At 45.8% G+C, this 72,089-nt stretch overlaps 1 protein-coding gene across 2 annotated transcripts; it reads right to left on the bottom strand.

The window, feature by feature from the left end:
• Positions 1 to 202: 202 nt before the first annotated feature.
• Positions 203 to 29,054, bottom strand: LOC120909259 (glycine N-acyltransferase-like). 2 transcript variants are annotated; one of them, XM_040320990.1, is made up of 6 exons: positions 28,768 to 29,054; positions 26,437 to 26,530; positions 26,261 to 26,368; positions 22,528 to 22,654; positions 3,304 to 3,442; positions 203 to 643 (listed from the first exon to the last, which is right to left on the bottom strand). In XM_040320990.1, the coding sequence occupies exons 1-6, from the start codon at positions 28,860 to 28,862 to the stop codon at positions 238 to 240; spliced, it is 969 nt and encodes a 322-aa protein (XP_040176924.1). In that variant the 5' UTR covers positions 28,863 to 29,054; the 3' UTR covers positions 203 to 237. The 2 variants fall into 2 exon arrangements, with proteins under 2 accessions (XP_040176924.1, XP_040176925.1); XM_040320991.1 differs by lacking the exon at positions 26,261 to 26,368 and having other exon boundaries at positions 28,768 to 29,053.
• Between the last annotated feature and the right edge of the window lie 43,035 nt (positions 29,055 to 72,089).

Consider the following 72,089-nt stretch of genomic DNA (forward strand, 5'->3'; position numbering starts at 1 on the left):
TTACTTTTAATTGTTCACTGTAATTTTATTGCCTTTTATGCCTTTACATTTGAATAAGCGCACCATATATACTTATATCTTTTTTTGTACTGCTAGTGAGGGAGGTCACTAGCTAATGGTAGCAGCTGTTCCTGTCTTTCACTTATTAGTAATTGCCACACATAGCAGCGCACAAGTACTTATTTAAATAAAACATGGAATATTTTATTTATATATATTTATTTTATGAGTATTTCATTAGCTGGGCTTAAAGCTCCACTGTTTCCATCTTCCCACTGGAACATATCCAACTGCCATACATGCGGATTGGCTCTTCTTGTTGTCGGGTGACACATGGCAGTAGATTGGGGCCCCTCTCAATTGCTGTATAGCCATCAGTCTTGTTGCTACATTGCCAAACAGTCTCTGACTACGGTAGGAGCTCTCAGTATACCCCATACGTATTTCCGCTGACTGCTCACTCACCGCCCAGCCTACAGGCTTTGGCACATCAGGTACTCTGGCACACAAGGTGGAAAATGTCTGGATACATCGTTTGATATAATTTTCACTTAGTTCATTACCGCCAAATATCCACTGTGCATTTACTAGAGGTGCTTCATCTTGGTTCAATGGCGAAAACTGCAGGTCACTTATTTTGTATCTGGAGGAAGCAGAGAGTGAACATTATTTAGGAAAATCCAGTTAAAACAGAAATTCATTGTAAGAAATTGCAATGGCTTGTCTTTTCTTCTTTTGGAGTCCACCAAAATATGGTGAGATACAAATAGGTGGAAACACTTTACAGAAAAAAGCACTATCTATCCCCTTGATCAAAGGGAAAATATTTTAGAGATGGATTCTGGAGGAAAAAAAACATATACCCTTGTAGTGTGCTCAACCTACACTACAAGAATTAAATGCTCACTTTTGCCTGGGGTGCGAAATAAAAGGACTTTTATTTACCTAATCCAGGGGTGGCCAACCAGTGGCCCGCGGAGCCCTCTGATGTGGCCCGCGACCTCCTGCTCTGGAATGGTGGGTTGGCAAGCCCAGACCGCAGGTTGCCAACCGGCCTTTCCACAGCATCAGTGTTGTGAATGAAGCTGGTGGTAGAGGAAGAAAGCGGCTGCGGAGTAGAGCCCCATAAGCTGATGCTTCCTCTAGAGCGTCAGCTTTAGCCACAGGTGGAGTCTATGGCAAAGTTCAGCTAACCCGCAGGATAGACACAGGTGCGGATCGGAGGGCCTATAGAGTAGCCGTGACCTGTCATCCGCCCGCTCCGCTCATTGTGGCCCTTGACTGGTTACCAAGTTGCTTAAGTGGCCCTCGCTCTTCAAAAGGTTGGGCACCCCTGACCTAATCGCTCGCTCCTCCTTCCATGTGACTGGTTCCCCAAGGTCTCTTCTCAAGGGTGTTCTGTCCTACAATTGCAGCTCTTACTTCATCAGCTAAAAAGTGGGATCAGTAGTCCTCCATTGTACTGTACTGTATTTGAGGACACTGAAGGCCTGCCACAACCAGCAGTGTCCAGGAAATGTGGTGAGTACCGGGAGCCGGGAATAAGATAAGAAAAAGTCCCTTTTTCTGGTACCCTAGGCAAAATTAGCATTTAACCCTTGCAATGAGGGGAGAGCCCCATTGCAAGGATATTTGTTTCTTTAACCACTTCAGCCCCTGAAGATTTGACTGCTCAATGACAGGGCCATTTTTTGCGATACAGCACTGTGTCGCTTTAACTGACAATTGCGCGGTCGTGCGATGTTGTACCCAAACAAAATTGACATTCTTTTTTTCCAACGAATAGAGCTTTCCTTCTGTGGTATTTGATCACCTCTCCGCCTTTTTTTTTGCGCTATAAACAAAAGAAGAGCGAAAATTTTTAAAAAAACACAATGGGGGCTATTTACGAAAGGCAAATCTACAAGTGCAAAGTGCACTTGAATTTCACTGGGGTAGATCTGAAATGAGGGGAAGCCCTCAGATCTACAGCGACTGCACTTCCAAGTGCACTTTCAGTGTAGTTTGCACTTGTAGTGCAAAGTGGATTTGGCTTTAGTAGATAACCTCCAATATATTTTAATTTTTGCTATAGTAAATATCCCATTTTTTTTTTAAAAACACACATTTTTTCCTCAGTTTAGGTTGATATGTATTCTTCTACATATTTTTAGTAAAATAAATCGCAATAAGCGTATATTGATTGGTTTGCGCAAAAGTTATAGCGCCTACAAACTATGGGAAAGATTTTAGGCGTTTATCATTTTTTTCCTTTCTAGTAATAGTGGTGATCTGCGATTTTTAGCGGTATTGCGACAGAGCGATCAGTGCTATAAATATGCACCGATTACTATGTAAATGTCACTGGCAGGGAACTAACTAGGAGAGATGACAGATCGTGGTTTCTACTTTGTAGAAACACAGGATCTGTCTTCTCTCCTCTGACAGCAAAGAAAACCCCCGTGCTGCCGCTCGTGCACGCGATCGCCACATCCGGCGCCTCCTCCACCTCCCCGTCTTCACACAGGTCCCAGAAGACAGAGGGACCAGTGGGATCATGCAGCGTGAGTCACACATGCACAGTAGGGAACCAGGAAGTGAAGCCGAAAGGCTTCACTTTTTAAATCCCCTACCGAAGATGGCGACGGCAGCACCCGAGAGCCGAGGGACAGATCGGCTTCATGTGCCGACATCGCAAGTGCCCTGGACAGGTAAGTGTCCTTTTTTTAAAAGTCAGCAGCTGCAGTATTCGTAGCTGCTGGAACTCTGCTTTAAAGTGTAAGTAAATGCCCCTATGGTTTTCAGCCAAGGAAACTGCCATTTTTGCCTCTGTTTAATGTACAACTGCCATGGTGCTGTACATGTGATCAGTTTAGACACTAGCCATTGGATGGCTTGACAGTTTGGTTGAGAGCACAACCAATGGGAGTGTTACATTTTCGGCATGTGCTGGAAATGAAACTGTTTTATGGATGAGTTTACTTCCGCTTTAAGGCCTGACCTGGAACAAAGCATGCAGATTAGGAATGTCATTGGATCGGCATTATAGTCAAAGTAGTAGCATTTTCAGGACAGGTCAGCAATGATAGCATCCATATATTCTCACTGCATCGGTTTCCTATATTTTTGCTTCAGCTAATTATTCAAGAATAATGTGAGTAAATTAGCTCTATAAATGAACTGCCCTTACGTTTCACTATGTTCTTCTTCAAACGTAGGTGATGCATAAGGTGTACTTTTTATGTGGAGCAAAGAACAGTTCTTAGTGTAGTCAATAAGAAGCAATCAGAATTCAGCTTTTAGCAGACATGGCCATCAAGCTACCTTGTATTGCAGAGTGCTTCCACTTCATCTGAACTTATCTTCTTGTCTCTCATGTATAACACGTTACTCACAGTCATCATATGGCCTCCATGCTTGGAGAGTACTGCGTGAATGACTTCCTCCAGTGCTGCCTGACAACCTATGACAGGGATGTAACAAAAAGTCATTACTGTGATGTATTATTATTTTTTACTAATGGAAAAAATTGCCAAAAGTTGAAGATCTATGATCCCTTTCACCTTTTTATTATTAGCTGCTTTCTGAAAAAGCTTGTTGTTAATAAAGCTCAATAGCTCATAGTTTTTATTTGCCTGCTTGCTTTGTTTAGAGGCCTAAAGATGACCAATTACAGAGAGGCAGTCTAAAAGCAATCTGCTGCTATTCTTTTGCAAACCCATAGGACTCTCTGACTCAGCATGCACATGGGAGCCGCCAGTCACGGCACGATCGCCTTCAGAAATGGCACGATCGCCTTCAGAAATGGCACGATCATGTATTTTTTGCAAATATCTCCTAAACCGTGCAGGTTTAGGAGATATTTCTTGCACCTACAGTTAAGCCTTAATCTAGTGTAACGCTGTCAGCGTTACTCCTTACACATGGAGCGCAGACTTGTCACTTATGACAGCTGCGCTCCATTCAGATACACGTCCGCGTCACTTCCGGTGCGCGGACGTCTGCGCTCCACGTTGGAACGCGGAAGTGCGTTCCAGCGTGCGGCGCTCAGCTCAGCCACTGCCCGGGCTATTTAAACTCCCGGGAATGGCGGCAGGGTGTTCGGATATTCCTGTTGGACCCTGCCGCCACCTGGGAACCCAGAACGAGCTACAGAGTCCCTGTAGCACCTCTCTTCACAGCGCACCTGTTCAGAGACCCAAGACATCACTACCTTCTGTTGGAGATTCACCACCATTGCTCACTACAGGCTAGATACCACCACCACCTGTGCGGACTTTCCTGGTACAGACCACCTCCTAAACCGCAAGTATATCTAAACCACATTACTGCTGTATAAGGTACCATCAACACCTGTGCGGACTTTCCTGGTACAGACCACCTCCTAAACCGCAAGTATATGTAATACCAGCTTGTTGCTAATAGTGATTGCTAGTATATGCCTGAACTATATCCTTGACTCTATACTTATTACTATATACTAGCACCAGATACAGCGGAGTACTTCATACTATTTATACCTGTGCGGTGAGATACTACAATACCAGTAATTTCTACTACCTTTATTTGATGCAAATACCTAAATTAGATTTATGCTTATAGTATCTGGATTGTGTCCATCAATTAAGCTTAAGAGGAATTAAGCTACTACTTTTATGTGTTACCTTCATTAGAGGATATGATGATAATACCCCAAACTCTTATTGTTCAGTGAGAGTGAAGTGGTGGTTGATTTCTGATAAGCCTCTACACCTGCGGTCTAAACACTAAGTAGAGTCTTATCATTTTCAGGGTCATAACATAATATCCGAACCCAAAAAAGATAAAGGATATAATTACATATATCTTTTAAATGGATCCAGCTGACCTTGCAAATCATTTAGTTGCACTCTCTCAAAGAGTTGATAATCTTACTAACAACATGAATGAGTTACGTATGCAGAATGATGCTTTAAGAGATCAAAATTTGGCACAAGCCAGGCAAAGACCTGAACCAAAGGCCTCTTCTCCGGAACCATTTTTTGGAGATAGAAAAAATTACAGACAATTTATTAGTTTTATGCCGACTGATGTTTGAACTACAGCCACGTACTTATCATTCTGATAGGATAAAGATCCTTACATTAATTTCTTTTCTTAGAGGTGAGCCCAGGGTATGGGCTGACACCTATGTAGAAGAACACGGAGATCTCCTAGGAGATTTTGACACATTTCTTGATGAAATGTCTTTGTTATACGAAGATCCCAACAAACAGTTAACAGCTGAGAATTCAATCAGGAGTCTTAGACAGGGAAAACGCCCTGTTGAAGATTTTATTTCAGAATTCAAATGTTGGTGCAGAGAAACTCAATGGTCTGATATTTCTCTCAGAAACCAGTTCCGTTTGGGTTTATCTGAAGCTATGAAGGATGAGCTAGCTCGTGTTGACCTACCCACTACTTTGGAAGATCTTATGCACCTCTCAGTCACTATTGATCGTCGCCTTCGCGAAAGAAAGACCGAACGTGCCACTACCTATTCTGTTACTCCCTTCAGGAGATCTAGATCACCTCCCAAAGATTCTCCAATGGATCTTAGTGTTATTAAAGGACCTTTAACCTCTGCAGAGAAACAGCGTCGCAGAGCTAACAATCTTTGCCTATATTGTTCTGCTCCTGACCACATCGTTTCCACCTGCCCTCTTCTCAAGAAGAATTCAGAAGGTAATTTTTCCCACATTAGTAAACTAAATTCACCCAGAACCATATCTAATCATTATATTTTTGTTCCTCTCACCCTACAGTGGGATCAAGGAAAGATTTCCATTGAAGCAATGGTCGACAGCGGGGCATGTGGCAATTTCATTGACTCAAATGTTGTGAAAGCGAGGGGGATGGCGTGCACGTGCACGTGAGGACGTGGCGCGCTTGCAGGTGGGGGGAATGAAGAGCGATGGGGCTGCCTGAGGGGAAGGACGGACCGCATTGAAGGGAGGAGACGGCTGACGGAAGCCCATACGCTGCACGCTACCCGCCGACAACCGAGCAGTGTAGCGGAGGCCCCACACTGACATCAGCGTTAGGTTGCGGATGCCTGGAGCCCAGCACCCGACACCTGGCACTGTGGGCTACGCTGCACGAACGGGGGACACGGGGGAGACTTGGGAGAACCCGGTGAACACCTGGTGAGTAGCGAGGACGGACGAGCAGCGGGAGGACCGAGCAGACCGAGCCCCGACAAGGTATTGAGAACAGAAAGCTACAAAACCGTGAGTTCAGCATTCGGAAATTACCTACACATAGACAGGAAGCACGGAGGTAAGGCAGGGGAAACTCCTGAAGGAGGATCGGATAAGACTGCTGGGGACCTGGAGCAGGTCTGTTGTACTCTATTTACCTGTCTACTCTATGTCGGGGACTATATTGATGTACAAATGAAGCCAGCAGGTATAAGGACTCTCTACTAATGGAAAATTTTAATACTACCAGTCGCTCTTTTTTTTTTTGTTGTTTTGTTTAACTGAAGGGGGCTGTTCCTTGATATTAAGTTCATAAAGCCTATAAAGCCTAAAAAAAAAACCTACCCAGTTAAAGACGCGCTAAGTGAGGGCCGTTTGAGAACTGAGTGAGAAAAGAGCTTAGGCTACAAAGTTTAAACCCTCAAATCTTCTCAAAACGGAGTTCTTAAACAGATACCTGGACCTATGATCTCTGTGCTTGGTATACTGAACAAACATATGTAATACTAATACAGATATGAAAATCAATGGTATGGTACGTATATCAGCACCTGGGGTTATCTGAATTGTGAAATCTGAATTTTACCGTTTTTTGGTTGCTGTCTCTTTCTCTTCCTCTCCCTCTAAAAAGAGGAGGGGGGAAAAAAAAAAAAGGGGGAAAAAAAAAAAAAAAAAATCCTACGATACCCCTGATACTGGCTCGAAACACCATAGAAGAAAAATTACAGATATATGTAAACAGGGAGGTTAAGTTATTAAAAGGATACCTGAGAACCAGTATAATTAACAAGAGGACCCCCAGATGACTCTGTGACCTCTCAGTGATATCACATTCCAAATCATTAACTCTCACCCACTTTTCTTGTGTTCTCCTTTTTTCTTTTTTTTTTTTTTTTTTTTTATTATCTTCCCTGCGCCGCATGTCTTCATGCGTTGCTACTATCCGATCTTTACCCTGAACCCCCCTGAATTGGTGACTTTTGTAGAGCCGGAGCGAGTGGAAGGCAAGGGGTGAGGGAAAAAATATACCTAATCGAAAACTTTCGGAAATAAATATATTGTTCATAAGTAATAAACCCCAAATAAGCCCTGTTTTCTAATACGAGAATAAAGACACGGAAAGTGCGTTTGCTTTAAAGCTTTAAAGCTGCCTGAATACAGGAGATTAGAAGAGGCGGTGGTTAAGCTGAAAGAAGGAAATAAATACATTAGGGGGGAGAAACAGGGGGTCGAGCTGGGGAAGAGAATCAGAAGAGGGAGGCAAGCAATGCACAGAATGGCGAGTAGATCCACAAAAGGGGGCCCTCCGAAGACACCAAGCGATAAAATAGTAACAAGCTCCATCAGATCGTTTATGGTCAAAGACGATAGCCCACGAACACAGGGGGCTACAAAGCAACAACAGATGAATAAGGATAAAGAGAAGAAGAAAGAAAACAAGAAACCCCAGAATGGAGACTCAAGAGAAACATCAATAGAATTAAGAGAAGGGATGGCGGAGAGCGACCCAGAAAATAGTAGGACGGATGAACAGCGAGTATCAACACAGCCCATTCTAAAGGGAGAGATGGAAGAAATGTTGCTGAGACTGGAGAATGTGATCAAGGGTGAAATACAAACCCTACGGACAGATCTCGGACATTTACTTGCTAGAGTAGAGTCAGCAGAAGAGAAGATAGATCAGCAAGAAGTAGAATCAAACATTTTAAAAGAGCAATTGGAACAGATGCAACTCAAACAGAGACAAATTATGTACAGACTGGAAGACCAGGAAAACAGAAATCGGAGACAGAATCTGAGAATAAGATCCGTACCAGAAGAGAGAGGGGAGGAGCTTAAGATAATAATGCAGAACATTTTCAACCCCCTGTTGGGACGAGCGCTAGAAGAAACAATTGGGGTAGAAAGAGTGCACCGAGTGGGTAATCCAAAAAGAGTAGAGACAGAGCGTACCAGAGACATTATTGTAAGATTCCAGCTATATGAAGACAAGGACAAGATTTGGAAGAAACTAAGGGGGGCACCCCCGTTAGTGTACAATGGACGGGAGCTCCAGATCTTTGCAGACCTGGCCCCCGATACATTGACAAGGAGGCGACTCTTAAAACCACTTATAAACCAGCTCGTAAATCAGAAAATTAAATACAACTGGGGGTTCCCCGCCTGCCTAATAGCAACGAAGGAAGGGAGGTCCGCAGTATTGAGGTTCCCGGAAGATCTTAAAGATTTTTGTAGCAGATTAGAAATACAGACCCCTGACCTGCCCGGCTGGGAGTAGCGAATGGGCAGAGGTAGATAGAGAGGAAAAGATAAATAAAGATTTGAGTAAGGGAGGGAAGGAAGGAGGAAGGAAGGAAGAAGAGATGAAGAGAAGGAAAGAGGAAAAAGGGGGGGAAAAGGAAAGGGGTTGGGAAAAAAAAAAAGAGAAAAAAAAAAAAAATGCGGCCCGTACCGTACCCTAGATAGATAAGATGGACCCTCCCCCCCCCCCTGACTCGAAGTAGTCAGGAGGGGAGGAGAGAAGGCAATCCCAGACCCCACCTGGAGAGATTCGAACCAAGATATGTTAGTTGGTTCGGAGGCCATTAGATGGCCAAGAGGGGGAGAGGGGGAGGGGGGGGAGGGGAGAGGGGGAAAGGGGGGGGGAGGGAAGAGGGAAGGGCAGGGGGGAGGAAGTTCTCTCTCACCAGGACAGCCAATAGGAAAAAAGAAAAAGAAAAGAAAAAAACTCAAAGGAAAATAAGATGTCAGACCCGAAGATGAAAACAAGGAGGAAAAAAAGATGCCGGTAGTCAAATGTGTATCATATAACGTAAAAGGCCTCAATAGCCCAGTAAAGAGACATAAAATATTGAAAGAATTGAAAAGATTGAGAGCCGACATAGTCTTCCTACAAGAAACCCACCTTTCACTGAATTCAAATATTAGGCTATACTCCCAGGACCATCCAACATGGTACTATGGAGACACGGTCTCCAAGAGAGCGAGAGGAGTGGCGATTGGAATCGCCAACGGGACGCGATTTAAATTATCGAGTAGAATGACAGACCCAGAAGGGAGGTTCCTGTTTCTAAAAGGGAGGATTGAAGAGATGGAATACACCCTTGTAAATATATATGCTCCGAACGATCGCCCTATAAAATATGTTGCTGAGATACTGGGGAAGTTAAAAAAATTTCGAACAGGAAAGGTAATTTTGGGAGGAGACCTAAATTTCTGCATGGACCCAAAAATGGACAAGACACCACAGACACAGGAAATTAAGAACACACAGATAAGAAAGTTAAAAAAAAGCCTCCATGGAAACCAACTGGTGGATATATGGAGAACTCTAAATCCCGAACAGAGAGACTACACGTTTTTTTCATCGGTACACGGAAGCTATTCTCGAATCGACTACTTTTTAGTAGATCATAACACTCTAGAAATGGTAGTTGAAACCAAAATTGAATCGATCACAGTATCCGATCATGCCCCAATTAGCATATCCTTGAAAATAGAGGGAAACCAGAAGCCAAGACAAATCTGGAGACTCAATGAGGAGCTTCTGATGGAGGATTCCAGCTTAACAAGGATAAAAAAAGATCTTGAAGAATACTTTAGGCTAAACGACATAGAGGGAACTTCGACAGCAACACTATGGGACGCACACAAAGCGGTAATAAGAGGGACTCTAATTTCGGAAGGAGCAAGGAAAAAAAAAGAAAAAAGCCACAAAAAAGACGAGTTAATCACGGAAATATTCAAATTAGAACAGAAACACAAAATAACGGGAATGAAACAAGAACTATACCAGGACTTGGTGAATAAACGAAATGAACTTAAAGAACTTATGGACCAGGAAACAAGAAGAGAGTTCAACCTCATCGCAAAGGAAAGATACAAATGGGGAAATAAAACACATAAACACCTAGCCAGGATGGTTCAGAAGAAGAAAACAAGGAACTATATAGAGAAGATCAAAAAAGAAAATGGACAGGAGGCACATACAACAAAAGATATTGCTGAAACCTTTAGAGCATATTATGAAAAACTATACGCAGTCGAACAGACAATCCGATCAGAGGAGGAGAAAAAAGATAAGACCTCAGAATTCCTCAATGCAGCTGGACTGACAATAATGAACCAAAATGACAGCTTGATAATGGACAGGCCAATTACAGAAAAAGAAATTCAAATAGCCTTGAAAGGATGTGCGTTGGGTAAAAGTCCGGGGCCAGACGGCTTTACGGCCATATATTATAAAAAATGTAAGGAGATTCTCCTGCCAGTACTATGCAGATATTTTAATGGCCTAGGAGGAGATTTTGGTATGAGTAGAGAGGCCCTAGAGGCTATCATTACAGTCATACCAAAGGAAGGCAAAGATATTAAAAGCTGTTCCGGGTATAGACCGATCTCTCTCCTGAATACCGATACGAAATTGTTTGCGAAAGTACTGGCAGAGAGAATCAAACAGAATATGGTAGAACTAATTCACCCCGACCAGACAGGTTTTGTCCAGGGGAGGGAGGGAAGAGACAATGGCGTCAGAGCCCTTCTGATTCTTCAAAAAATAAAAGATAATGGATCCCCAGGTCTATTCCTGTCGATAGACGCGGAAAAAGCGTTCGACAGGGTAGACTGGGGACTCATGATACAAACTTTAGACAGAATGGGTTTCGGACGGAGGATGCTAGAATGGATCAAGACCCTTTACCGATTCCCAACGGCCAAGATAAAAGTAAATGGTAGCCTCTCAGAATCCTTTCTAATGAAGAACGGAACAAGGCAGGGATGTCCTTTATCCCCCCTTTTGTTCGTTTTGTCCCTTGAACCTTTCCTGGCTATGATCCGTAAAAATGTAGACATCGAAGGAGTGAAGACAGAGGAAGAGGAACACAAGCTATCAGCATTCGCAGATGACGTACTTTTTTACTTGGTGAACCCCATAACATCAATCCCAAAGTTGCTGATCTTATGTAAGCAATATGGGGAAATTTCAAATTTTAAACTAAATGTTACAAAAACAGAAATATTAAACGTTAATATAAATAGGACAGAGGAAAGATTATTAAGATCAACTTTCCAATTCCCCTGGATGAGGGAAATTAAATATTTAGGAATTCGACTAGCAAGTACTATAAAAAAAATATATGAAACTAATTACATACCTCTCCTGGATGAAATAAAGGCTGAAATAAAAAGGGTAAAAAACAGACCCATATCCTGGATAGGGAGAATAAATTTCTGTAAAATGGTCCTACTACCCAAAATTGTTTATAAATTCCAGATGATCCCTATTGCTCTTCCAAGATCTATGTTTAACACACTGAAAAAAATAATCATGAATTATATATGGAACTACAGGAAGCATCGAATCTCCTTACAGACGTTGAAACAATCGAAGTCCAAGGGAGGGCTTGCAGTACCGGACATTAAAAAATATTATGAAGCGGTAATAATATCGAGAGTGGTGGAGTGGGCCAGGGTCAACAAAGAAAAAAGGTGGGTGGGTCTGGAAAACACACTATCAAAGGTGAAGCTTGAAGCTATAATATGGAACCCCCCCCAATTTAGAGAATTAAGCACGAAAACACATGAGATTACTAAAAATGCACTTAAAGTATGGAACACGGTATATAAAAAAACAGAGAAGGACTTTAATTCACCCCTTATAGCACTGAAAAATAATGAGTATTTTGCACCAGGGAAAACACAAGTGGGAGGAAATTGGATAAAGAAAGACACGGCACAACTAAAGGATATAATTAAAGACGGACACTTGATAACACTTATAGAATTAAAACAAAAAAAAAGTTTGATGGATATCAATGATTGGAGATATCAACAGCTCAGTCATTTTGTGCAAAAGTTAACACCTCCACTGAGATCAGGCGACCAGTTAACGGAGATGGAAAAATTATGCTCTACAGAGACCTCTAAAGGCACCATCTCAAAGGTGTACAGGATCTTGGTGGAGAATGGCGAGCGGGAGATCCCACCTTTCATTGAAAAATGGGAAAGGGAACTTGGAATACAACAGGACAGGACCCAACTAAAGAAAATGTTGAAACTGGTACACTCCTCCGCGGTTGATAGTCAAACCGCTGAAATGAACTACAAATGTATTGCTAGATGGTACATAACACCGAACAAATTACAGAAATTTAAAGAAGACCAATCAGGACACTGCTGGAGGGGATGCGAGACCCCAGGAACCATGGCCCACCTTTGGTGGGAATGTCCCAAAATAAAGAGATTCTGGGAGAAGATATTGGAACTTATAGAAGTAATCACAAAAAGTAAAATAAAGAAGGACCCATGGACCATTCTCTTTCATGGAGGGGAAGAAGGGATCAAAAAATACAAGGACTCCCTGGTACCGCATTTGTTAAACGCGGCAAAGAAGCTAATTCCTAGAAAATGGCAAGAGATAGAATGCCCCATGATATGGGAATGGATTGACGCGGTGGAACAAACATACTCGATGGAAGAACTAAGGGAAGAAATAGAAGGGAACAACAAGGGTCAAAGCAAGAAATGGGAAGGATGGAGAGCTTTTAAGAGGTCTTGGTGCTATGTCGAAAATCTAAGGGCTGACACTTGAGATTCCGGAAGAGATAGATAAAGAGGCTGTCGTGGGGAGAGGGAAGACCTGGGGAGGGGAGGGAAGGGGAACAAAGATGGGAAAAGAAGATAGGATATTTTGAATCTTGTTAAAACAAACACATATAAATTATATTATAATAAACTATTAAACTAAGGGGAAAAAGGAAAAAAAAAAAAAAGGAAAAGAAAAAAAAAAAAAAAATAAATAAAATAAAAAGAAAAAAGCAAGATAAATCTTCACCCTTACTAATGATGCGAAGCCAAAAAGGAGACGCTAAAGGGCCGGTGAGAAAACTTGTGCGCTCCAGGTAAAACTCTACTAGGTGAAGTCTGAAGTAAGGAAAAAAAAAATAAAAAATAAAAAAAAAAAGAAAGAAATGTTGTGAAAGCAATTAAAATTCCCAGTGTGTTAAAGCAGATTCCAGTGTCACTCACATTTATTGATGGTTCTAACTCTTCTTTCGGTCCAGTTACATCTCAGACAGATCCTTTAATAGTTTCTTGTCCCACTGGCCACACAGAGACTCTCAATTTTGATATTATTTCATCTCCAGTTTTCCCTATAGTTTTAGGTCTACCATGGCTGCATCTTCATCAGCCTACTATTCTTTGGCCCACAAGATCTCTTTCTTTACAGTCTACTTACTGTACAGAATTTTGTCATCCTCCATGTATCATCTCCTTCTCAGAGATTAATCCTACTAATTTACCAGATTACTTACAAGATTTTGCTGATGTGTTCAGTAAGACTAACGCTAATAAACTCCCTCCACATAGGATTTACGATTGTCCTATTGACTTAATTCCTGACAGTCCTATCCCTACCGCTCGGATCTACCCCCTTTCACAACCAGAGCTTATACACCTAAAAGATTACTTGGATGAGAACCTTAAAAAAGGATTTATAAGGCCCTCCACTTCTTCTGCCAGTGCAGCTCTATTTTTCGTAAAAAATAAGGATGGATCACTTCGACCGATAATAGATTATCGATCCCTCAATAACATCACAATAAAGAATAGATATCCATTACCACTCATTCCAGAACTTATTGAACGGTTACAAACAGCTAAGATCTACACAAAGCTAGACCTCAGAGGTGCTTATAATCTCATAAGAATCCGCTCTGGAGATGAGTGGAAAACTGCTTTTAAAACTCGATACGGGCTTTTCGAGTATTGTGTAATGCCTTTCGGCTTATGTAATGCCCCAGCAACTTTTCAGTGGTTTATTAACGATATTTTTCATGATCTGCTTGACATTTGTGTTGTTATCTACTTAGATGACATATTAATTTATTCTGATACTCTCGAGGAACATCACAAACATGTGCGTTGGATTCTGGATAGACTCAGAATTCACTCTTTATATGCGAAACTTGAGAAGTGCGTCTTCAGTCAGACTACTATCTCCTTTCTTGGTTATCAAATCACTCCAGATGGAGTTCAGATGGACCATACTAAAGTGGATTGCATTTTGTCTTGGCCTTCTCCCCAGTCCAGAAAGGCCCTTCAGAGATTCCTTGGATTTTCTAATTATTATAGAAAATTCATTAAAAATTTCTCATCAATTGTGAGACCACTTACTAGTTTAACCAGTTCTAAGATACCTTTCATTTGGTCCAAGGAAGCACAAAAATCCTTTGAAACACTTAAGCTTAGTTACTCTTCAGCTCCCATTCTCCAACTTCCCAATCCAATGTTTCATTTTACGTTGGAAGTTGATGCTTCACATTTTGCCTTGGGTGCTGTACTTTCCCAACGACCCACATTATCACACCCACTACATCCTGTTGCCTTTTATTCCAGAACTTTATCACCAGCTGAAAAGAATTATCCGATTGGAGAGAAAGAACTGTTAGCAATAAAAGACGCTCTCGCAAACTGGAGACACCTTCTGGAGGGTTCTACACACCCTATCACTATCCTCACTGACCATCGTAATTTACAGCATCTCAAAACTTGTAAAACTCTTTCTGCCCGTCAAGTCAGATGGAGTTTATTTTTTGATCGTTTTGATTTTGTCATCTCATACCTCCCTGGTACTCAAAATATCAAAGCAGATTCTTTATCTCGTATGAATGAAGATCAATCCATGGACATTCCACCACTTTCCATTATTCCTTCCAACCGATTTATTGGAACAACTTTGACATTCGATAAATTGCTCATTCAAACTCTTTCTAAAGATAAATCTCAACTCCCTAAAGGTCTACAACAGCAGTCTAATGGACTATTAACTTTCAACGACAAGATCTATGTTCCACCAAGTTTACAACTCACACTATTAAAACAACTCCACGATGCCCCACTTGCAGGTCATCCTGGTATTAGTAAAACCATTCTTCTACTGAAGAGAAATTATTGGTGGCCCCATATGACAAAAATTGTTCATGACTATGTGAGTTCTTGCCACACTTGTGCAATCAACAAACATTCAAGGAAACCACCCTATGGGTTATTAACTTCCATCCCAATACCTGACAGACCTTGGGATGTTATATCCATGGATTTCATAGTAGATCTTCCTAGATCAAATGGATTTAACACCATCATGGTCACTGTTGACATATTAACCAAGATGGCCCATTTTGTACCTTTGAAAAAGTTACCCACTTCTCAAGAAACAGCAAGGGCTTTTGTATCTAATATTCTTAGATTGCATGGTCTTCCATCCCAAATCATTTCGGATCGCGGATCACAGTTTATTTCCAAGTTTTGGAGAGCCCTTTGCCAAACATTACAAATAGATCATCGTAGATCTACTGCTTATCATCCCCAAACAAATGGGCAAACGGAACGTGTTAACCAAACACTTGAGCAATATTTGCGCTGTTATTGCACCCATCTTCAAGATGACTGGGTTGACTTACTTCCACATGCAGAGTTTGCATATAACAATGCTTCCAATTCATCTTCTCAGTTTTCACCCTTTTACGCAAATTATGGGTTTCATCCTAATAGTTTACCTTCTACTTTTTCTCCAAATAATGTTCCGGCTGTTGAGAATTTCTTATCAACCATAAAAAACACTTTAAACACTCTCCGTTCTAATCTAAAGGCTGCTCAAATTAGACAAAAGAAATATTACGACTCTCATAGAACAATATCACCTCCATACAAGATTGGAGATTTGGTATGGTTATCCACTCGGAATTTGCGACTTAATATTCCTTCAAAGAAACTTGGTCGTCAATATACAGGACCTTTCCCAATTTCTCATGTAATAAATAAAAATGCTGTTAGATTACTTCTACCTCCAGATTGGAAGATTCATCCATCTTTCCATGTTTCACTAATTAAGCCTTATAAATCTAACCCCTTTCCAAATAGAGATCCACAACCTCCTCCTCCAATTCAAGTTTTTGGTGAAACTGAATATCAGGTAGAGAAGATTCTTGATTCTAGGAAAAGAGGATCCTCTATTCAATATTTGATTCGTTGGAAAGGCTATTCTCCCACAGATGATTCCTGGGAATGTTCTTCAAATATTCATGCTCCTCGGCTCATTAAGCAGTTTCATCATAAATATCCTGATAAACCATGTCTCACTGGGCGCTCCGGAGGTGCCCCCTTGAGGAGGGGGGTATGTAACGCTGTCAGCGTTACTCCTTACACATGGAGCGCAGACTTGTCACTTATGACAGCTGCGCTCCATTCAGATACACGTCCGCGTCACTTCCGGTGCGCGGACGTCTGCGCTCCACGTTGGAACGCGGAAGTGCGTTCCAGCGTGCGGCGCTCAGCTCAGCCACTGCCCGGGCTATTTAAACTCCCGGGAATGGCGGCAGGGTGTTCGGATATTCCTGTTGGACCCTGCCGCCACCTGGGAACCCAGAACGAGCTACAGAGTCCCTGTAGCACCTCTCTTCACAGCGCACCTGTTCAGAGACCCAAGACATCACTACCTTCTGTTGGAGATTCACCACCATTGCTCACTACAGGCTAGATACCACCACCACCTGTGCGGACTTTCCTGGTACAGACCACCTCCTAAACCGCAAGTATATCTAAACCACATTACTGCTGTATAAGGTACCATCAACACCTGTGCGGACTTTCCTGGTACAGACCACCTCCTAAACCGCAAGTATATGTAATACCAGCTTGTTGCTAATAGTGATTGCTAGTATATGCCTGAACTATATCCTTGACTCTATACTTATTACTATATACTAGCACCAGATACAGCGGAGTACTTCATACTATTTATACCTGTGCGGTGAGATACTACAATACCAGTAATTTCTACTACCTTTATTTGATGCAAATACCTAAATTAGATTTATGCTTATAGTATCTGGATTGTGTCCATCAATTAAGCTTAAGAGGAATTAAGCTACTACTTTTATGTGTTACCTTCATTAGAGGATATGATGATAATACCCCAAACTCTTATTGTTCAGTGAGAGTGAAGTGGTGGTTGATTTCTGATAAGCCTCTACACCTGCGGTCTAAACACTAAGTAGAGTCTTATCATTTTCAGGGTCATAACATCTAGGCTTACCTGTAGGTAAAAGTCGTCTGTAAGGTTTTACAACCACTTTACAGTGGTTGTCAAGGCAGAAGGTTTTTTCTACCTTATTGCATTTTAATGCACTAAGGTAAAAAACCCTCTGCATGCAGCTTCCCCTCACAGCCCCCTAATATATTTTATTCCCCATTTCCCTCTTTAGGGAGAACTTTGTTTCTTTATTTTTGAGACATATTATTTTAAATTTGCAATCTAGCACTCCTGAGCACTTACTTCTTATTCTTTTTAAGCCACATAAGGTTTATTCTGTCAACTTCTACCTCCCACTCCAGAGCCTTAACCACTATATCCCTTAATATACGCCTGTATATGTATGTACAAATATACCATTCAGAGTACCAATGTTGCTATTCTGCTTACAGGCCTCTTTATTAAACTTCTTCCCTTCTGCCAACAATTCCACACCCCTCCTGGGTCTTTGCATGATCTTTCCATCTTTGACCCAGCCCCGTTTGGAGGTGACCCCCTGTGGTGTCGAGCGAGGGGTCTAATTCGGCGTGGGGATCCGATTTATTGCCTGGGTTGTGGATCATTTTTGAGTGGGCGATGCGGTGCTGCTCTACAGGCTCACAGTATTAACACTGAGACACCTTATTAAGGTAAATAGACAAACAAATTTCATTTTATTTTATTACAAATATAGAACATATTGTCTCTTTTTCATATACTAGTCTCCTATTTCATAGGTTTTTTGTAAATGTAGATGCAAATTCTAAAAGTGTACCTCTTATTATTTGAATGACTATGAGATGTCTAATCAATATGTGTTCCCTTTTAGTTACACAACTGTCTGAAGAAGACCTTGTAGGTCGAAACGTTTGTTAGATTGTTTATGCTACAATACATATTTTTGGCTGTATAAACACTATTTGTGTACTCTATTGCATATCTATGTAAACGCTGGCTGTGTACTTGTCATAGCTCATATTCTATCCACTTTTGCTATTTCATTCTTGCCCGATTTTTTATCATGTGAATAAATATAATTTTTTACTACATGGTATTATATTCTTCTACACTAGCTGCCTAATAACCCCACCTGGGAAAATCCGTTCATCAATATATTTTATTCAATACATACCTGAGCCCCATCCTGATCCAGTGATGTGCATGATAGCCAAAGATCTCCCGGCACTTTGCCTCCTCATTGGCTCAGATACAGCAGCAGGAACCATTGGCTCCCATTGCTCTCAATCAGAGCCAGTGACAAGTGAGCAGGAAGTGGGCTCTTATGGACACACTGAGCACAGCTCAGGAGCGAGCATGCTTGCTAAGGGGGCACTCGGCGGGGGTTGGAGGGGAGCTAGGAGCGCCAACGGGGAGACCCTAGAGGAGGAGGATCAGGGCTGATCTAGGCAAAACCATTGCACATAGCAGGTAAGTATAACATTTATGTTATTTTGAAAACAAATTATTAGCCTTTAATATTAAAGCGGAGTTCCATCTAAAAATGGAACTTCCGCTTAATCCACTCCTTTCCCCCCTTACATGCCACATTTGGCATGTAATTTTTTTGGGGGGGGAGTGGGGGGTCTGGAGGAGTGGGACTTCCTGTCCCACTTCCTCCTTCCGCCGAGCAGCTGGTAAGGCGAATAGCTTAATCGCCTTATTGCAGCCCCTTCCTGTAGGCGAGCGCCTGTCCAATCGGATGGCGCCGCGCCGCTCGCGCATGCGCAGTGGGTGCCCGGCCGTGAAGTCGAAAGCTGTCACTGCCGGGTGCTAACACGGGGGGCGAGGAGCGGAGCCCTGGCCGGCGCGTCGCTGGAACCGTTGAGCAGGTAAGTGTCTGTTTATTAAAAGCCAGCAGCTACACTTTTTGTAGCTGCTGACTTTTAATAAACTTAAAAAAAGGCTGGAACATCCCTTTAATTTAACAGTAAAATAAAAAAGACCCCATGGCATTATAGTTTCATTTATGCTTTTCATTTGAGGTTAGAAGCATTTTTTAACCCCTTCCTGACCAGCCACTGCAGTTATACTGCGGCAGGTTGGCTCCCCTGCCTGAACCGTCATAGCTGTACGTTGGCTCTTTAAGATGCTCTAGGTGCTGTGTCCCTGGAGCTGATGCGCGTGCCTGGCGGGCGCAATGACTGCCAGGCACCCGCAATCCGCAATCGCTCGTGAAAGAGCGAGAACCGGGATCTGTGTGTGTAAACCCACAAATCACGGTTCTGTCAGGAAAGGGGAGACCAATCGTGTGTTGCCACCAAGTAGGAACAACGATCTCTCTCCTCCTCTAGTCAGCCACATCCCTCCCACAGTTAGAACACACATAGGGAACACATTTAACCCCTTGAGCGCCCCCTAGTGTTAACCCCTTCCCTGCCAGTGACATTTATACAGTGATCACTGGCTATTTAAAGCACTGATCGCTGCATAAATGTCAATGGTCCCAAAAAAGTGTCAAAACGTGTCTGATTTGTCCGACGCAAAGTCTCAGTCCAGATAGTGAAAAAATAAATAAAAAAAATTCCATAAATCTATCCCCTATTTTGTAGACGCTATAACGTTTGCTGAAACCAATCAATATACCTTATTATGATTTTTTTTTTTACCAGAGAAATGTAAAAGTATGTATATTGGCCTAAACTGATGAATACATTTTTATTTCTTTTTTTTGGGGGGATATTTACGCCCTTTTTTTGTTTATAGCGCAAAAAATAAAATCTGCAGAGGTGATCAAATACCACCAAAAGAAAGCTCTACTTGTGGGGAAAAAAGGACGTACATTTTGTTTTGGTACAAGGTCGCACGACTGCGCAATTGTCAATTAAAGCGACGCAGTGCCGTATCGCAAAAAATGGCCTGGTCATTAAGGGGGGAAATCTTCTGGAGCTTAAGTGGTTAATGATAACCTCAGGAGACCCTCCCAAATGCCCACAATGCATGAAAAACAAGTAAACTATTAACGATTTCAGCCATTCTGTGAGAGGAGAGAGGGGAGCAGCAGACAGAGCAGTGTGCTTGTAGATAACTGTCTTATTTTTGGTGTTTTCACTATGGATCCCATCATGAGCATGTGTGAGGAAATACTTCTGATGTTGCTGTTGCTGAGGCTCCGTAGAAGTAAAAAATTGCGCAAAGGACCAGAGTTCATCGCTACTGGACTCATCCGTTGATGCAGACAACAGGATGTGGTGAAATTTATATTTTTCAATTCGTGATAAACAACCAATATAAATATCATATCATATAGGATATTATACTTAATTTAAAGATATATATATATATATAGTGATATTGGGGGTGTTTAGCTCTCGTGGTAGATGCGTTTTCGTGTAGTGAGTTGACACCAAACAGGCATGTATCATTAAGGGCCTGGTAGCCCACGTTTATTAAATGTCTATCCCAACACAGAGACACTAGAAGCCACTGCTCCAACGCCACCTTCCTCTCACTTCTGCTCTCCCCAGCCCTTCATTATATGAGCTGTGTGCACCTGGGCACACACCCTGCAGGCTGTCTTTAAAACCCGGACACAGGGTTGGAGATCCCGTCCCACCCATATCTCTGAAGGATCTCCAAGCCACAGAGCCCCATGTAGAAATAGAAAAATCTGAGAAAACTGCCAGAGTTTTTAAATTTAAGCTCTGCAGCTCTGCACTCAGCCGATATGCAGCCTCTGTGTCCACTTTAATCCTATCTTCATTGGGACATCACCTCGCTCGTATAGCTTCAATAAATTTGTAGTTAACTCTTTAGGGTGTGCAGCAGTCTGTTTCCTTTTTTATTTTTTCATTTTTGTTGTCATATTCCATATCAGATTGCACCCCCCGATAATAACGGTGAGTACTGCAGTAGTTTAAATTAGGTGGGAATCCCATATTCTCTTTTTGTTCACATAACCTCGCTCTGCCACAATATATATATATATATATATATATATATATATATATATATATATATATATATATAAATGGTAATTAATATTCAACAGTTCATCAATGGTAATAACAGAGAACAGAAAGTCCTAAACAAGTGACTCTTCCTGTGAGGTATGATCAATCTTATCAAAGGAATTCAAAAGGTAAATCTTCACCAACTGAACAATTGGTCACCCAAAGTGCTCAAGTATAAATCCTGCTTACCAGATAAAATTTACCAATTTAACTAAAAAATAGGTCTGATGCGCTTGTGTGCAAGACACTGCCTGCTGACAATGATGGATGCTGAACAGACAAGATAACTTCCTTATAAGCGTTCCTGATGACGTAAAATCTTACAAAACGCATGATGAGGCGAGCCTTGGTCACGTCACTTCCGGTCCCTTTGGTCTGTGTACGGAGCGAGGTGGAACGCACGCGAATTATGAGTGAAAGCCACGAGGTGCCATTCAGCCACCAGACACGCATTCAGCCTCTGTGCCGGTCTAAGGCCCTTTACATGTAAGCAAGCCATTTGGCATTTAAAAATTGTATTTTTATAATAAATGGGAAAACACTATTTTCGATTCCTCTGTTATTTTCTGCATACCTGTATATCCCACTTATTTGCACATTATTGTTTGTATTTTCTTAAATTTGTAGATTTATTTACTTGAGCTCTCCCTTTACCTATTTTTCACTTGATCTAAAGCACATTATCACTTTAGTAGGGCCAGCAGCTGTATTTTTATTCATTCATATTTAATTGCTATTTGCACAATTTCACGAGGTGCAAAGTAAACACACCTTTCTCCTTTACATTACAATCCACAAGCTCCCCCTTAGGATCCTTTCACATGGGCAGACTCTGCCAAGCGGATCTGCCTGCTCAGTGGGGAATCTCTCCGCTGACCCCCACTAAGCAGGCAGATGACAGATTTGTGTCTGCTCCACTTGTGCAGTGGAACTCTGCGTATTCAGATGTAAAGTGTAACTCTGTGAACTCTCATGTAAGGAGGGACTCTTGTGAATAAATATATACAGTTAGAATTGTTATTTAATCACAAAAGATATGTATAGTGTATATATATATATATATACTGTGTACTGCTAAAGAAAAGGACCCCAGTATAATTGGAAAGGGCCCCAGGACCAGAAGTCAGGGGGCCCTTCATGGTTCCTTGCACCAGGGCCCTGAAGGTTCTTGTTACGCCTCTGAGTTTAACTGCTGTAGTGTACAATACGCAAGCCCTTAAACTGCTGTTTTACAACGTATTTTCATATTTACCTCGTTGCAAAAAGATAAGAAAAAAAATGTTCCCTGAACAGCTTGTATAGCTCTCACCTTGTATCTGAAACTTCTGACTCCAGTTTACAGTCTGTGGATCTTGCAGCATGTGACTCAGGCTCTTTGGGTCTTTACTGAACACAAAATAGGTGTTGGTGTATTGATCCAATGGGTTTTTCATCTCCTAGAGGCAAAGGAAATCCACATAAAAGGTCCTAAAGACATTTTCTCCTCCCTTTTGAAGCATCTCAACCTCTTTTGTGATAAAAACACAGTTTCAGTAAAAATGTGCACCAGCTGGTGATAAAAACTAGTTCTATGATTAGATGACTGGATTATACATTTTTATCTCATCTTTGTTTGAAGACAATTTAAAGCTAAACTCCAAAAAGTTTTAAAAAACAGCTAATAATTAGTGGTGTTTATTAAGAAAATTATTAGGTGTATTTGTATTGCAACTAGTGTAAGTAGCTGCATTTGACATTATATCAACCTTATATGCTCCTCTGCACATCTGCAGGCCAATAGAGAGAAGGGCCAACTCTAGATGCCAGTAATAGAGCGTGTTTGTAGGGAAGTGCCTACTTGGTGTGCTGCTGTTTGGGCCACCCAGCTTGGGAAGAGTTAATTCTGGAGCAACTCTCGACTACCCCTAAGGGAATCTACTGACAAGGTCTGCCCAAGATTATTTAGTAAGATGCTGTGAATGTTATTTATGAGACTGTGGTCCTTGTACTATGAGTTTGTACTGCCACGAGAACTTCTGTTAAGTATTTTTACTGTTCTAAGAATGGTCTAAAGTTATTCAAAGGCTTGAAAATCACACAAGAGGTAGAGGGGAAAGCCACCACAAAGGGTTAGCTCAGCAGAGAATAGTTGTCACAGGTAACCAAGAAATGATGGGTTGTGAATAGCAGTCAGACAGGCTCAGGTGACAGATCCTCTGGTAACGAGGGGGTCGGTATACTACCTCCCATGAGGTCCGCGCTTGTGTACAGTTCTCTGGAGAACCTGCGTTGCTGCGGAACAACAAATTTATAGTCATCATATAATACTTAAGATATCAATTATCTAAGAGGACTGGACACTACACTATTATATCACTACAACAATGAATGGCTCATTTCTAAGCCGGGGTACCGCCTTAATGTTGACTTTCATATAAACGTAGCTCCGGTTGGTCCCAGGCATTGATGAGCGTGTACACAAGAGAGGAGGAGTGGAAAAGTACCTCCCCTTTTCCAGTGTGCGTGGGGTGAGTGGGCCCCACCCACATACATATTGACAGCAGGACGAGTTGATACCCAGCCAGCAGGGGAAGCTTTAAGCCGGCATACATGGTCATACCATACCATATATCACAATTCCGCTGGTTCAGGAGGGACTGATCACATTTCGAACATTTATGGGCCAATCTACCAATTGACTTCTATACAACCACCCTGTTGGTTGTCCTTTTCATGTTTTACCCATTGTTTACAGAGCTCAGAAGCTCAAGCCACAAGTGAATGAGTTTGAGCACTGATCCCACCTTTTCCTTGGTTTCAGTCAAAGACAGCATGTCCAAAAGCAGATAATTACAGTTTCATCTTCCCTCTTCAGCTAAACCACAGAGCTCTCAGCATTCTTAGAAATCTACTAAATGTTTATTTGTCTCAGGCTCATATCTCCCATTGTCAGGTGAATGTTCAAACATAGGTGCTTTCTTGGCAGCCCGGCAGACCCTGGCTTGGTGACAACCACTCCAGGGAACCATGCTCATCGAGAAGCTCACATCCATACTTACTGAAACCCACACCAAATTTCTGAAGATATGGGATCCATTTGACCATTCTTTACTCTCCATTTGACCATTTTCGGTGGACAGCTTTGTATTTTGTAACCAACTGGCCCACACAGGATTCTCCAGATGTCACCACCGTCACCTCTCCCTTTTCTTCCAAGGCAAGTTTTCCCTCCTCTCTGTCTTCTTAATTTTTGCAGCCAGGCATGGATCTCGAGCATCTTGGTAGCATGCTTCACTTTTCTCTCCCACCTTTTACCACTGTCTTGGGCTTTAGAGTGCCCTATTCCCTCTACTCAACTTATCAAATAGAAATGTTATCCAGATCTATCACATATGTTACCAATGGAGATTCTCCCAGTCTCTTTTGTAGTTGAATATGTACAGTTTGTGCCTTGCGGTTTGTGATGTCTCTTACAGCATCACCTGTGCTCCAATTGGTGATCCTATTTATGTTGTTTTAATTTGCCACTCTACCCTTACTAACGTTGCACTCTGTAAATACAGTCTTTTACTCAGCTTTCTATCTGTTGCACTACCCCTGGAGAAGCTGCTTGGTAATTTTGGGTTCTCTCTTCTGTGCCTCCATTCCAAGAACAACCTCAGCCCCTCTGACATACCTGGTTGAATAAAATTGACTGCAAGCACATACAGTATAAGGACACAAGTATAGATACCTTTACCTTTGCTGTGAACTACTACCAGAAAATAGACACAAGACCGTTTAGTGTTAAATTAACTTATTATATTGGTACGGGTTAGAATAAAGGGTAGTTTGAGCATAAATAAGCACACATAATGTACATTCAGACACAGTCTGCTAGACAATGTAATAGGTATGCTGAAGTAACTTAGAATAGAGTTCTGTACCACTGGAATCAACACATGAAGCAGGAAATTCCGCCATAAACGGTGCATATAAACATTAACTGCAATGTGAACAACAACTGGGTTAGAGTGCACTCTAAAAAAAAGTCAAGTACAATGTCTCTTGAGAGGTACCACTCTGTGCTACAACTGTAATGGCCAGTCTTTAGTCTGGCTAATGTTGGAGTCCAATGGTACTGTTGGCATGCATGAGGACAGTCAATTCCCTTTGGTTAGGTGTTTGCTCACACTGGGTTGCCTGAGGCACCCAGTCATATCTCTACACTCTCTGGTCCTCGGCACAGCAGAGGACTTTCCAGTGGCGCAGTCTCTCTCACTCTCTCTTTTCTCTGGAATGGTCCTGTCAGCTCCATCCTCTATGTTGCATTGCACTGCCTCTCACTGGACAATTTGCCTGGGAACCGTCCTTCTTTCTCCCGGCATAGACTTGGTGGGCACTGTAGTACAAGCTCCCATTATTTCATATTGTACTGCTCCAAAGGAGACAACAGGTCCTATGATCCTCCTCCTCCCCTGTTTGGTCCACTGCCGCTGCTTGCTAGTAGGGCAGGGGGATGGGGGGGACTCTTCAAATGGAGCCCCTTGGACACAGGGAAGTTAAAGCAGAGAGTCCCTCAGCACAGCTACTTTCAGCCCACATCTCATGCTCTGTCACTGCACAGGGCAGTAAGTGAGGGGAGAGAGGAACCCAGCTCGCTCTTCAAGCCGATGTCTTGCCAACAGCAGCAGGCGGAAAGTGAGTGGAGAGAGCGGGCCTAAAACTTGGCTACATATCCATTTACAAGCTGGATTTTCTAACCCCGAAGACTTTAATTGCCCATTAGCTGTGTGTGGTGAACTTTGTCAAAAGCATTGCAAGATACAAGTATATGATATCCACAGCTACTCCGTTGTGTACATTTTTCTTACTTCCTAAAAAGAAATCATATTTGTTTGCAGCTTTGGTGAATCCATGCTGACTATTGCTTAAAATATAGTTTTCTAGTAAAAATTCCTCTATGTTGTCTTTTATTAAAATTAATTAATTAAAATTATAAATCTTAAAAAAGCAGGTGTCAAAGGTCAGTTTAAAAATGTAGAAACTGCCTTTTAACTGCTCTAGTCCTCTGAGAAACTTACCTCCAGGAAGGGGCGGCAAATGACAGAAGCGAAGTCCGGCCACTGGTCCACCAGGACCTGCAGTCTGAATGGGTTTTTGTCAATCACATAATGCAATGCTCCATAAACCTGCAGGATGGACACTGTGAGGATTATGTGCTGTACACAGCTTTTAAAGCACAAATATTTCTACTTACCTTTAGTGACTCTGGGAAGCTGTGGCTCAGTAGTTTTCTCAGGGTAGCCAGTTTGGAGGAACAGGTTAGGAAAATCATTATTGTGGATGAAGCGCTAAAGGAAAGTTGAAATATAGATTATATGTAGAAAGGAGGAAGGGGACCTTTTTTTTGTGACCTTTTCACATGGGCTTTACCTTCTATAAGAGCAATGTGAACAGCAAGCTTGTATAAGATTTTCAGCAAGCTTTTGCAAAGCTTTCGCCAAGCTTCCAGCAGCTTTCTCCAAGCCTTCAAAGGAAATTTTAAAGATAGATCATAATGGGAGTTCTGATTGTCACTTTAAACAAGCTGCTAGCAGGCTTTCAACAAGCTTCAAGCAGTGCTGAAAGCCTGCTAGTAGCTTTTTTAAAGTGGCAATCAGCACTCCCATTAGGATCTGTGTTCGGCATTTACAAACTGGAGCTGAAGGGGCACTAAAGTTAGATTCACACTTAGTGCGAACGCGGCTCACAGCAGGGGTCTGGTGTGTCCCCGTTCTCAGTTTCAGGGACGAATCAGGTCCAAATTTTTGCCTGAATTCGGACCTGAAACTGAGCCAAAGATGTCAGGACCTCTGTGCAACCGACTCCACGGCCACAGCGGAGATGTGTGAACCGGCTTCACTAGTGTGAACCCAGCCTAAAAGTTTCAATAAAGTTTGCAGAATGCTTTTGTAAAGGTGTGCTGCTCTTATACAAGCTGAAACTTGTGTGAAAAAGGCTTTTGACTGATTCCCTTTGACTGCTTTTTGATGTGTAAGGCAAAATAAGTATTACTATAGGGTGACCAGACATCCCCGGGTTTCAGGGACAGTCCCCGGATTAAGGACACTGTCCCCGGACCAAGTCTGTCCCCAGTTTTGTCTCCGGATTGGATTTGAACAGGGGCTGGGGAAATTTCAGACAGTTGGTACAAAAAATTCTGAATTACACACCCCCGCTCCTACTAGCTATTTTTTTTCCGTTATCTGTGCCCCTTTTTTGATGATCATGTGCTGGTTGGAGTGGAGGGAATATTTCTTACGTTTCGGGCGCATGTCCATTCATCTCCACTCGCATGTTCTTCTGTCTTGGCTCAAGTCCCGGCCAGCCGCCTGCCTGCTTATCTCCTTGCCTTCCCTGGCGGAGTGATTTTCCCCTGCTCCCCACCCAGTAGTAGCTAGGGCACGGAGAGTAAGACTTGGCAGGATGTGATGGGCAGAGAGTTGCTGATTTCCGCCATTACTAGTAAAAAAAAACAATATGTCCCAGGATTTCATTTTAACCACTTCCCGACGGCCGTACGTCTTTTTACGGCTCTGCTCCTCCTGGCCACTGGGGGGCACGCGAGCGAGCGCGTGCCCGCCGCATCACTGAGATGCCGATGCGTGTGTCTGGCAGCTGCGATGTCCGCTAGAGACAAGGACATGGATCAGAGACAAGGACATGGATCTGTGTGTGTAAACACACAGATCCATGTCCTGTCAGGGAGAGAGGAGACCGATCTGTGTCCCTTGACACAGATCGGTCACCTCCCCCAGTCAGTCCCCCTACACACACAGTAAGAACACTATGCAGGGTACACATTTAACCCCTCCCTCACCCCCTAGTGTTAACCCCTTCAATGCCAGTCACATTTATACAGTAATTAGTGCATATTTGTAGCACTGATCGCAGTATAAATGTGAATGGTGCCAAAAATGTGTCAAAAGTGTCCGATGTGTCCGCCATAATGTCGCAGTCCCAATAAAAATCGCAGATTGCCGCCATTACTAGTAAAAAAAAAAAAATAATAAAAAATAATAATTCTGTCCCCTATTTTGTAATCGCAAACCAGTCGCTTATTGCGATTTTTTTTTTTTTTTTACCAAACATATGTAGACTGAGGGAAAAAATAAAAAGTAAAAGAAAAATTGGGCTATTTATTATAGCAACAAGTAAAAAATATTATTTATTTTTTCAAAATTGTCGCTCTTTTTTTGTTTATATCGCAAAAAATAAAAACCGCAGAGGTGATCAAATACCACCAAAAGAAAGCTCTATTTGTGGGAAAAAAAGGACGTAAGTTTTGTTTTGTCAGTTAAAGCGACGCAGTGCCGGAAGCTGAAATTTCACCTGGGCAGAAAGGGGGTATATGTGCCCAGTAAGCAAGTGGTTAAAAATCTGGTCACCTTATATTACTAGATACACCAGGCCAATAATAACATGGTTAGTCCTCTTTAATAAATGCATGCTGCCTATTCCAGTTGCTTTACAGGTGACTATCCCCTTCTGATATATACTGATATACTGAGAGCAACAACAACCGTCAGTGCATAAGTAATCTGCTTACCTGTTCTGGGCCAGATATCTGCATGTGGCTAAAAAATGTGAGCTGTGCCTGCAGCAGGAAGTGGGTTGTGTTCCAAAGTATCCTAAGTTTCCCATTACATTCCCTTTTTGGCCTGAACTGCAGCTCACTCTTCCTCCCCCTCACCTGGCCTCCTGCATTCACCCTGTACACATTGTACGCATTCTCTATGCAGTATTAACTGATTGTAGATACTGGTTCATCCTTTCTACCCTATAGCTGCCAACTTTAGTTAGAACTGAAAAATAAAATGGAACACTTTATAAAATGGAACAATTGTACTAGTCTGAAAAGATCCTGACATGGCACAATATACTGTAAAACAAAATAAAAAACTCTACACTTTATCATAAAAAAAAAAAAAAAAAAAAACAGTTCTTGAGTTTCAGTTCAGTCTGCTGCAATCATGTCTCAGTCTCCCCTCTGTCAATGATCAGACTGTACATTGTAACTTTGCTAACAAGTCACAAGGTGAGGTGATTCAACAAGGGCTGTCATACATATGCGAACATAGCCAAGTACTATGCAGGCAGCAGGACTGTGCCATCTCTAAACAGACATCCCAGTCCAAGAACTAGTGTTGCAGATAAGAATGGGCTGCCTTGGACGTGTTTGATCGAACCAGCCAGGAAGCCGGTGTTCTGTCGATATGTGCCCGCCTTTAAAAAGTGCATGAGCAGTATGGAAAGGGCACTGCAGCGGAGTTATCGATCAACTGGAGCGACGTTCCATAACGCATGCGCACATTGTAGGAGCCTTTTTTCGACGGGAGATACCATTTCTCTGGCACAATTTAATGCTATGCAAACAGCGGGGGGACACCGTATTTGTCATATTGTGCCTCAATATTATTGTCACAATCTGACATCTACGGTGTCCCTCTGCTCTTTGCATAGCTTTCAATTGTGCCCGTGAAATGGTATCGCCCGTCAAAAATAACTCTCCTACGTTGTGCGCATGCGCTATGTTGACGTCACTCCAGCTGATCGCCAACTCAGCTGGAGTGCCCTTTCATTCTGCAAATGTGTGGGCACTTTTCAACGAAGGGCACAAATCGATAGAACACCGGCACTGCATAGGCAGCGTGTGTATGTGCAGCTGCAGGTCGGTAAATGCCTCACTGCCTAGGACTGTCGGTGTGCAGCTAGTTGCAGAGTTCTCATTTATTCACCATGCTCAGATGCATGACTAGGGCAGCCAGATAACTTACTGTGCCTCGAGGACCCTAACTGACCACAGACCCACCCACTTATCACCCGGTGGTCCAGACTACCACCAGACCACCGAGGAGGACTCCATCCCTGAGACGTGCCCCACCGTTTTACCCAACCATCTGTCTCTTTACCAAAAACGTCAGGGCACCCACCGCAACCCTTCAGGCACACCAACCTACAGAGGAAAAAACAAACCTACCTCAAAAACACTGGGGCGGGAGGGCGGGACTTTCCCCTAAGGATTCTTCTCCCAGACTGCTGCCTAACTCCTCCTCTCTCCCAAAGTATGCCTAATACTCCTCCCTCCTCCGATGCTCCCCCAATCAGGTAAGACTCACACTATACGCTAAACCACCCCCATTTTCCTTAACCTCTTCCCAACTGTAAGCTACCTCCACCCTGTCATGTCTGTCCTACACCTACGCTTCGCTACGGCTCCGTACGTGTCTTGACTAGGGCAGCCAGATAACTTACTGCATCAAACAACACACGTAGCAACCCCACTTAACTTACTATAAAATAACAACACTGACACCTGCTGGATTAAAATGGCCTGTTAGGCCTTTATTTAACAATAACCAAATAAAATATATATATAAATATATATATATATATCATTACCAAATATTTAAATACTTTAACATTTTAATAAAACATTTTACAACTCCTTGGTTGTCAGCCCCCTGACAACCCCCTCCTCACTTTTTTGGGCCTGTGGTACCATTGTAGCTAGAATATGTCCCCAGCCGCAACATCGCCTCGAGGACCCTAACTGACCACAGACCCACCCACTTAACACCCGGTGATCCAGACTACCACCAGACCACCGAGGAGGACTCCATCCCTGAGACGTGCCCCACCGTTTTTTTTTTTTTTTTTATTTATCACTTCAGACTCCAACCACATAGAGTATGCGTTTTTACGCTCATGTTCTGTTTGCCAGCCCTTAGCGTCTCTAATTTTGGTTTCGCATCATTAGTGTGTCTCTTTTTTTTTTTTTTTTTTACTTTACTTATTCTTTTTTTTTTTTTCAATATGAAATTTAAAATTTACATTTTTGTCCCCTTAACCTCCCCTCCCCTCCTTCCCTTCTCCCTCCCCTCTTCCCCTCTCCCTCCCCCTCCCTCCCCTCTCCCTCCCCCCTCCCTTCCCTCTCCCCTCCTTTCCTCCCCCTATCTCACCTTAAATAATCTCTGCTGCCACCTAAATTTCCCCTTTTTTTTTTTTTTTTTTTTAAAGGTGTTATCTTAGCTCTCCTCCCTTAGTTTTTCAGCATAGCTCCAAGATTTCTTAAAAGTCCTCCAATTTTCCCATTTCTTATCTTGTGCTATGTTATTGCCTTCCAATCCCTCTCTCAGTTCTTCCATTCTATAAGTCTCTTCCACCGAGTCGATCCATTCCCAGATTGAGGGACAATCCGCTTCTTGCCATTTTCTTGGTATTAGCCTCTTGGCTGCGTTAAGTAGGTGTGGCTCTAAGGTTTTTCTATATTTTTTAATTCCTTCCTCTCCCCCATGGAACAGTACCACCCAGGGGTCCAACTTTATTTTCCCCTTTGTGATTTCTGATTTATGCACCCCAGGATTTTTTTCCAGTATTCCACAACTTTGGGGCACTTCCACCATAGGTGGGCCATGTTTCCCGGGAGACCACATCCCCTCCAACAGTCTCCTGTTTGCCCCTCCTTAAATTTGGATAGTTTGTCTGGGGTCATATACCACCCAGTGATGCATTTATAACTCATCTCCGCGGTGCGGCTATCTACCGCCGAGGAGTGTACCAGAGTCAGCATTTTATCTATTGTGACCCTATCTCTTTGTGACCCGAGTTCCCTCTCCCATTTTTCAATGAATGGAGGAGTCATTCGCCTGTCCACTTTCAACAAGATCTTATATAGTTTTGATACAGATCCCTTGACCTTCTCCGTTGTACATAATTTTTCCAATTCGGTCAAATGTTCCCCTGACCTCAGTGGATGCGTCAGAGTATGAATAAAGTGGTCTAGCTGCTGATACCTCCACTCGTTAATTTCTATAAGGTTTTTTCTCTCTTTTAATTCTTGTAGTGATAATAGGTGCCCATCTTTAATTACATCTCTTAATTGCATAGTGTCCTTTTTTATCCAATTTCCTCCAATCTGTGTTTTACCTGGTGCAAAATAATCATTGTTTTTTAATGCTAATAAGGGTGAGTTATATTCCTTTTCCATTTTTTTATATATTGTGTCCCAAATTTTTAGTGCGTTTTTTGTTATCTCGTGTGTATTCTTATCAAGTGCCCTAAATTGAGGCGGGTTCCATATGATCTTATCCAACCTTGTTTTTGACAGTTCATTTTCAATATTGACCCACCTTTTTTCTTTGCTGGCTCTGGCCCACTCCACCACCCTCGCCATCATCACTGCGTCGTAATATGTTTTAATATCCGGTACCGCTAGTCCCCCTTTATTTTTAGGTTGTCTTAGGGTCTGAAGGGAAATTCTATGTTTCCTGTCTTTCCAAATAAAATTCATAATCTGTTTCTTTAGAGCTGAGAAAAGTATTCCAGGCAAACTTATAGGTATCATCTGAAACCTGTAGGTAATCTTTGGAAGTAAAACCATTTTACAATAGTTAATTCGCCCTATCCAAGATAATGGTCTATTTTTCACCTTCCCTATTTCTTTCCTAATTTCATTTAACAAGGGGATAAAATTTATCGCATACATTTTTTTAGTTGATTTTGCTAAATAGATACCCAGATACTTAAGTTCTTTTACCCACGAGAATCGGTGCCTCGTTCTGAGATCCTTCTCTTCTCGCCTGTTTATATTAATGTTCAGGATTTCAGTTTTGGCTTCATTAATTTTAAAGTTTGATATTTCTCCGTACTGCGTACATAAGTCTAGTAACTTTGGGATTGAGGTTTTGGGGTTTGTCAGATAGAAGAGGACGTTGTCTGCAAACGCAGAAAGTTTGTGTTCGTCCTCTCCTATTTGAACTCCTACGATATCGGGGCAATTACGCACCCTGGCCAACAGAGGTTCTAAGGAGAGCACGAACAAGAGTGGCGATAGGGGGCACCCCTGCCTTGTTCCATTTTTCATTGTCAGTGCTGGGGAGAGACTACCGTTTATTTTTATTTTTGCCCTAGGCTCCTGATACAGCGTCGCTATCCATCCCCTCATCCTTTGACCAAATCCCATTTCCACCAGTGTGCGTAACATGAGTCCCCAGTCTACCCTGTTGTGACGGTATCGGTATGATATCCTCGTCAACGTTCCCTTCTTCCCATAACGAAAATCACCCCAATATTCCACGAGGAGGGATATCCCTGGAATCGCCCAGAAAGCCACACATGAGACAAGCTTACTGCTTGAACAACACAGACTTTAATGTTATATCACACAGCTTATATGTCATTTCCAAAACTGTTACAATGACAAATCTCCGCCCCCCTCACACTGGGGCTTCCATACAGATGACTAGGTAGACACGACGGGGCCGATGCTGAAAACACATTTTCTTTAGACAATGACATCAATGACGCTGAGCACTAGCTGTACTGAATACATCAACCAGACCGCTCGACCCCGCATATAGAGAGATAATTACCACAATGAAGCAATCAGAATAATTAACACAAGCCACTTAAACACAGCTCTCCTTCACACAACACAATAGATCAATTAACCTTTAGAAATAGTGAGGGGACATTAGCACGTCAATAACCTGTCAGAGGAATGAATCACATGAAATTCCTTTCTACCTCTACCCATATGGCTAGCAGGGAGCAGTAAACTGAGACATATAGGCAAATGTATCACAATGGCCCCCCTTTTGCTCCCTGCTCCGGCAAACCCGGTTGGACCTTCCCTGGTCCAGTAGGGTTGACGGGTTCAGAGCTTTTAGTCCGAGGTTAACTCCGTTTGGCATGACTGACCTCCCTTGGCAACTGCTTCAGACTCAGGTATGTCACCGGGTCATCAGATCACACGCCGGTCAGTCCCCAAGTCTTTGTGCGATCTGCAAAGTCACCAGAAGTCAGTGTGAAGACAGCGAATGGGTCTGTGCGCCGCCGTCTAGGTGTCCCGCTATGGGAGGGGGCAGGTTATGGCTCTGAAAAGACAATCCCAGGAGATTCATAAAAAGAAAAAGTTATATTTGTTGAAATGCTGTAGCACTGGTGCTCAGAGTCCGGGGGGGGGGAGGGGAATCAGAGCCCCATAAGGTCAGCCACCCCCTGCTCCCTCCGCAGCCGCCGGTTCTCCTCTTGGAGCTTCTCCAGCTCCATCTCCAGTTCATGGAGCCTGGGGGGGTCAGCCTGCTGTGACCTCAGGTGGTTGTTCTCCTCCTCCATGCGGCTTATGCACTCCTCCAGCTCTATGTGCTCACGGATCAGATCCTGCTTGCTCATGTCCTGCAGGCTCTCCACGTGGTCCTTCATCATCAGGAACTGGGTGGTGGTGTAAGGGGCCACCGGTGGGCCCTTGGCGAACATCTCGGCACGCATCTGGGACGCCCGCTGCGACTCCCTCTCCTCCAGTCGCTTCTTCTCCTCCCAGGTCAGCTTGTTATACGGCTTCCAGGACCTCTTCTTCTTGAAGGGTGGCCGGCGGTGCCTCTTTCTGCCCAGCTCCCTCCAGGGCCCCTCCGGCTCAGGGCTGTCGCCCATGACCAGCTGACAATGGTGTTCCCTGTTGTCCGTAATAACAGATTGTACCATGAGGGCTTCGTAAGGGGTGCCCAATGGTTCTTCCTGACCCAGCTCCTGGGGATCCCAAGCCGAGTCTACACAATGGGCTGCTGCTGGTGGGCGGTACCCAGGTTGAGACCAATTTGACCTGGTGTTGTCATTCATGGGGCAATTCTGCTTGAAGTGACCCAGCTGTTTGCACCGGAAGCAGCGTTGTTCGTTGCCCTCCTGGCGTGGATAGCGAGGGCTAGATGTCACCGGTCTGTTAGGAGGTTGGTATCTAGCGGTTGGTGGGTGTGAGGGCACCGTTTGTGGTGGAGGTTGTTCCTGTGGTGTGACCTGGTTCGTCTTGCGAGTATCTGCATATTCATCCGCCAACTTAGCGGCCTCTGGTAGAGTCATGGGCCTGCGATCTCTCACCCAGTCTTTGACGTCCGTCTGGATGTGATTGTAAAATTGCTCCAGGAGCATTAGTTGCAAAATGTCCTCTGCGGTGTTGGCCTGGCTGCTGTTAACCCAGTTAGAGGCCGATCGGGACAACTGGCATGCCCATTCCGCATAAGAGTCTTTCGTGGTTTTGCGTGAGTCCCTGAACTTCTGTCGGTGGGACTCTGGGGTTACTGCATAACGAGCCAGGAGCGCTTCTTTAACCCTGGCGTAGCTATGGATATCCTGATCTGGCACGGTACGGAAAGCATCAGAAGCTTTGCCTGACAGTTTGCCTGACAATATTGCAACCCACTCTCCTCTAGCTATTCGGTGCAGGTTAAATTGTCGCTCAAAATCCGCCAGGAAGTTATCAATCTCACAGTCCTTTTCATCAAAAGCTTTAAAAGCGCTAAACGGAATCTTCCTTGCGTCTGCTGTGCTGTACTCACTGTTTGGAGAATGTGCGGCTGCTTGTTGGACTGCTGCCAGTTTTAACTGTAGCTCTGCGTCTCTTATTTCTTTAGCCTTCTGTAGTTCTGCGTCTCTTATTTGTTTATCCTTCTGTAGTTCTGCGTTTACTAACAGGTCCATCACTTTCAGCACCACATCCGCCGCTGGGTTCGGGCCGAACCACGCTAGCTTCTCTCTCATTAGCTTGTTGGCTGGCGATTCCTCCTCCTGAATCACTGGTGTCTCCATCTCTTGTACTGCTGGCGTTGCTGCAATCCCGTCCTCCTGGTCTATCTCCATTGATTCTGCTATGATGACCCGTTCGGTTTTGTTGCTAGCAATCCTTCCACGAACTTCCAGTAGTTCTTCCAGTGTCTGCTTGGAATCCGGGTGTGAAGGGGAATAGAAGGGAAAAATCCCACTGCTACCAACCAATTGTGACGGTGTCGGTATGATATCCTCGTCAACGTTCCCTTCTTCCCATAACAAAAATCACCCCAATATTCCACGAGGAGGGATATCCCTGGAATCGCCCAGAAAGCCACACATGAGACAAGCTTACTGCTTGAACAACACAGACTTTAATGTTATATCACACAGCTTATATGTCATTTCCAAAACTGTTACAATGACAAATCTCCGCCCCCCTCACACTGGGGCTTCCATACAGATGACTAGGTAGACACGACGGGGCCGATGCTGAAAACACATTTTCTTTAGACAATGACATCAATGACGCTGAGCACTAGCTGTACTGAATACATCAACCAGACCGCTCGACCCCGCATATAGAGAGATAATTACCACAATGAAGCAATCAGAATAATTAACACAAGCCACTTAAACACAGCTCTCCTTCACACAACACAATAGATCAATTAACCTTTAGAAATAGTGAGGGGACATTAGCACGTCAATAACCTGTCAGAGGAATGAATCACATGAAATTCCTTTCTACCTCTACCCATATGGCTAGCAGGGAGCAGTAAACTGAGACATATAGGCAAATGTATCACACCTGTCAAATGCCTTTTCTGCATCTATAGACAGGAGTAGACCTGGGGACCCAGTCGCTTTCATTTTCTGAATTAACAGTAATGCTCTCACTCCATTATCCCTCCCCTCTCTTCCTTGGATGAATCCCGTCTGATCTGGGTGCACCAGGTTTGTCATTTCCCGTTTGATTCTCTCGGCCAGGATCTTTGCGAACAATTTTATATCGTTGTTCAACAAAGATATCGGTCGGTACCCTGCGCAGTCCCTCCTGTCCTTACCCTCCTTAGGGATAACCGTAATGGTTGCCTCTGAGGCCTCTCTGCTTAGGTTAAATTATTTTCCCAGTCCGTTAAAGTATTGACATAATTTTGGGATAAGGATCTTCTTACATTTTTTGTAGTACAAAATGGTAAAGCCGTCGGGGCCTGGGCTTTTACCTGAAGCTGAGCCCGCAAGTGCCAGCTCTATCTCCTTTTCCGTTATTGGCCTATCCATTACTGATGCATCACTTTTACTTATTTTTGACAGCCCTGCTTCCTTCAGGAATTTTATGATTTTATTTATTTTTTCCCCTTTCTGTCCGTCCTTTTGTTCCACCGAGTACAGTTTTTCGTAATATACTCTGAAGGTTTCTGCTATATCTTTTGTTGTATGCATCACCTCTCCTTTACCATTTTTAATTTTATCTATATAATTTTTTGATTTCTTTTTCTGCACCATCCTTGCTAAATGTTTATTTGTTTTATTTCCCCACAAGTATCTTTCCCTAGCTATTAAATTGAAGTCCCTTCTAGTTTCTTGGTCTAAAAGATCTTTTAGTTCGTTACGTTTATTAACCAAGTCCATATATACTTCTCGTTGCTTTACCATTTTCTTATGTTTTTGTTCTAACAAGCAAATCTCTTCTATCAATTTTTCTTTTTTTCGGCTTTTTTCTTTTTTTTTCCTTGCTCCCTCTGAGATCAGGACCCCTCTTATCACCACTTTGTGTGCATCCCACAAAGTTGCTGCTGAGACTTCCTCTGATTCGTTTAGCCTGAAATACTCTTCCAGCTCCTTTTGGACCCTTGTTAGACTAGTCTCGTCTACCAACAGATATTCATTTAACCTCCAATTTTGGAATGGCCTCTGGTTTTCTGGGATATCTATTGAGATGCTAACTGGTGCATGGTCGGATATCGTCATGGTTTCTATTTTCGTCTCTACCACTATTTCTAACGTTCTATGATCTATCAGTATGTGGTCGATCCTTGAATAAGTTCCATGCACCGGGGAATAATATGTATAGTCCCGTTGGTCTGGATTAAAGACTCTCCACACATCTATCAATTGATTCCTGTATAAGGTATCTTTTAACTTTCTTATTTGTGCGCTTTGTACACCCGGTGTCACAGATGTCTTGTCTATTTTTGGGTTCATACATATATTAAAGTCTCCACCCATGATTATTCTCCCCCTCCTAAAATCTGTTAGCTTCCCTAATATTCCCATGAGGAATTTTATCGGTAGAGAGTTTGGGGCGTATACGTTTACTAACGTACACTCCATTTCTTCCAATTTTCCCCTTAAGAAGAGGAATCTCCCCTCCGGGTCAGTCAATCTCTCTGTTAGTACAAACCGTGTCCTTTTTGAGATTCCAATTGCAATCCCTCTGGCTCTTTTGGAGATAGTATCTCCATAGTACCAGGTCGGGAAGTCTGGGGAATATAGTCTAACATTTGATCCTAGAGTAATATGGGTTTCCTGTAAAAAGGCGATATCTGCTTTATATCTTTTCAGTTCCTTAAGCACCTTGTGTCTCTTAATTGGGCTGTTAAGACCTTTCACATTGTATGATAAACATTTAATTGGGGGCATCTTTGATTTTTCCCTTATTTTCTCTCCTGATTATTTTGGTGAGATAGGCCCAGTCTCCTCCCTTCCCCCCCTCTCCCCTCCCCTCCCTCCTCCCCCCTTCTCCCCTCTCCCCCTTCCACACCCCCCCTCCCTCCCCCCTACATCCCCTTTAGGCCAATTATTGACCTCTGGACCATCCTCCATGTCTGGTCCAGTTCCCTCTAGGTGGGGTCCTGGGATTGCCTCCCCCCCGATCTGATCGTAAAGCGGGGGGGGGGATGGGTATAACCCCTACCACCACAAATCACAAAAGAAAACAAAGAAAATTTAAGAATAGGCTATTATGGGTTAGCTCGTCATTTTCCTCCCTTATCTTTTACTCCTCTATTCCCATCCTGGTAGGTCGGGTATCTGAATATCTAATTTTTTACAGAACTCTTCCAAGTCCTCCGGGAATCTTAGCGTTGCTGATCTCCCGTCTTTTGTACCGACCAGACATGCCGGAAACCCCCAAGTATATTTGACGTTTAGGTCTATCATCCGCTTTAAAAGTGGTTTTAACACTCATCTCCTTGCCAGGGTCTCAAGTGATAGGTCGGAGAATATCTGTAGCTCTGTCCCTTCATAGACTATCGGGGGTTGTCCCCTTAGTTTCTTCCACACTATTTCTTTGTCCTCGTAGAGTCGGAATCTAATTATAACATCTCTTGTTTGCTCCGACCTCGCTCTCTGCGGGTTCCCCACTCTATGGACCCTTTCGATCCTTATCGGGTCCTCTATTGGTTTTTCCAGCAGGGGGTTAAATATCTTCTGCATTATTTGCCTGAGGTCTTCTCCCCTCTCTTCTGGGATTGACCTTATCCTCAGATTTTGTCTCCGACTTCTATTTTCCTGGTCTTCTATTTTATAGAGGATAAGTCTCTGTTGTAGTTGTGTTTGACCTATTTGGTCCTTTAATGCTTTTACTTCTTGTTCCTGCTTCTCTGTTCGTTCTTCGATTGTTTCAATTCTGCCGAGCAGGTGCCCCAGGTCTGTCCGCAGGTTCTGTATTTCACCCTTGATTCCACTCTTAATCGCTATTTCCAATTTTTGCAGCATCTCTGCCATTTCTCCTTTTGATGGGGACTGTGAGTCTGTATGTTGTTTCTCAGTCCTACTACTTTCAGGCCCCCGCTCTATGGTTCCTTCTTCTCTTGACTCCATTGATGTTTCACTGATATTTCCCCCCTGGGGTTTTCTAGTTTCCAGCTTCTTGTCTTTGTTTACTTGTTGTTGCTTTGTTGTTCCCAGGGTGCCCTGGGTTCGTGGGCTTTCCCCTTTAGTCATAAAAGGTCTAATTGAGCTTGTTGTAGCTGTATTACTTGGCGTTGTCGGGGGTCCCCCCTTCGTGGACCTGCTTGTCATTCTGCTCATATTATTATCCCTTCTTCTGATTCTCTTCCCCAGCTTGACCTTCTCCTGTCTCCTCTTCCGATGCCTCAGTATTTATCTGACTCCTCCTACCTGGATTTGCCCCAGGAAGAGAAATAACAAAAAAAAAAAAAAAGAAGGAGCCCCGAGGGAGATGTGCTACTGCAGTGTAGATCCTTAAAGCGCACAATACATTATGATTGGGGTTTCCAGGCCAGTTTTTTCTTTTTTCTTTTTTTTTCTTTTTCTTTTATAAATTTCTCGGTGAGATGTCGGTGACCACCTCAGTTTGGTGATATGGTGATATATTATGACATATGTTGACAGTATACGTCTGGATCCATTCAAACCAACTAGTTGTCAAAGCACCTCTCCGACCCTTAGACCTTTTCTTTTCCACCGCTACCTAGCGAAACCTGACACCCCGTATCGTTTCGTGTTTCCCTTTAATGGTCCTTCTTTAAACCTGCAGTCAGTGTCTACCTTTTAAGACGGCTCAGAAAATTCGGTCTACTGGGTAACAAAACAGCACAGAAACCGATCAAAACCAAAAAAGAGAGAAAAAAAAAAATACATGAGATCTGCAAGACAGTCCCTCAAGGTTTCATGGGCACTGGGTCCGTACCCACACCTGGGCTCTTTATCACTTTAACCTGTGCCCAAAATAATAGACCCCTCAAATTTCTTCCTGCAGAGATATGTTGCTACCTTCTATCTTGCTTAAGAATGGAGTCCCCATAGATGCCAGGGAGATGCCTACCGCATTCCCTATGTTTATCCGGTTTCTGAGGATCACTTTGTCTGTTTCTATAATGGGAGTTTTTGTGTGTTAGGGGGGGGGTGATACTTCCAAGTTCAAACCCACTCTTTATGCCGGTTATTACAATGACTCAGCCCCCTTAAATAGGGCAATCCCCTATGCAGTCCCATATACAGTCCCAAACGCTCCAAGAAAAAAGGGTTTGTCAGATAGCATTCATAGCACTTCTAGTTAGTCCTGGGCGAGTATTATGAAGATTTACTCTCCCCAATACATATACAACAGTTTAGGCAGAACAAGACCTGGAGCTAGGTTTTAAACACATTTAGCCACTTTCTCCACAGACATTTAGAGATTTCCTCTGCCTTACCTCCACCTCCTCCTCCAAGTACTTTGGGGTAAAGGCAGCAAAATAATAATAAATAAGATCCGACCTTATCTTATGCGGTGGTGGGTGCTGGTAGATGTTTCTACCATCCTCTCTTACACTCCAGCAGGTTCGAGCCTCCCCTCAGACGTTCTGCTTCTTGCCTCCTCTCCCATCCATCTCTGCTCCTTTACCCACTACAGGTCCCGGTGCGGCCGCACAGCTTGGCGAGATGTGAGTTTAGGCAGTCCATCTGGCGCCGAGGGCCATCCCCGCCGTCCCCGCTACCACGCTGCAACAATCTCCCGCGGGCTAACTTCCGGGCAGCGGCGTACAGCAGCGGCGTGCAGCATGAGATATGCGGCGTATGGATGGGGGTTCCCGGCTCTTCTTTTCATCTGGCGTGGAGCGTCCTCATCCCCAGCAACTTCCCTGCTCTTCTCCCCCCCACCTACGAGCGCGCCTCCTCCTCACGTGCACATGCACGTGCACGCCATCCCCGTGTGCCCCACCGTTTTACCCAACCATCTGTCTCTTTACCAAAAACGTCAGGGCACCCACCGCCACCGCGGAACAAGTGAGACAACCTCACACTTGTGCCCGCCGCCAAACCAAGAACTCCCTACAGATGCCCTCCTCCAATCCCAGGGCCCAAAGATAAATCCCAATAGGGTTGAGATGCACCCCATCTCCTCTCAAGTACCTCCAGGTCTCGCATTCGAGCTCGGAATGGCACACTACCACCCCACGCTGCTGGACCAAAAACCTGCCCACCTCCCTATTGACTTTAATGCGGGCCTTATCCAACCTTTCCATTGACCGAGCCTCTCTCCATGACATGCGAGCCACAATGTCCGATCATACAATAATCAAGTCAGGGAAAGAAGCTTGAAGACGCCGGAAATCCCACTGTATGTCCTTAATGACCTGGCGCATAGGTCGAATGCCTAAATCATTACCACCCACATGCAGGACCAAAATATCTGGAACCCGGTCCAAACTGGCGCCCCTATGAACCTCAGGGACCACTTTTTGCCACATCATGCCCCGGATCCCAATCCACCTAATCCTGCCCTCGTCTCTAGACATACCCAGCTGCCTACCCTCTGGCCTGACATCCGCCCGCCTAGCCCCCCAAAAAACATAAGAATGTCCCAATATCCAGATGAGGCATCCTTGGGGATCTGAAATGACATAAAAGGAACATTTCCAGCAAAAGGCCCCAAATAAAAAATGCACAACACAACAGATAACACATACATTAGCCATCACATTTACAACAAATGAGGACGAACATACAGCCGATATCTATTTGATTCCCATCTGCCAATCTGCTTTACAGAATCTGCAGGCAAACCCCACCATGATGCCTCTGTAGCTGCCCCGATGCGGAACGAATGCGCCGAATACTCCCCTGGGACCAAACCCCCCTCCCTCAGACACTTACTGAAGACTGCCATAAATTGAAACCTCGAGAGACACTCCCTCTTCTGATGAATGAAGAAGGCACCGTTCCCCAGCGGGCGAACCCCCAAGAATTGTTTGACAACCGCCACAGGGCAGCTTAGCGAGCAATTCCCCTGAAATAATTCCACAAGGACCCCCCTCCCCTGCTGATCGGTCTTGGAACGCCTGATCCAAATCGATACTGACTCCTCCAAGCACTGAACGTCCCGAAACTGTAGGCCTCCCACCAACGACTTGGAAGGGGAAACTAATTCCCCCACCCTGAATGCCCCAAAGAAAGCCAACACAAAAGCAGCCCGGAAAACGACCTGCTCGTAGGGCGACGAACACACTCGCCCCAAACTCGATAAAATGGTATCCAGGACTGCAAACAAAACCGGGCGCCTAGAATCCTGGGAGGAACCGCCCTTCCTATAGCCCCTCAACGCCCGGCGCACCACAAAGGATTTAGTGAAATCCCTGTGGCCTGCCATCTGAAACAAAAATGCCAACGCCGCCATTTTCTTACCTATGGCCGCTCCCGAAATCCCGTTTTCATAATTGCTGCAAATGAAAAACAACACCAAAGCCTGCACGTCCTCCGGGTCATCCGACCCTCCTACCTCCTCCCTCAGTGCGAACCATTCCTGCCACACCTTCGAATACGCCTTCCATGTTCCAGCGCTGAGCGACTGCCATATCAATCCTGCGGCGACTCCAGTGCAATGTTCCACAACGTCTGCGGGCAGGACTCCCCCTGCCCTTCTGCCTCCGGCGCCAGTGCCCGAAACTCCTCCCACTGGAAACGAGACAAAGCATCCACCAATCTGTTATCCACTCCGGGAATATGAACCGCATAAATCAAAGCATTTATCCGTAGACAACTGAGCACCAGGTAACGTAACAGCCTAATCACTGGGGGGGAAGACGCCGAGATATTGTTAATAGCCAACAACACCCCCATGTTGTCGCAGTTGAAACGCACTTTCTTATCTCTGAGAAACTCCCCCCATAGTTCAACCGCCACTACAATGGGAAATAGCTCCAAAAGCACCAGGTTGCGAAGGAAACCAGCTTCCCTCCATGCCGCCGGCCAGGGCTCCGCGCTCCAACGACCCTGACAATAGGATCCGTATCCCACGGACCCCGCCGCATCGGTAAACAGAACCAAATCAGCATTGCTGACCGGCCCTGATTGCCACATCGAGCGGCCATTGAAGGAATCCAGAAACGTCCCTTAGACCCTCAAATCATCCCTCAACTCATTGTTCCAACGCACAAAGTGGTTCGGCACCCGAACCCCTGACGTGGCCGCCGAAAGCCGCCTGCAGAAAATGCGCCGCATGGGAATGATCCTGCAGGCAAAATGTAATTTTCCCAACAAGGACTGCAACTCCTTCAAACTAATCTTCCTCTTACCCCTTGCTACACTTACCTCACTCCGCAACGCCACCAATTTGTCCTCCGGCAACCTACACTCCATGGCCATGGAGTCAATAGTAATTCCCAGGAAAACCAATTCTGAAGCGGGGCCTTCCGTTTTGTCCGCCGCCAAGGGAATGCCGAAATGCTCCGCTAAGTACTGCACCGTCCCTAGCAACACCCCGCAACAGCGGGACTCTGGGGGACCCACACACAGGAAGTCGTCCAAATAGTGGATGACGGAATTCACCCCCGCCACCTCCCTGACTGCCCATTCAAAAAACGAACTAAAAGCCTCAAACAGGGCGCAAGATATAGAACAACCCATCGGCAGGCAACGATCCACAAAATATTCACCCTGCCAATAACACCCTAACAAGTGCAAACTGATGGGATGAACAGGCAAAAGCCTGAACGCCGATTCCACGTCAGTCTTTGCCATCAGGGCACCCCTGCCGTACTTACCCAGGCGACGGCCGCATCAAACAACGTATAGGTAACCGCACATTGTTGCGGGTCAATACCATCGTTCACCGAGCCGCCCTTCGGGTATGACAGATGATGAATCATCCGAAACTGCCCTGCCTCCTTCTTAGCAACCACGCCCAACGGGGACACTACCAAACCCGACAACGGCGGATCAGGAAACGGGCCGGCCATCCGGCCCAGCGCCACTTCCTTGGCCAATTTGGCTGACACCACCCCGTGATGGAGCAGAGCCGACCTCAAATTTTTTGACACCTGAGGAACCTCCAGCATCGTGCTTGGAATTACAAAACCCTCCCTGAACCCCGCTTCTAAAAGGCACACCGCCTCCCTATCAGGATACTTACTTAGAAAAGGCAGCATCCTTACCAGTTTCACCGGCGTCGTTCCCTTTTCCAGTGCCATCTCCGGTACGTCCCTTACCCTGCTTAAAACACCGTGTGAGGGCATGTGCACCTCCGCACCCAGAGCATTCGTGCTTGAAGCGGCATGATCCGCCAAACCGACAGGTTCCGTCATTAAACTGCCAGCAAACCCCTTTCTTTTTGAGGGCCGGCGATCCTGAGGAGGAAGCGCCGCCGGCCCCCCCTGGAAAAAACTGGCTCGTAGCCCTGGACGAAGTCATCAACTTCATCCACAAGCTAATATCCTTATGGTCCCACCGAATGGAGGGACGAATGGCCTTGCGCTGACGAAATTGCTCGTCATACCGAAGCCACGCTAGGCCCCCATGCACCCTATGCGCTAAATGAATGACATCAAGGTAACAGAATAAAGCGGAGCAATTCTCGGGGGCCTTTTCCCCAATCACGCTTGCAAAGATCGCAAACGCTTGCAACCAGTTTGCAAACGTCCGCGGAATAAGTCTGTATCTGCGCTTTTCTTCCTCATCTGTCTTACTCTCGTCCGGTTTTACCCGATCGAGATTAAATTTCTCTAGCGGGAGCTGGTAAAAAATTTCCACAAACTCAATCTTCCCAATTTTTTCCAGCACCTCCTGCTTCAGGTGGGCCCCCAGCGGCCCCTCGAAGCATACGTAAATTTCGCACCGCGTCGCATCGGCCAAAGCACCTTATCCACATCCTTGTCCTTGTCCTTCCGAGCGACTGCCGCAGCCGATCCCTCGCTGTCCTTCTCCGTTTGCATCCCCGCCACTCCCGTTGCCGGAGCTGTCTGCGGGGGGGGGCTGCCACTGAGGGTGTACCGACCTGTGTGGGGGGGACCCAAGGACTGACCGGGGTTGCCAACTGGGGAGTACCACTGTCCAACCTGCGCAGAAGCTCCCGCAAAGCATCCCATACCCCCCCTTCCCCCGAGGGACTCAGGACTGCCACCCCCCACTAACCCCCTGCAACACTACAGGCCCACCGCCCTTCTTAGAGTATTGAGTTCTCGACTTACCAGGTTGGCGCGGCCGAGAAGGTCCCCCAGCCGATGTTCCCGCTGCTCTCCCGAACTCCAGGGGGTCCTCCGTCAGCTCCCCCTCCTCACTGCTGCTGGATAGCACCGCCGCCTGCCCGTGTGGCCGCCGACGCTCCTCTCCCGCTCCTCCGCGACCGCTGGACACTGCTGACGTGATGAGTGGTGCAGGGCCGACCCCCCCGAGGGCTTTCTCCGCCATCGCTGCTGACCTCGCTGATGGCGTCATCCCTCTGCGCCGCCGACGCGGCCAGAGCTCCATCATCCCTCCGGTCAACCCTCCCAGGCCCCGACAGAGACCTGGAGGCGGGGCCTCCCGACTGGCGTGAATGGCCTACTGAAGCTCCCGCCCCACTCGCCGCCTGCCCGTGTGGCCGCCGACGCTCCTCTCCCGCTCCTCCGCGACCGCTGGACACTGCTGGCGTGATGAGTGGTGCAGGGCCGACCCCCCCGAGGGCTTTCCCGGCCATCGCTGCTGACCTCGCTGATGGCAGCATCCCTTTGCACCGCCGACGCGGCCAGAGCTCCATCATCCCTCCGGCCAACCCTCCCAGGCCACGACAGAGACCTGGAGGCGGGGCCTCCCGACTGGCGCGAATGGCCTACTGCAGCTCCCGCCCCACTGGAAGACATGGCGCCGCCACGTGGTGGGCCGCCGCCCGCGGATCGGGCAAGGCCGGCGCCCGATGGAGGATCCTTCCCACGCTGGGCCACCCCCCCCCCCGACCGGAGCATCGCCAGCGGGGGCAGCCGAGTGGACCTGGGCCCACACTACTACCGGGGAGGTAGGGCTAGAAACCGGTGAGTCTCCCCCCGCTGCGTCCCCTGGGCCCTACCCGACCCCCGGGAAGCGGAAGCTGGGGCCTGTTTCGCAGGGGGGCCTGAAGGGGACCGGCTGGGACTCCTTACCCGCCGTTGTGACCTGGGGGTGTTGTCCGGACTGAAGCGCTCCGGCGGTATAGAACGCCTCGCACGCGTGGACGCAGGCCGCAAAGTGGATGGGCCCTGCTGCACCCCCTGCAGAGAAGCGGTGATCTGGCCCTGAAGCCAGTCTGCCCCATGTACTTCTGCAGCAGCTTTAAGCTGCTCTAAAAGCTGCGCTATCTCACTCATTTCCCTTAATATTCTAGGTGTGCCAGACGGATCTACACGACTTTCCCCTAAGGATTCTTCTCCCAGACTGCTGCCTAACTCCTCCTCTCTCCCGAAGTATGCCTAATTCTCCTCCCTCCTCCGATGCTCCCCCAATCAGGTAAGACTCACACTATACGCTAAACCACCCCCATTTTCCTTAACCTCTTACCAACTGTAAGCTACCTCCACCCTGTCATGTCTGTCCTACACCTACGCTTCGCTACGGCTCCGTACGTGTCTGGCACAGACCCCTTTAACTCCACTTACCACAATTCCCTGAGTTTCTGGATGCACTCAGGGAAGATAAGTTCCTCACCTTCCCTCCCTCAGCAGCTCAGGGAGGCAACACCTGATAAGGCAGAGGTAGCTGGGCAAATGATCTTCAGCCAGGTAAGACACCCTCCTCTGCCTGAACTGGCATGCAGGCAGCTGGACCAGGGAAAACCACGTTAGTGCGGGGAGCGTCTACCTAGTTGCTACCTGAGTACTCCAGCTTTAGTGCAGTGGCCCTGTGTCCTTAGGCCTGGAATCCCTCCAGCTGCTTACCTGTGTTACCAGAGCTGCCCTGGACTTTACTGAGGAAAGCTGTTTATAGGGACTCTATTGGTGAGGTCTGCATAACTTGCCAATTATTATAAATTCCTTTAATCCCTACTGCATTTTTAAACTATTTTATATTATGGAACACATAAGAGGGGGAGCTGATATGCAGCTGTGGGCTGGTAAAAGTGCCGATCCTGACCTCCCTGGAGCCCTAAGCAAAATTCTGCTAAGGGGCTCTCTACCTGACCCGTGATGCCGTGAGCCATGTAAACCATTTGCCATTGCCACACAGTCACACCTGACACTCCCGTGGGGGCGCGAAGCGTGGCGATTGGTGATGCGGGGTGTCAGTCTGACACCCTGCATCTCCGATCTCAGTAAAGAGCCTCCGGCGGAGGCTCTTTACCACGTGATCAGCCGTGTCCAGTCACGGCTGATCACGATGTAAACAGGAAGAGCCGTTGATCGGCTCGTCCTCACTCGCGTCTGACAGAAGCAAGTAGAGGAGAGCTGATCGGTGGCTCTCCTGACAGGGGAGGTTTGCGCTGATTGTTTATCAGTGCAGCCCCCCCTCGAATGCCCACACTTGACCACCAGGGAGGGAGGGCCCCCCCAAAAAAAACATAAGAAAAAAAATCAAGCACAATCGATGCCAATCAGTGCCCACAACTGGGCACTGACTGGCAACATGGGCACTGGCTGAAGTGATGCCCAGCAATGCCATCAGTACCACCCCTCAGTGTCCATCAGTGCCACCTCTCAGTGCCCATATATGCACAGTGCCCATCTGTGCCACCCATAAGTACCCATCACTGCTGTCCATATATAAACCATAAACAGAAGAGACTTCCAAAGCTACATTAGAACTGTGCAATTCCTGGTGAGAACCTGCTTGACATAAGACTAGTCATCGGTAGAGGGAGGCAAGAGGGAGCGACCTTGGTGTTGCGTGAGTGGCTTGTCGCATCAGGGATGGTCAAAGGCATAATGACGAGCCAGTCTACCGAAGTAGAACGGTGAAACGGGTCCGACATGTAAACGCGAAGACAACGAAATGTAACATAGAGGGGCCATGAGAGGGTGAGTGCAAAATGGATCCTGGGGGGATCTCGTAAGGAATAATGTGCGTAATCCTGAACAGAATCAAGACCGGGTAGAGCACACGGATCTGATGTGGGATACGGGAGGGTAAAGAGGAGAGGATCAGATGGGAAGGGGGGTTTGTGAGGTAGGCAGGCGCAAGGAATTGTCAGGAGTACAATTAGATTTCTTCTTTTAGCTTTTTTTTTTTTATAAATATTAAGTTTTCCACCACAGCTCTCGGGAGTCTGCTCAAGACACAGCCATCTTATATTCATCTGTGGAGGTAAAGTGTATCCAACAAGCCCACCTTTCTTTAAATTTAGACAGTGTGTCATGTGCTTGGTGGATCAGGTTTTCCATGTCTGCGATTCGGTTTATGCGTCTGAACCAGTCAGCCATAGTAGGGGGTTCAAGAGCCCGCCACTTCGTGGGGATGCAAAGTTTCGCTGCGTTGATCATGTGCATTGCCAAAGAACGTGAGTAGGTTTTCAGAGGCATGTTGGAGTTGTGTAGCAGAAATTGCGCTGGTGAGAAATCTAGGTCATATGTGGAAATGCTGTTGGTGAGTCGATGGACTTCCGTCCAAAACTTCTTTAGTTTAGGGCATGACCACCAAATGTGTAGTAGGGAGCCCCTCTCGGTCCCGCATCTCCAACACAATGGGGAGACTGAGGGGAAGATGAAGTGTAACCTTAGGGGGGTCCTGTACCAATGAAAATAATGAAAATAATTTTAAAGCATTTTCCTGGGTGTGTACATTAACTGTACCCTTGTGAATACAAGAGAATATAGCCTCCCATTCCCGAACTGAAAGGTCTATGGATAGTTCCGCTTCCCATTTTTGGCTGGCCCAATTGGTTTTAGGGTTACAATCTGGGAATAACAGTGCGTACGTAGAGGAGATTAAGTGGGTCATAGGTTCTGTACCCGAACATATAATTTCAAAGGGGGTAGGTTGGCGGGACCAAGCCGGTTTCGGACGAGGTTTGTCAAAGAAGTGCCTAAGTTGGACGTATGTCCAGAATGGGAACGAACCGTTCCTCATCTTGGACTTCAGAATGTCGTAGGATAGAAGTTGGTCGTCTTCAAAGAAGTGGCTCGCATTCATGCGAGCGTAAGGGCCAAGCCTCTGCTGAAAAAGAGGGAGAGAGACCCGGGGAGAAGTCAGGGTTGAGTCTAATCGGGGTCATAGGGCCTAAAAGAGAAGAAACCCGATACTTAGTACACGTTGTTTTGAAAGTGGTAAGAATTGACGAGATTAGAGGGTGAATCTGGCACGAAGATGGGAGGAGTTGTGGTTTGATCCACGGGGTCTGAGACAGTGGTATGGGCGAGAACGTGTGCTCCAGTCCCACCTAAGCTTTAGTAGCGCTGTGGAGATTCCAATCAGCAATTCTGGATAGATGGCATGCCTGGTGGTATTTGTCTAGATCTGGCAGGCCCACTCCCCCTTTCAATTTAGGTATTGTGAGTTTGGCATAGCTTATCCGAGGTCGTTGCCCACCCCAGACAAAATCTGTGCAAGCCGCACGGTACGAGGAGAAATAGGCCTGAGGGAGTTTGATTGGGACTGTTTGAAACAGGTAGAGCAGACGGGGTAGGACGTTCATTTTTACAGCAGCCACTCTACCGAACCACGAGAAGATGCCCGTAGACCAGCTCTTAAGGTCTTTCTGAATATTTTGCAGCAATGGGAGGTAGTTAGTGGAATATAAATCTGCAAGGGAGGAAGGGAGCCTAATTCCCAGATAGGTAATAGAGCTAGTGTTCCATTTGAATGGGAAATTAGTCTGGCATTGTGTACAAACGTCAGGGGGCAGAGTGATATTGAGGGCGGTGGACATCGAAAAGTTTATTTGTAGGTTAGTCAGGCGATTAAAAGTCTTAAGGTCCGCGAGCAGATTTGGTAGAGTCGTGACTGGATCTGTCAGGAAAAGTAGAATGTCGTCGGCAAAAGCCGCCACTTTGTAATTGTGTTGGTTGACATCAATCCCCTTTATATTCGGGTTGGCCCTGAGGCGTCGTAGGAGTGGTTCGAGTGTGAGGACAAAAATTAGTGGGGAAAGGGGGCATCCCTGCGGGTACCATTTGTAATGGAGAAGACATCCGATAGGTGGCCGTTGACACGCACTCTAGCAGTGGGGTTGGCGTAGAGTGCAAGGATAAACTGAAGCATACCTTTCAGCAATGGACTTAGCTAGGTTACCATCAATAGCTCAGGCCAGTTTAGACACCCCCATCTCGATAGAAGAAATAGAGGCAACGTTAAAAACTATGAAGGAAGGGAAAGCCCCGGGACCGGATGGCTATACGATAAGATACTATAAAGAATTTGTAACACTACTGAGAGGGCAGTTAGCAGAGTTTCTCAATGCAGTAGGCCAGACGGCTGGGTTCCCGCCGGACGCATTACTAGCTCAAATTATAGTCATTCCCAAAGATGGGAAAGATCCGGCGGAGTGCGGCAGCTATAGGCCGATTTCATTGTTAAACTCCGATTTAAAACTCTTTACGAAGTTACTAGCAAGACGGATCCAAGTATGGTTACCCGAGCTAGTCGATATGGATCAAGTCGGATTCGTACCTACACGGGAGGCAAGAGATGGTACAATAAGGGTTCTTAATCTGGTGCAGGAGGCCACTGACGTGTTCCTAAATACTGATGCCGAGAAGGCTTTTGATAGAGTGAGCTGGAATTTCCTGTTCTCAGTACTGAGACACGTGGGCCTGGGGGAGAATATGTTAAGGTGGATAGGAAGTGTTTATACAGACCCACGTGCCTCAGTGAGAGTTAACGGGATGTTCTCTAAAACTTTCCAAATCACAAACGGAACGCGCCAGGGATGTCCCCTGTCACCGCTACTATTTGTGCTATCTTTGGAGCCCTTATTAAATAAAATACGCCAAAATCCGGATATACAGGGTATACAGATAGGGGGGAGAAGGCATAAAATAACCGCATTTGCAGATGACTTGCTGTTTACTATATCAAACCCTCACGTATCTCTTCCCAATCTCGTCAAAGAAATCGCTAAATTCGGAGAGCTCTCCAACCTAAAAATAAACCAAGCAAAATCTGAAGCAATGAGTGTGTCAATGACACCCCAGAAACAGTCAATTATACAACAAAACTTTGGTTTTAAGTGGAAGACTGCGCTAAAATACTTGGGTACCCTGATTCCAGCAAACATAAAAGAAGTTTTTAAAATAAATTTTCCACCTCTTCTTACTTCAATAAGAATGCTACTAGAGAAATGGCAACATGGACTACATTCATGGTTCGGCAGAAATAATATAGTCAAGATGAGCATCTTGCCAAAGATTACGTATTTGTTTCAAACACTGCCGATATTGATACCATCGGCCTTCCTACGGCAAATTAGTGCCCTCCTGATGAAATTCATCTGGGCAGGGAAAAAGGCAAGAATTAAGAAAGAGGTGATGAGGTTACCCAAGTGTTTTGGGGGGATGGCAGTCCCGGATATTGCCAAATATTATCAAGCGGCACATTTGACGAGATTGATAGACTGGTGTAGAAACGGACACTATAAAAGGTGGGTTGAGGTAGAACAGCAGACCTGTCCAATAACACTAAGTAGAGCCCCTTGGTGTTATAAGTTATTGCCAAGTAAGATGAAGAAACATCCCATAATTGGTCCAACGTTGTCAATCGCAGCTAAAATATGTAAAAATCCAAAATTCTCATCGAAGTGTTCTCCCCTGTTCCCTATATTAGGGAACCCAGGCTTCATACCAGGTACAGCAGGAGCAGTTTTTAATAAATTAAAACAAAGGGGTAAAGTACAGGTATCACATTTTCTGCAAACTGGTATGTGGCCATCATTGGAGGCCCTAACAAAGAGAGGAGGGAATTATGAGTTATCCTTTTGGCAAGCATTTCAAATAAGCAACTTTTTAAGATCCCTGGGACAACCATCTAATTTTCGGCGACAACTAACAAAATTTGAACAATACTGCGACGAGGAGGAACCAATACAAAGAGTGAGCTCAAAGATGTATAGACTATTGAATTCCCCTCAGGAGGATTTTGAGTTGCCGGGACTGGGGAAATGGGAAAGAGATCTGGGGAGAAATTTCTCACAGACTCAACGTAAACACATAATTCACTTAGCACTAAACTCCTCAATATCTACGCGAATACAGGAATCCAATTATAAATTATTGTTCCAATGGTATTATACACCAGTAAGGTTACATAAATTTTTTAAAGGCTACTCAGAGTATTGTTGGAGATGTGGTGTGGAGCAGGGAACTTTGCTGCATATATTTTGGTCCTGTGCAAAAGTAAGAGATTACTGGAAGGAAGTCCAGAGAATTGTTCAAAAATTTACGGAGCACCAGATTCAGGAGGATCCAGCTTTTTTTCTGCTCCATTGCTCACAAATCCCAGTGCGAGAGTACAAAAAGATGGTGATATGTCACATGATAAATACTGCCAGAAATGGAATAACATTACAATGGAGAGACAGTAGATCACCCTCTATTGCGAGATGGCTCAATAGAGTGAGAGAGACTGGAGCTATAGAAGACCTGATCCTCTCAGCCCGGAACAAAAGGGAACAGTATGTAGAAACTTGGACAGGTTGGAATCAGTTTATGAGTACGGAAGAGGGGAAGAGATTACTGGTGGAATAGATAGGGGAGAGAAGATTCCTTTTTGGGTAGAAGTGAAAAGGGAGAGGCCGAAGGGTTGAAGTAAGGGAGGATCCGTCCGTCTCCGGCGAGGTAGGGGAGGGAGAGGAGGGGAGGGGGTTGGCGGGGTTTTCTCTTTTTTTTTTTGGTTGTTGTTTTGTTGAGGATTATGTTGATTCTAGGTTTAAGGGGGGGTTAGGTGGGGTATAGGAATGGACAAGGGAACAGAGGGGAGGAAGAAGGGTGAGGTCAATACAGTGGTACTAGGAAACGGGAAAAGAAGTTACTGATAAAAGGCAGGCGGGCTTGGGAATAGAGCAAGAGGACCGGGGAGGTACTGCTTTTGGTTTATTCTTAAGTTTCTGAATCCCCACCTGTTTATTTGCTAGCCCATCATAAGTGTGTAGTGATAAGAACTATATGATTATGTATCCATTGTATAAGATATGTTAACCTTCTGTGAACCTTACCATAAAAGAAAAATAAAATAAAAGATTTAAATATGAAAAAAAAAACAAAAAAAAAAACTGAAGCATACGTGGGGGGAGACCCAAAAAGGTCAGAGCCCCCCTCATGTAGTCCCAGGTCACTCTATCGAATGCCTTCTCTGCATCAAGGGAAAGTAGGAACCCACTTTGTTGATTCGTAGTGAGCCAGTGGTGGATGGAGAGAGCCTTGAGGGTGTTATCCCTAGCTTCCCTACCAGGGATGAAGCCAACTTGGTCTAAATCTATTAGTCGGGGTAGAAGAGGGAGAAGTCAGTTCGCAAGCATTTTGGCATACCATTTCAGGTCTACATTTAGCAAGGAAATGTCTGTAGTTCGTGACCAGCGAGGGGTCCTTTCCCGGTTTCGGTATTACAGTGATGTGTGCCGCAAGCAGGTCACGGGGGGGGGGGGGGTAGAAGAGGAGGCCAAGGAATTAAAGGCCGAAACGAAGTTGGGGATAAGAAGGTGGGCAAACGCTTTGTAGTATCTGACCGTCGGTCCATCGGGGCCCGGGCTCTTCCACGGTTTCATTTGTTTTAGCGCAGCCGATGCTTCGGTCGTAGTCAAGGGGGACTCTAGGTCTTTAGCTAGAGATTCTGAAATCGGTTTGGGACTGTAATCGGTCAGGAAGTCTCTTATGGCCTCCGTCCTGGATAGTGAGTCAGAGGGTGAGTCCGTCGGATGGAGATTATATAGTTTTGAGTATTATGACACAAATTGTTTCGCTATGTCAGGGGAAGAGGAAATCTTTTGGCCCCTAGAGTCAGTTACTGAGTGTACCGTAGTGGAAGCTTTCTTAGCCTGTAACGCTCTGGCCAGTAATCGCCCCGCTTTATTACTAAACTCGTAAAAGACCCGTTGGGAGAGGACATATTTGCATTTAATTAGCTGGATTTACAAAGAGTTACTCCGGCGTATCAGTAGATACGCCGTTGTAACTCGTAATCTGAGCCGTCGTATGTTTAAGTGTATGCTCAAACTGAGATACACTTAAACCTAGCTAAGATACGATGGCCTGCGCCGTCGTATCTTAGGGTGCAATATTTTCCGCTGGCCGCCAGGTAGCGCTTCCGTTGAGTTCGGCGTAGAATATGCAAATGACTAGATACGCCGATTCACGAACGTACGCTTGCCCGTTGCAGTAAAGATACTCCGTTTCCGTAAGAGGTACGTAAGAGGTACGCCAGCGTAAAGATAAAGCTGCCCCCTAGGTGGCCTAGCCAATGTTAAGTATGGCCGTCGTTCCCGCGTCGAAATTTCAAAATTTTACGTTGTTTGAGTAAGTCGTCCGTGAATGGGGCTGGACGTAATTTACGTTCACGTCGAAACCAATACGGCCTTGCGGCATACTTTGGAGCAATGCACACTGGGATATGTACATGGACGGCGCATGCGTCGTTCGTAAAAACCGTCAATCACGTCGGGTCACAAGTAATTTACATAAAACACGCCCCCCTCATCCTCATTTGAATTAGGCGCGCTTACGCTGGCCCATTCACGCTACGCTGCCGTAACTTAGGAGGCAAGTGCTTTGTGAATACAGCACTTGCCTCTCTGACTTACGGCGGCGTAGCATAAATACGATACGCTACGCCGCCTCAAAGATGCACACATCTACCTGAATCTAGCTAAATCTGTTTACCCAATAAGTCTAACAGTTCTGATCTGGCCAGTTGGAGCGGATGGAGGGTGGTCAGGGCCAGGGAACGTTTGTGTGCGCTCTCTATCCGATGGATGTGAGCGGTAAGTTCGGAAAATCGCTTACGGTGTTCTCACCTTCGTTTGGCTGCTGCAGTCATCAGGACTCCCCGAATCGCGCATTTATGGGCTTCCCCTGTAATGATGGAAGAGGTGTCAGCTGGTTTGTTCTCCTCAAAATACTGCTTTAAGCGGAGTTCGACGTCTGCTACCATGAGGGGATCAGTAAGTAGAGATGGGTCCAGTCGCCAAGAGTGTGATGAGTGGCGTCGTTCAGGGAGCGTCAGCGTCAGTGAGATCAGGTGGTGGTCGGAGAGGAACATAGGGTCAATGGAGGTGCGTTCCAAAAGAGGGAGGTCGTTTTGTGATAAAAAAAAAGTAATCAATCCTAGAGTATTTGTTGTGTGGGGCAGAAAAGAAAGTGAAGTCTCTGCCATTGGGATTTAGGGTGCACCAGGTTGAAGTAGCAGCGTCGGGCTAGCAGAGTTGGGCTTTAATGGATTTGAGGGCTGCATACGTTAGGGACGACGTACCCGTGGAAGTATCGTGCAACGGATCAAGGGGGATGTTGAAGTCGCCGCCCAAGATGAGCATGCCCTCCTGGAAGGCTGAAAGAGCATTAGTGATAGTTCGGAAGAAAGAGACCTGGTGGGAGTTCAGGGCATAAATATTGGCCAGGGTAATCGGTCGACCAAAAGCGATCCTTTAAGGAAAACATATCTCCCTTCCTCGTCTGAAAGCTTATCTTTGATTTGAAAGGGGCAATTTTTAGCTAGGATTGGTATATTCCCATTCCTAATTCTACCATTACAAAATTTGAAACTGAATTCTATGCTCTGGTAGATGGAGCGTTCTCTCAGGGTGCAGTGAACCATGACATATGGGAGTTTATTCGTACCAAATACCCCAAAATTCCAACCTTTTACTGCTTACCTAAAATCCACAAGGATCTTACAAATCCACCGGGGCGACCCATTGTATCTGGCAGTGGCGCCCTGGCGGAGAACCTGAGCATCTTTGTCGATTCCCATTTGAAACCCTTTGTAATGCACCTCTCATCTTACATTGAGGATACCACCCATCTTTTAAACAAAGTTGAGCACCTCAGAGTATCTCCAGGAGCATTACTGGTAGCCATCGATGTAGAGGCCCTCTACAGCTCCATCCCACACCCCCTAGGATTGGCTGCTGTAAGGAATGTTTTATTTCCCATCTTTCGGGTTGACCGGAAGCTTGGGGAATTCCTCATCATGGCCCTGGAATTTATACTTTATCACGGTGTCTTTTCGTTTGACGGCTCCCACTTCCTCCAGGTGCAGGGGGTTGCGATGGGGACCTTGTGTGCCCCATCGTATGCCAACCTGTACCTGGGGGAGTGGGAAAAACTATTCCTGACCAGTACCCCGGTAGAACCTTTTATTCATCTTGTATCTGGATGGTTTCGATATATTGATGATGTCCTCATGATCTGGGAGGGATCCACTGAGGAGCTTGAGTCATTCATGTCTATCATGAACTGTAATGATTTGAACCTAAAGTTTACAGTAACCTCGAGCAACTCCCAAATCGCTTTTCTTGATGTTACCCTTTTTAAAAACCCTGATGGGTGCCTATCAACAGGGCTCTATAGAAAACCCACAGCGGGTAACACAATACTGCACGCCACCAGTGCACACCCTACATCTCTGATAGGATCAATACCCTATAGCCAATATCTACGCCTCAGACGCAACTGCTCTACCCAGGAATCTTTTTTACGGGAGGCAGCTGGATTAAGAGACAGGCTACTACACAGAGGTTACTCTAAAAAAATCCTTAAAAAATCGTTCCAACGGGCCAGTGGACAACCTAGGTCACACCTATTGGTCAAGTCAGGCAAGAAGTCCCCTGATGGCAGTGATGTTACCAGACTAATCACGAAGTATCACACTCAACATCAACAAACGAGAGGGATTTTAAAACAATTCTGGCATTTACTCTCCTTTGACCCTCAACTTGGTCCTTTTGTACCGAAAGAGCCAGCGATAACTTATCGACGGGCCTGCTCACTTAAAGACCATCTCGTGGCTAGTGAGTTCAAGGACAGTTTCAGGAAAGATCCTTGCAAAAGGAAGGGTACATTTACGTGTGGGGGATGCTCTATTTGTCGTTACATTAACACAGAGCGACATATCGTGTTACCCAACGGTCGGCCCTACAGACCCAGACACTTTGCTAATTGTAAGACCCTTGGTGTAATATACTTACTTACGTGCCAACGCAACAGGTTCTACGTGGGTAAAACCAAATTACCTTTCTTTAAGCGAGCTTCCCGGCATCTACATGCCATGCGTTCCGCTAACCCCCACTTACCACTAGGGCGTCACATTCTGTCTCAACACAATGGACACTTCCCTGGGGTTAAATTCCTAATCCTTGACAGGATTCATCCAAGCCCCAGAGGTGGGGATTGGAACAAGATCTTGCTACAGCATGAAACCCGCTGGATTGCAGAGCTAGAGGCCAATCTTCCACCTGGCCTCAATGAGCAGATTAGCTCAGGCCCTTTTTGGAAGGCTTCTCTTCCGGGGGATGTGAAAAAGACTAATGTGTATTTTCTCTGTTTTTTGCTATTATTTGTCTCTTTTTGCTATTTTTCTCACTCTGATAATTTTTTCTAAATCGTCAGTGCCATACACAAAATGTTCCTTGCATTTATCACAATGTTCATGTATCCCTCTGCATACCCCCGGGGACCTCGCTTCCAGGTGCAGAAAGGTTTCTATGGCATTCCTGTCGCTTTTTAGCTAGGCGCACGTAAGCCGTCCCTCCTCCTCCCTTGGGAGACGGCTTTTTCAGACCTGGTCCCCATGCACCCCCGGGTGTTTCCGACCATGGGTCTACACTTGCGCCTATAACAGGGACACGGATCATACAGGGGACACCCCCAATGCCCCTGTCTTTCCTTACTGTCCCTGGACCTTTTTTGGCCCTTGTGTCCATATCTTTGCATAATTATATCTTGTTATATTTTAATGTTGCTGTCTCCTTAACGAATCAGCGATTTATTTAGGTTTGATCATACCTGTATTCCTATATATAAATTTATACACACACTATCCTGTGTACCTGGTACTTCCCCTTTATGGTATTTTTCCTCCCATTACTGTTTTCTCCTAATTAATCCATTTACCTTTTATGCATACATTCCCCCCTGTGCCTGCCTTTGTGATGCTTTTTGCATCACACTGCCCTGGCCTATCCCGTTTACCCAGTGTATTTCCAGCCCTATGGTCATGTGATTCCCCCAGTCACATGACACGACGTTTGTACTTTGCTCCGGCGCACTGACGTCATTTATGTCGTGAGGCCTCAAGTGTGGGCACCGGTGAGATGATAGGGCGTACTATTCGCCCTCTCTCTCCGCCCCATCCACCTCACACATGACGCACTCGCGTCTTAATGCTGCGTGTAGCAGCAACGTTACCAATGCGGGCTTCTCTGTGAGGACAGCGAGGCATATCCGCCCTCTCTCTCCACACACAGGGCGCAATACGTCATCACGTATTAGCCCCGCCCCTCTTCCACATAGATCTATTGGAATTCACTTTGTCAGTAACTGACGCCTCCCACCACACTCGGCCCTCCCCTTGTTCTCCTATTTAAAGCCTTCTGCCGCCCCACAATGTCAGACATTGCAGGACGGCTGTAGTGTCAGCAGCTCACCTCATATTTACTGGCAATTTTCCCATGTAAGTACTCTCTCCCTTGGACGCTTCCCAGCAAGCCTCCTAGTCCCCTCTATCCTCTCCCATATGACACTTTCCTACACTCTTTATGTCCCTAATTCCCATTATTATTTTTCTCATACCTCTAACTACTGAGCTCTCTACTGACCTCTCTGGCCATTATTCAATACTCACCCTCTATCACAGGTATGTCTTCCTTTTATATATAGTTCTCTGATTCAGCTTTTTTTTGCGATTTTTTTGCTTTGTACCTATTATATTATCTTGTCCTTTTATCTTTGGGACAGGTAAAAAATAAAATAACAAAAAACTTTTTACGCTGTGACACTTCTGGCCAAAGGTCTTGCTACACTGCGATTTAATATAGGATGCCAGTCTCCACTCCTCTCTTCACCATCTGAGGTTTTTGCTGCGTCCTGCCCGCGATGTCCCATCAAGGGGTGTGCAGAGCTGTATAAACGTCCTGAGTGGTATGATGCTTTTTAATCTGTGCCATTTGATATGTATATTGCTATTTTCTCCATTGCATGTTACCATTTTCAACATATATGTTATTTTGTTTGTTTTTTCTAGAAAAGTTGTTAAATAGACATTTGACTCCACACATACTTCGGCCCCTGAAGAAGGAAACCCGAAACGCGTAGGGCCCTGTATTCATACTGTGGACTCTCTACTCTTTTCAATTGACACCCCCTCATGTGTTGTTTTTAAACTACTATGTCATATATGTATATATTTTCTGTTCATTATTAAACGATTATATTTTTGTATTAATCCTGACTACTCTAACTACTGTTGCCTCAAAAGCCCCACCTTGGGGGATTCTCCACTTTTTCCTGTTTACCAGGGGTGTTGGCAACTACTAGAGACCATACTACCGAAGATGTCCCATTCAATTTTTAGCTAGAAGTATAGAGACCCCCTTTGACTTAGAGGTAGGGGTAGTTGTGTGAAATACATTGGGGTAGTAGTAGTTTTGCAGCTTTGGCGTTGTATCAGTGCAAAAGTGCGTCTCATGAACAAAGATAATGTCCGCTTTATTGCAGTGCATGACATGGAGACCCCGAGCGTTGAGTGAGATTATTTTGACAGGAAATTTCTCGGCCGTGGTACGAACAGGAGCCATCAGGGTTGCAGTGGACGGCTGTCGGGGTGTAACAAGCTGGAGTTCGGAGAGCTGTGGTGGGCCTAGGGGAGGGGACGGAACTGATAATTCAAATAAGTAGAGGAATGCGGTAGGTCGTAGGTTGGTAATCAGGGGTGGTCACAGGAGAAAAAGAAGGGGTGTAGGAGGGAAGGGGGAGGGAACCGAGCACGTGGCAGCAGGTGGGGATGAGTAGGGTAAGTAGTAGTCCGGAGACTGATGAGGAGCCCCTCACCAGCCCAGTAATCTAGGTTTCTGCGTATGCGAAATTACCGGAGGATGTCAGTGGTATGAAAAAAAATGATATGCTGTGCGGAAGAGAAACTAGAGTAGAACCACTGTGTGGGAGTTGATTTGTCCTGAAAGGAGAGAAAAATGAGAATGGCAGACGGACCGTCAGCCACTGAACACCAAACGATGGAGACATATAGCTGCGGAGACCAATAAAGTGATGGCATGGGGTACCGAGAATCCAGAGGGAAGGCCCAAATATGGAAAGTATATATGCTGGTGTGACCATAAGCCAACTCTCGTGGGAGCTGTTGAGAGCTTTAGCTAAGTGTAGGCCCATGTGCGACGTGCAGTAACTTCAGTAAACAGGTAGAGTCAAGCAAAACAATATAACAGTGTAACAGTCAAACGGTATCATCACAGCAATCAAATGTAAGAACAGATTTAACAACAGTAAACCCAGACCGACAGAGGAAAACAATAAAAAAAAGGGGGGGGGGAGAGAAGGGGGGAGAAAAAAAAGGGGGGGGAGGTGGTAAAATAAAGAAGAAGGGGGGATATGCGGGAGGGGAAAAGAGGGGGGAGAAGACATGAGAAGGTGAAGGGGGGGTGAGAAAGAAAAGGGGGGGAAGAGAGGGACAGGACACAGAGGGAGTAAAGGGAAAGGGAGGAGAGGGGGGGAAGAGTAAGAAAGGAAGGGAGGAGGGAGAGGAAAAACAAGGAAGAGGAGGGGATGGGGGAATCTGAGAGAGCAATACCCAAAGGTGTGTATAGAGGGTAAAAGTCGAAAGGAGGGGGGCTCGAGAGAGGATAGTCTCCGGATAAGAGAACATGTAAAGAGAGGGTGTATAAAGGTTTTGAGTCCTCTTCTCCAGAAATATAGAGCTAGTCCCCCCAAAAGGTATCATACATAACAGGCAGTGGTAAAAAGGGGGTTCAAGGGTTATAGGAGATAGGGACAGCAATTAGACCGCCCGATACATGGTGGCAATGGTGTATGTGAGAACTAACCCTTATTTTCAGTCTGGTGTGGTACAACCGCCAGACTAACAGAGCAGGAACGGCTTAACCGAGGCATGTCATATTCAGAGTACCGCTGCTAAGGAGACGTGGATGTGGGAGAGCAGGAAGAGGAAAGGGTAGAGGGAAGGACATAGAAGAGGAAGGGTAGACACCTTTAAGCAGAGCAATTATCACGAGCAACGTAAAACATTCGAATAAAAAAAAAATGCATGTGAGGGCCGTGCATAATGTAGCGTGAGCGGTACCTGATCCGGACCTAGCGAATAAAGCTGCCATATCGAAGGACAGCACATAGCTGCAGGCTATTACATGAAGCTACTCAGTGAGAGTCACTAGGCTTAGGAAGTCTTTATCCCCATAGACAGAACTTGGTCAGGGACCAGTAACAGGGCAATATCACTGTCCAAAAGTGTATCCTTCTCAAGTCCCATACGGGGGGTGGAAGCATAGTTAGTCAGCACACAACATTGCATGTATGGGGAACCGAGAGTTCTACAGAACAAGGCACTGAGGGGGATGCATAAGCCAGTGGCATGAGGTGACAGGCAGCTTTACCGTGAGTGTCTGCAGGTTCAGGTAGGAGGAAAACGTGATTCCAACGTTAAAGAGGGGGGGTTACAGTAGATCGGGTTGCCTTAGCCGCATGCAGGGATCAGTGACAAAGCATGTGTGCAACGCAGAGGGGAGCCTGCTCATGCAAAGAATGGGATGAGGAGGGGAGGCACAGCGTTCTGGAGAGAAGGAATGGCCGGGGAGGACAGAAAGGGTAGGAGACCAAAGTGGTTGAACTTATCTGTCAGTCTCGGGCGGTAGCCGTCAATCCTTCCTCAGTGGTCGCGGCGCGCCCTGCGAGGTAGCGGGGCCGCCTGTGGACTGGAAGGTTGGCGTCTGGGTGACGAGGTTGGAGCAGGCCTGTAAGGAGATGGCGATCGGCGTCTTCTGTAGCGTGTTGCCTGAGCATCCATTGGCTCTTCTCTAGGTGAGCGGCATTGCATATTTGGCACGTCGAACTCGGTGTACCAGTTCGGTAGCTCGACTTAGGGGATATCCAGAATTCTGCAGAAATCTTCTATTTCTTCCGGAACCCTTAGCAGGGCTGCGCACCCGAGATGAGTGGCTGACAGGGCAAACAGGAATTTCCAGCGGTATTGGATTCCCTTGGCACGAAGGACATCCAGCAGAGGACGGAGATCTTTTCTGTGCCTGAGGGTGATCGCCGACAGATCTTGGTAGACATGTATGGACTGTCCCTCATGTTCAATCCGGGGTTTCGCTCGTGCCTTCCGGAGGATATCTTCCTTTGTTTGAAAGTTTTCTAGGCAGCACTAAACATCCCTGGGGGGGTCAGTGTCCTTGCCCCTAGGCCTCAGAGCCCTGTGGATGCGTTCCATCGGGATGGGCGTTTGTACAGGCCTGTCAAGAATATTGTTGAAGAGCTCCGTGACTGCAGGCAATATGCGGTCGGGCTCCACCGATTCGGGGAGGCCTCTAACTCTGAGGTTTCGGCATTGTCCGCGATTGTCCAGGTCCTCGACGTGTCTTTGTAAGTCCCGGAGTTGCAGGGTATGTGTATCCATCTTATGGCCAACTTTCCGTAGGACTGTATGATGTTGTGAGGTAGTGATCTCTACCTCCTGCACCCTGATAGTAATGGCGCGAATCTCGTGGCGGAGAACTGTAATGGCCGCAAACAGGGTGTTCTTGATGTCAGCAGCCACATCATGCAGATATGTTAGGCTTGGCTGCAACGAAGCCTGCGGGACCACGGTACCTTTTGTGGGAGGAGAGGGTGCGGTGGGTGTCAGGACGATCCCCGCTGAGGGGGGTGAATGGGTCGGGGCTGGAGATGGCGCTGCCTTGTTGGATCTTTGTGACCGGAATATGTCCGGTATTTGCTGGTTCAATCTGCCGTTTGTGTTCCTCGGGGAGCGCGATCGAGAGGCAGAAGAGCTGCGGGAGGAAGTTCCCATAGTTTAGAGGGCAGAATACCGTGATCGTCTCCTGATACAGCCGAAGTGTGGCTAAGGTCCGTCTGAGCACTGGGTCCAAGCGTCCATCTTCTCTCAAGGCAAACCACGCCCCTCCGATTTCCCCTCTATTACTGTATTTGCTAACTACCTTTTACACGTAAAAAAAATGGGCAAAAAGCAGGGTTGTCTTATACGCCGGGCCAGCTGCTCAGATGCCTGCTGGATGTGCAGTAATACTGTATGTAGCTTCGGCTACATACAGTATATACTGCATAGCCAATCCCGGTGAACGATGTATTCAAATGAATACAGAGAGCCTGCTCGGATTGGAGTAACAACCTCTGACAATCCGAGCAGGCTACATACAGTAGACTGCTCGGATTGGCTTTGAGAGTCAGAGAGGCGTGGGCTGATGATGTTACAGCCTCTGCCAATCCAAGCAGGCTTTGTATTCATTAATAGAATAAGTTGCTTGCCGTGATTGGCTCCAATTCCAGCAAGAAGGAAGAAGAATGTGGCTCCAGCTCCGGCAAGAATGAAGAAGAATGTGGCTCCAGAAGGAAGAAAAATGAAGCGTCTGAAGCCTCGGAAGGGGGGTCGTCTTATACGGTGAGTACAGGCAAAAAATCTTAAAAAACTGTAAAATTAGGGTGTCGTCTTATACGCCCGGTCGCCTTATACACCGGGACTTTTTAGGGGACAACCCAAAATATTTGATTTTCATTTACTTTTACTTTCATTGATAACGGTAAATAGGACCAATAGGGTGAATCTCCCTAACAGGGGCACAGACAGCAATAAAAAACTGACAAGCTTTCTAATCCCTCTTCACTCTATTCAAAACAAAAACAAAAAAGTTTTGCCTTAAAGGAGCAGTAAAGGAAAAACATTTTTTTGATGAAATTACTGTTTACAGGGTATAGAGACATAATAGTTAACTGATTCCTTTTAAAAAGGATTAAAAATAGATACAAATCAATCATACAATGTGCCGGCAGTTTAGTTTTGTTTTTAAACTAGTTTCATGTTTCTGTGGAGGTACAGAGACACACAGAACAAAAACAAACAAACACAGGGCAGTGTTTGTTTTTAAACTTTTTTTTATAATTGCTTCTTTTCTTTATTTTTCCAAATTGCACCACATACACAAAAACAAATAACAAATGACAAGAAAAAATACAAAAAGACATCTCCGTACATATTTAAATAAAAATACCTTCATACATTACATTATCCCCCCCCCCATGGGCACCATCGGCCTCCCACTCCCTCTCCTCCAATCCCCCCTGTCTGTCAGGGCTCCATTGAGCTCCCGCGCATGCGCGGTACGGCAGCGCGCCGTGTGCGTGGAAGCGCGCATGTGCAGGTATGCGGCAACCCTGGGGCCAATCAGAGGCCGGACACTCCTATTTAAACCAGCAGCCTTCCCTGAACAGGTTGCTGGTTTGTCTTCAGCTCCTATGTGTTTACCTGTTGCCGTACCTGCCTGTTTTGACCCGGAATTCCTGACGACTCTCCTCTCACCTGGAACCTCTGACCCTTTGGCTAATGTTACCTGGATTGCTGTTGTCTCCTGCCCCTTGACCTTGGCTTGCTCTCATGGACTCCCTCTGAACTCTCCTGCCCTTGACCCTCGGCCTGTGACTCGGATTTGCCTATATCTCCTGTGGACCCTACCAGACTTACCTACCAGTTCCTGCCTGACCAACGCTTGTCTCCAGTCTTCTGCACCTGCCCTGCTTCTGTCAGCTGCACCAAGTCTGCCTGCCAGCTCCCGGCACCGGTGCCTCCTTGTGCCGTCCCTCCTCTGTCCCAACTCCAGGGAGTGGTCTGCACAGGGTCGCAAAGGTGAGCCGCCCTCAGCATCTCGGTCTCGGTGAGTACAGGCTCTGACAGTACAAACCAGCCAGATGTCTGAGACCGACAGGGCGCGCTCACCCTTTGAGACGCTGTGCCAACAGGTCTCCGCCTTAACAGAGGCAGTCCAGAAGCTTCAGGAAGGCTACCTCCAGATTGATGGCCGCCTCCAACAACTGGCCGGTTCCCCAGGTCCATCCGCTGCAGCCCTAGCCTCTTCACCCGGACCTTCTGCTGCCCAAGCTCCTGCAAGCCCTGCCATGATGGGGAGTAATCCCGAACCCCGGGTCTCCATGCCCGAGCGATTCTCAGGCGACCGCCGGAAATACCGGGCTTTCAAGAATGCCTGTTCCCTTTACCTGGCCTTGCAACCTAGAACTTTTGCGACCGAAGCTGTTAAGGTTGGATTCGTAATCTCTCTCCTTTCTGAGGAGCCTCAAGCATGGGCACACTCCTTAATGGAACAACGCAGTCCAATACTTGACTCTATGGACACCTTCTTCACCCACATGGGGAAATTATACGACGACCCTCTACGTGCAGCCACAGCGGAGGGTACTCTGCACAGCTTAAATCAAGGGAGACGGCCGGTGGAAGACTACACCGCCGAATTTAGAAAGTGGTCTGCTGACACAGGCTGGAATGAGCTGGCCCTCAGGTACCAATACCGCCAGGGCCTCTCTGAGAACCTAAAGGATGAGCTTGCAAGGTCGGCACCCCCTGCCTCTCTGGAGGATTTAATCCAAACCGCCACTCAGCTGGATAGGCGCCTTCGAGAACGTCGTTCGGAGAGGTTCCAGTCCAACCGGCCTAACTGGGTTCCACCAAGATATGCTCCAGTACCTCCGCCTCACCCAGCTCCACCAAACACCTCATTACCCGACCCAGAGCCGATGCAGCTTGGTATAGTACGGGCCCCTCTGACTCCAGAAGAGAGACTCCGGAGGCGTCAATCTAACCTCTGTCTGTACTGCGGAGCCGCCGGACACTTTTTGCGCACTTGCCCAGTAAGGCCTTGTAAGTCGAAACCTCCATCTGCTATCAATTTCCCTGTTACCAGTTTGCCTCAGACTTATGTTATCCTCTTTCTTTCCCTACAGCTCCCGGAAGGGGCAACACGTCTGCCGGCGATAATTGATTCCGGGGCCTGCAGCTGCTTCTTGGACTCATCCTTGGCCCAAAAGCTGCGTATCCCCTGCCGTACCAAGGATTTTCAGCTGCAAGTTCATCTGGCTGACGGCTCTCTTCCCCGTTCCGGATTGATTACCCAGGAAACCCTTCCTCTTTGTGCCATCTCAGATTCTGGGCACCGGGAGTTCCTCTGTTTGGACTTGATCCCGTCCCCCATGTTCCCTATCATTCTGGGTCTCCCTTGGCTACAAGTTCATCTGCCCTGCATTGATTGGCTCAAGAAAGAAGTCAGCTTCCCTTCCACCTACTGTTCCCAGCACTGTCTCGCACCCGTTCCAGTCTCCTGCTCCACGTTAGCTACTCCACCTGAAGACCTACAGCATGTTCCTCCAGCCTACCTAGACTTCAAGGATGTCTTTGACAAAAAACAAGCCGATTGTCTCCCACCACATCGGTCATATGACTGCCCCATTGACCTCTTGCCCGGATCTGAAATTCCCTTTGGGCGCATATTCCCCTTGTCAGAGACTGAGTTGAAGACCCTCAAGGCCTATATTGAAGAAAATTTAAGTAAGAAGTTCATCCGTCCCTCCTCCTCGCCAGCGGGGGCGGGGATCTTCTTTGTCGAGAAAAAAGATGGATCGCTTAGACCCTGCATTGATTATAGGGAGTTAAACAAAATTACCATCAAGAATCGGTACCCGCTGCCTCTAATCCCCGAGCTCTTTCAAAGGTTCCGATCAGCTCAGGTTTTTTCTAAATTGGACCTCCGGGGCGCCTACAATTTGGTCCGAATAAGGGCAGGAGATGAGTGGAAGACTGCGTTCAGGTCCAGATTCGGGCACTTCGAGTATCTGGTCATGCCCTTTGGGCTTTGTAATGCGCCCGCCACTTTCCAGCATCTAGTCAATGACATTTTTCGACAATTTTTAGATGACTTCCTCGTAGTCTACTTGGACGATATTCTCATCTTTTCAGCCACAAAAGAATTACATCGGCAACATGTCAGGCAGGTTCTCACCATCTTGAGACAACACCGGCTTTATCTCAAATCAGAAAAATGCGAGTTCGAAAAGACATCAGTGCAATTTTTAGGATTCATCATTTCTGTGAATGGGGTAGCCATGGATCCCCAGAAAATCAGTGCTATCCAGGAGTGGGCACCTCCAACAGACAAGAAGGGCGTTCAGCGCTTCATTGGCTTCGCCAATTTTTATAGACGATTCATCATCGGTTTTTCATCAATTGTTTCTCCCATCACCAAGTTGACCCGCCAGGGGCACCGCTTCCAGTGGCCACAAGAGGCTCAGGAGGCCTTTATCAAACTCAAAGCGGCCTTTACCTCGGCACCTGTACTTTGTCATCCGGATTCTACGTTACCTTTTGTTCTAGAAGTGGATGCCTCGGAATCTGCTACAGGCGCTATTCTTTCCCAGAGACAGGGACCGAAGTCGCTTCTTCACCCAGTAGCCTACGCCTCTCGGAAACTAAGTCCTCCTGAGCGCAATTACGACGTAGGCGATAGAGAACTACTGGCCATAAAATTTGCACTGGAGGAGTGGAGGTACCTGCTGGAGGGGGCAGCGCATCCCATTATCATTTTCACTGACCACAGGAACCTGGAATACTTACGGTCTGCAAAACGCCTTAGGCCCAGACAAGCCCGTTGGGCTCTTTTTTTTGCTCGCTTCAATTTCCATATTACCTATCGTCCTGGCGCAAAAAATGGAAAAGCTGATGCCCTCTCCAGGATGTTTCCAGAGACGCCCGATACTTCCGAGCCCAGCACGATCCTGTCACCTCAAAATTTTTTGCTTCTCCCTCAAACAGATTTGTTGACTGCTCTAAAGACCGCATGCCAACGGTGCCCTGATCATGAGGTTTCCTCCTTGGAGAAAAAGGACGACCTGCTGTGGTCTCGTGGGAAGATTTTTGTTCCAACAGAGGCAAGACAGTTAATCCTCAGCACCTTCCATGATCGTAAATTGGCTGGCCATTTTGGTACCCGTAAAACTTCCGAACTGGTCTCTCGCTCCTTCTGGTGGCCTAAATGGAGGTCCGACTGCAAGGATTATGTCTCTTCCTGCATTCGCTGCCAGCGGAGTAAGGGGCCAAACACGAAGACCTGGGGGCTGCTGAAACCCCTTCCTATCCCAGAACGGCCCTGGATTGACATCTCCATGGACTTTATTGTCGATTTGCCTCCTTCAGCCGGGTTTACCACGATCCTAGTCGTGGTGGACCGTCTGTCCAAGATGGCGCATTTCTTGCCCATGGTGGGTACGCCCTCCGCGGCAGACACAGCCAAAATCTTTTTTAAAGAGATTATCAAGCTCCATGGAGTGCCCAAAAGCATAGTATCTGACAGAGGTACTCAATTCACATCCAAATTTTGGAAGGAACTTTGCAGAGCTTTGGAAGTGAAGATCTGTCTGTCCTCGGCCTATCACCCTCAAAGTAATGGCCAGACAGAGCGCACTAATCAAACGCTAGAACAGTATCTACGATGCTTTTGCTCAGTCTCCCAAGACGATTGGTCCTCCTTGTTATCTACAGCCGAGTTCGCTTACAATAATTCCATACATTCTTCCACAAACCAAACCCCGTTCTGGGCTAACTTCGGTTTCCACCCTTCCTTTTTGCCGGACTCCATCCCGGAAACATCTGTGCCAGCGGTCCAGGAACGTGTGACCTGCATCCAGCAAAACTTTCAGAAGTTACAGGAAAGCATGCAGCAAGCTCAGCAGGACTATAAGAGGTTCCATGACAAGGGGAGGAAGGATTGCCCTGTCTTCAAAGTGGGTGAGAAGGTCTGGCTATCCGCCACCAACCTCAAGTTACCTATTCCCTCTCGGAAGCTGGGTCCAAGGTTCATCGGGCCATTTGAGATCAGGCGAGAAATCAACCCAGTAGCTTTTGAGTTGGCTTTACCCAGGTCCTACAAGATCCACCCTGTGTTTCACGCCTCCCTGCTTAAGCCCGTTGTGTCTGACCCCTTCAACGGTAGAGAAGAACTGCCGCCACCACCAGTGGAGATTGAGGGGGAAAAGGAATTTGAGGTGGAGGCCATCTTGAATTGTAGGAAGAGAGGAAGACAATTACAATACCTCATCAAATGGAAGGGGTATCCCCCTGAAGACAACTCCTGGGAGCCTTCCCGAAATCTCCATGCCCCTCGTCTGATTCGGGCCTTTCATGCGGAGCACCCTGAGGTGATGGACAGTTTGGGCATCCGGAGTCCGCCCCTTGGGAGGGGGCACTGTCAGGGCTCCATTCCCGGCTCCATTGAGCTCCCGCGCATGCGCGGTACGGCAGCGCGCCGTGTGCGTGGAAGCGCGCACGTGCAGGTATGCGGCAACCCTGGGGCCAATCAGAGGCCGGACACTCCTATTTAAACCAGCAGCCTTCCCTGAACAGGTTGCTGGTTTGTCTTCAGCTCCTATGTGTTTACCTGTTGCCGTACCTGCCTGTTTTGACCCGGAATTCCTGACGACTCTCCTCTCACCTGGAACCTCTGACCCTTTGGCTAATGTTACCTGGATTGCTGTTGTCTCCTGCCCCTTGACCTTGGCTTGCTCTCATGGACTCCCTCTGAACTCTCCTGCCCTTGACCCTCGGCCTGTGACTCGGATTTGCCTTCATCTCCTGTGGACCCTACCAGACTTACCTACCAGTTCCTGCCTGACCAACGCTTGTCTCCAGTCTTCTGCACCTGCCCTGCTTCTGTCAGCTGCACCAAGTCTGCCTGCCAGCTCCCGGCACCGGTGCCTCCTTGTGCCGTCCCTCCTCTGTCCCAACTCCAGGGAGTGGTCTGCACAGGGTCGCAAAGGTGAGCCGCCCTCAGCATCTCGGTCTCGGTGAGTACAGGCTCTGACACTGTCCCGCTCCCAACTTACAAGAGGCAGGGAGGGACGCTAGGGAGAGAGAGAAGGAGGAGGAGGGGAAAGGAAAGAAGAAACCCCCCCCTTCCTCCCCCTAGATCCCATCACCTTATGACCTCCCTACGGCACCAAAAGGAGGAACTCAATACCACCCCAAAAAAAATAAAAAAAATTTTGTGCAGAACTTAATAGTCCTAATGCCGCGTACACACGGTCGTTTTATGTGATGAAAAAAAATGACGTTTTTAAAAACGTCACTTTAATTGACCGTGTTTGGGGGAAAACGTCGTTTTATGTCTTCTAAAAAACGACCAAAAAAATTAAAGCATGCTTCAATTTTATGTGTCGTTTTTCAAAACGTCAACTTTTACTTCACATAAATTGACCGTGTGTAGCAAAAACGTCGTTTAAAACGACGTTTTTTCATCCGCGCATGCCCAGAAGCTACTTATGAAGCGAGCTTCAATGGAAAAACGTGGTGGAACGTAACCTCGCTTTGCTAGAACATTGTGAGAAAAACGATGGTGTGTAGGCAACTTCGTCTTTGAAAATTGAAGTTTCAAAAACGTCGTTTTTTACTTCACAGAAAATGTCGTTTTTTTTCATCACATAAAGTGATGGTGTGTACGCGGCATTAGTTTCGTGACTTTAGTGAATCCTGGAACCCCACTTCCCCTTCTTTTAACCCCCTTCCACCTAAATCCTTAATAGGATAGAAGGCGGAGACAGGGAGAAAAAAGAAAAGAGAGGGAGAAAAAAAAATCCTTGTTTCGTGCCTCTTGACTCCCCTCCTGTCATGCGGAGGGGAGAAGTTTCATAACCACCTCAAAAAAGACAAAAAAAATACAAAAATTGGGTGTGTCCTTCTCTTTTTCTTTATAATTTAGTGACCTTTATTTTGTGACTATAAACTTTCTTTAAAACCCCAATTCCCATTCCTATGACTCCCAAATAAAATTCCTTAAGGGGAGCCCTCTATACTTATCCTCCTATGTTGACTTAATTGATTAATTATTTCCTCCTCTTTAGTGATCCAAACAGTGGCGGCTGGTGCTCCATTATTTTGGGGGGGGCGCAAACAAAGCCCCAACCAACCCCATAACCCCCCCCCCCCCCGGTCACTCGCCCACAATAGGTCCTACAGGTAGATATACAGACAGACAAATAGAAAGACAGACAGACATTGTGTGGAAATAGAAACAGATGGATAAATATACAGACAGATAAATAGATGGAGAAATAGATAAACATTGGGTAGGAGGGGGGGGGCAGACAGACAGATAGAGAGATAGATAGATAGATAGATACAGACAGATAGATATACAGATAGATTGATAGACATACAGATACATAGATAGATAGATAGATAGATATACAGATAGATATAAAGATAGACAGACAGACAGATGGATAGATATGCAGATACAGATAGATAGATAGATAGGTATACAGATAGATCGATCAATAGATAGATAGATATGCAGATACATGATAGATAGATAGATATACAGATAGATAGATATACAGATAGATAGATAGATAAACATACAAATAGATAGATAGATAGATAGATAGATAGATAGATAGACATACAAATAGATAGATAGATAGATAGATAGATAGATAGATAGATAGATAGATAGATAGATAGATAGATAGATAGATAGATAGACAGATATGTAGATAGATAGATAGATAAATAGATAGATAGATAGATAGATAGATAGATAGATAGATAGATAGATAGATAGATAGATAGATAGATAGATATATAGATAGATAGATAGATAGATAGATAGATAGATAGATAGATAGATAGATAGATAAACAT

Source organism: Rana temporaria, chromosome 8 (genome assembly GCF_905171775.1).
Source record: "Rana temporaria chromosome 8, aRanTem1.1, whole genome shotgun sequence".
NCBI lineage: Eukaryota > Metazoa > Chordata > Amphibia > Anura > Ranidae > Rana > Rana temporaria.

Coding starts and splice junctions, on each gene's coding strand:
- LOC120909259 (XM_040320990.1), bottom strand. CDS start 28,862: ATGGGAAACTTAGGATACTTTGGAACACAACCCACTTCCTGCTGCAGG. Junction 26,531..28,767: donor AGATATCTGGCCCAGAACAG/GTAAGCAGATTA, acceptor ACTTTCCTTTAG/CGCTTCATCCACAATAATGA. Junction 26,369..26,436: donor GCTTCCCAGAGTCACTAAAG/GTAAGTAGAAAT, acceptor TCCATCCTGCAG/GTTTATGGAGCATTGCATTA.